Source organism: Budorcas taxicolor, chromosome 11, assembly GCF_023091745.1.
Source record: "Budorcas taxicolor isolate Tak-1 chromosome 11, Takin1.1, whole genome shotgun sequence".
Classification (NCBI taxonomy): domain Eukaryota; kingdom Metazoa; phylum Chordata; class Mammalia; order Artiodactyla; family Bovidae; genus Budorcas; species Budorcas taxicolor.
Genome location: NC_068920.1, coordinates 81,237,610 through 81,288,666, shown reverse-complemented (window position 1 = coordinate 81,288,666; position 51,057 = coordinate 81,237,610). Strand labels below are relative to the sequence as shown.

Sequence of the window (51,057 nt, the reverse complement as noted above, 5' to 3'; positions counted from 1 at the left end):
AGTAACAAGACATGCTAACATGCTACTGCCAAGCAGGGATAGGCCTATTTGTGAAGAGCTTCATATTGAGAAGAGTAGTTCTAATAGTCAACAGTTAGAGAAACTGCAGAGATTAAATGCCACGATGAAAATAGCCATTGGCAAAAAGCCTTCCCTGGCAGTCCAGTGGTTAAGACTCCATGCTTCCAATGCAGGGGTGCAGGGTTTGATACCTGGTTGGGGAACTAGGATCCCACATGCCGTGTGATGTGGCCAAGGACAGAAAATAGGCCTTGGGTCTGCACCTAAGGTGATGTGATCTCTTGTATCCTTACTGGGAAAATTACCTAGATAGCATGATGAGGGTTAAAATGATAGAGAAATAAGCTGATATAAGCTTATGTAGATTTGAGTTCAGTGGGATTATGTTTGATCTTAAAGGCAAAGGAGATAATAAAAGTTTCTGTTTTTGTTTTTGTCTCTGTCTTTTGTTTCTAAAGATGGGCAGATATTAGAGGATATGTCTCAGCAAATGAAGGGAGTGGAGAATTGAAGATAGAGAAGAAAAAGGAAGAGTTACCTCTGAGTGAATCAGAGAAGAATCGACATCCTAAATCTGGGCATGATGAGAGAATTTTACTGAGGCCAAAGTGTGTATGTGCTCATTAACAACATAGAGTTAGTGTTCCCATGTTCATCTTGTAAACAAGAGTAGACTTCAGCAAAAATTATCTTTTTCCAGTGTTAGTACCCCATATAGCATTCATCACATTACTTGTTTGCTTGACTTGCTTTCCTACTGGGTGGCAAATATGTCTTTCACGCTGAATCAGCCCCACATAATAGTAACAATGCTTGCTGAATTATCAAAACAGCAGCGATGGACCGCAACTAATAGATAAAGCTGCTTGTTACGGAAAAGCCTTAAATCTGCTGAGACGCTATGTGGACACTAGGAGGAACGTTTAAGAATAGAGGATCTGGCCACCTCAAGATCTATGCCCAGGTAGGGAAACGGCCTACTGTAACTTCAATGCTTGTATAGGCTAACTTTTAGTGTTCCTGAGGCCTGGGATAGAAACAGTACTTGGTGTGATCGCAATGTTCTGGAAAAGTTAAAACGTTTCCCGAGTGCCTCCTTCAGGGCAGCTTAAAAAGGGTTCCGGGAGGAAAAACTGCTGCTGCGTTTACACTCTGCTGTTAAAAGCTGGCCCACAGGTGACCCACCGATATGCTGAACCCAGGCCGCGAGTTTCCCTGCGGCGGGCGCCGGGGGAACCCGCTCCGGAAGCCGCCCTACCCTGCGCGGCCTGAGCGTCCGGTTGCCCTGGAGACGCCGCGCGGGGGCTGCCTACGCACAGCGCCCAGCGCCGGAGTCGCTGCGCCGGGGCCGCTAGAGGCTGCGTCGCCGTCGCCCCGTCGGAGCCGTAAGTGCGGCGGTCGGGAGGCAGATGGGTCCGTGCCGGGGGGCGATGGAGAGAGAAGCGGGGCCTGGATGGAGGCTCCCAGAGAAGGGAAAGTTCCCTGAGACAAGGGGGGCGGGGCAGCCTTCCCGATTGGCCCCCTCAGAGGGATAGACAGGGATGGGAGAGGGGCCAGAGGCGACGGGTGGTGCCAGGCGACGGGTGGTGCCAGCCGACTGTACGACCTACCCGGTGCGGCCCCCGGGGCAGCGGAGCGGCTGTGCTTGGGGAGAGCGACCCCTGGCGTGGCCGAGAAGCTGGACTGTCATTAAATGTATGGTCGAGACTAGTTTAGAAGCCTGGAAATCAAGTGGATTATGCCAGTCTTTCAGATCTGTTATGTGTTCACATGAAATGTGAGGCCTTTAAACAAAGTTCGTTTCTTGGATTATGTGAATGTTGTGGTCTTTGGTTTCCTGGGGTGCTCTTAGTTAATCCTGCTGTACTGTCACGAAGACAAGTTTTTAAACGGGTGTGTGTACTTTTAAAGTTCTGCGATAGGTATGATGTTTATAAGACAGATGGAGAATGGTTTTGTAGCCCATTTTTTTGGTCAGTTTTATTAAATATAAATACATGTTTGTTGCATTGCAAATAGTAACAGCGTAGCGAACTGTGACTTTTAGCCTGTAGAATCTGTAACTGGTCTGTTCTGGCCTTGAAAGGGTCTCCTTACTCCCCTCTTCGTAATTAGGAAATTAATATGTTTTTTCACCCTATTTCCTCTCCCTTTCTTAATTTTGTTTTCCTTCTCTCAGTATTTTCTTTAAAGGCTGGCTTGAACCTTGGTGACCTGCCTTGTGAGACAATCATGGCAAATAATCTGCCCCCAAATGTTTTCTTAGTTTGTATGTGCATCCTTTTGCAAATCCTCAAGACTAAGAAAGATAAATAGAACATTTTCAAAGAATTTAATGATCCGCTCAAGTATCTACCTGTCTGTCTCATATTCACCAGTCGGCCCAAGTCTGTACCTGTTTTTGCCTTTGTACACAGAATTTCTTTAATAGTCAAACATTTGGTAAATAAGCCAAGAGGTACATAGGTTCAGATTGAAGGTGACTAATGACTGAAAAATATTCTCTGCCAGTTGCTTCTATTCACTGCAAATAACTGTCTCACTGTTTAATACTGATTTCTTGCCCAGGTACTGTATTAACAACCAAAGGGTATTACTGCTTTTGTTTAAAACAGAAAGGTAACATATTTAGTGGAAAGGTTAGCAAATAAAATTACGATATGACTGCAACAGACAGGTCGAGCACCTACTGTGTGCCAGACAGTGGGCAAACAAAGTACCTCAAGTGTAGTAAATAATGTGTAAAAAAGGAGTGGGGAAGTTGTTAACTCAGTATGTGTGGAGAGAAAGGGCTTGCCTTTGGGGATCAGGGAAATGATAAGTAGAAAAGGCATTTGAGTTGAACTGCAAAAGATGAAAAGGGTTTGGGGGTCAAACCTTCCAAGCAGCATGTAAGCAGAGACTTAGAGACTTGACAGTGTTGTATCCTTTAATTGTTTACATTTTGCTCTATTTTTTATTGCTTTCTTTCTCTTTGTGTGTGTGTGTATATATATGCATATTAATTTTTCTGTACTGTTTGAGAGTACATTGTAAACATCATGTCCCTTTAAACAGTTCAATGTATATTTCCTAAGAACTGGGACATTATCTTATATAACCTCAGTAAAGATTACCAAAATCAGGAAATCTGATATCTGACCTACAATCAATATTTAGGTTTCACTAGATATCCCAGGATGATTCTTTATAGTTACGTTTTTCCCCATTCCAGAACCAAATTCCAGATCACACATCACATTTCATTTTTTGCTTCTCTTCGCTCTTCTTCAGTCTGGAACAGTACTTTGACCTTCACCTTTCATGACCTTGATATTTTAAGAACACAAGCCAGTTATTTGTAGAATGGTCTTCAGTTTGGCTTTGTCTACTATTACCTTATAAATATATTCAGGTTTCCATTTTTTGGCATAAGTATCACCGAGGAGATCCTGTGTCCTTAGTGGCTCGTATGACTCTCCTAGAAATTGCATGTAAATGGAATCATGTGTGTTCCTTGTGTGCGTGGCTTTTCTCACACAACATTATGGGTTTTTTTTTTTTAATGTAACACATTATAGCATGTATCAGTACTTTGTTCCTTTCTATTTTGTTTTTAATTTTTCTTGTAGTGTAATTGATTTACAGTATTGTGTTAGTTTCTTTGTTCTTTTCTATTACTGGTATTTTGAATTGAATGAAATGAATGGTATTTCATTGCGTGGATACTCATTCATCAATTGATGGTTTGCTTTCAGTTTAGGACTCCTATGAATAATGATATTATAAATATTTCGGAAATTCCCTGGTGGTTCAGTGGTTAGGGATTAGTGCTTTCACTGCCGGGACCTGGGTCCATCCTTGGACCCAGCCACAAGGCACATCCTTTTAATTTCTTTTACTTGACTTACTGCACTGATGAGAACTTTCAAAACAATGTTAAGTCGTGGTGGTGAAAGCAGACATCTTTTTCTCAGTCTTAGGAGAGAAAGATGAAGCATGATGCTAACTGTAGGTTTTTCACAGATGTCCTGTAGGGAATTCCCTTCTAGTAGAGTTTGTTGAGATTTTTATTGTGAATGGATGTTGGATTTTTGTCATATCTACTGAGATGCTCACGTCCTTTGTTTGCCATATTAATATGATGTTTTACATTACTAATTTTCAGATATTAAAGTAACTTTACATTCCTGAGATAAATCCTTTGTAGTCATGGCATACGTCCGCCTTATATGTTTCTACTAATTTTTGTTGAGGATTCTTAAATCTATGAGAATAATGATCTATAGTTTTCTTGTGATTTCTTTTTCTGACTGTGTATCAAGGTTAATATTGGCCTTACAGAAGGGGCTGGGAAATGTTCTTTCCTCAGTTTTTTAGAACAATTTGTGAAGAGTTGATATTAATTCTTCTCAGTGTTTGGTAGAGTTTATCTATGAAGCCATCTGAGCCTGGGCTTTTCTTTGTAGGTAGATTTTTAATTACCAATTCAATTTCTTTATTTTTTAAGGGTGTAATCAGGTGTATTTTTCCTTGAGTTAGTTTGATATTTTGTCTTTTTAGGTATTTGGTCAACCAAGGTATCTAATGTGGTTGCCTAAAGTTGTTCATAATATTCTCTGTTCATCTTCTTCTGTAGGGTGGTTCTGATTTTGGTAATTTTTCCGTCTTTTTTCTTAGTCCATCTAGATAAAAGTCCATTAATTTTATTGATCTTTTTAAAGAGCCAGTTTTTTGTTTTATTGATTTTTTGTGATTGTTTTTCTGGTGAAGAGTTGGTCAATGAGCATGTTGCTGTTCTCTTGTATGTGAATCATTTTCTCTCACTGGTTTTGAGATCACCTCTTCATCTTTGGTTTCCAGAAGTTTGATTATTATTTCTAAATATAGATCTCGTCACGTTTATCCTACTTGGGGATTTATTAAGCTTCTTGAATCTGTATTTAGTGTTTTCTATTACATTTAGAAAGGTTTTGGCCATTATTTCTTCGAATGTAATTTTCTACCCCTTGTCTCACTCTCTCTGAGAAATCTCATGACATGTATATTGGTACTGTTGATTTTTGTTCCAGAAGTGGCTTGAGGCTCTGTTCATCTTAAGGCTTTTGTCTCTCTTTCCAACTGGTCATTTTTTATTAATCTGTTATCAGATTTACTGATTCTGTCTTCTGCCATCTCAAATCTGCTACTGTATCCATCTTGTGAATTTTTCATTTCAGTTATATCTTTTGACCCTAAAATTCCCATTTGGTTCTTTTTTATGCTTCTCATTCTTCTGTGGAGATTCCTTGTTTATCTGAGTCATTGTTGTCATATTCTCCTTGCATTATTTAAATTACTTGAATATTCTTATAATAGCTGATTTTGAAGTCTTTGTCAGCAAAATCCATCTGCTCAGAATTCATTTTTATTGACTTTTTCCCTGAGTATAAGTCACACTTTCCCTTTTCTTAGCATGCTGCATAATTTTTTATTGAAAACTGGACATTTTAGATAAATATCATCCAGAAATTCTGGATTCTGATTTTCTCCCCTGCGTTTTTGTTGTTTTTTTTAATGGGTTGATTTTTGGTTTTACATTCTGCCTGTATTCCAGAGTCCATCTCCTCCCATATGTGTGGCTGCTAATGTTTCTACTCGGTGTGTTCGTTTTTTAGCCTGGCTTTCTAGAAGTCACCACTGTGTTGCAGAGCTTAGTGGTCACCAATAATTTGGGCAGTGGTGGTACTCAGACATCTCTAGCCATAAGTCTTTCACCTCTTCTAGGAAATCAGTATGTGAGTTGAAGAGAGGATTCAAAATTCAATCAACCTCCAACCTACCAAGCTTTAACCTTTTTTAAGACCTTCTTCGATCTTCCCTGTATGTGGAAAGCTAATCTAGCCCCTCTATGGATCTCTCATTTTTAGGATCTTCACATAATCCCTGGCTAGTCTGCATGAGAACTGCATTTTCAGGCTTCAAAAGCTGTTTTCTCTCCCCTTTGTTTCATATCAATTCATAAGAATTTCACTGACATTGTTGTCACAGGTTTTCATCATCTGAGGTATATCAAACACCCCCTCGGGGGCAAGGCTGCTGGCTCATGGCCAGTCCACACTGGTCTTATTACTGCCCTCACTGAACTGGGTGGCAGGGGTAGAGGAGGGAATGATGGAAGCCTCAGGCAAGAAGCCACAGACCCCCACTGTTCTTAAGTAGACTTCTAGCAGCTTATCATAAATAAATAGTTCCCCATTTGCTTTTTGCTTTTACTCAGTTTCCAGATCCTTAAAATGGTTGTATTTTTGTTTTTGTTTCTTGGACAGTTTTGCTTAGTCTTATACTTGTGTTTTAGGAAGAAAATTTGCCAATCTCTTTACCCCGCCATAGTCAAAGTCTGAGCTCTTGTGCTTTTCTGTGGGATTTAAAAAAAAAAAAAAAAAAACTTCCTCTATTTCCTATACTTAAACCAGTCTAGATTCTCAATCCCTAATTGGACAGCTTTTGGTAAACTCTGTCTTTTGAGGAAATTATCCATTTCATCCTAGTTTTCGTATTCTTTTGCATAAATGCCTACAAAATAGTCTCATGATCTTTTAAAAATTCTTCTGTTTTGATGGTTATTCCCTCTTGTGATTTTATTTTACATATTGTTATTTCTCCTTTTTTCCTTCATAAAGTTAGGTAATGATTTGTCTATTTTAAATTCTTCAAGGAACCAGGATTTAGGTTTATTAATTAGATCTACTGTTTTTTGTTTTCTTTGACTTATTCATTTCTATTTCAGTTTATTAATTTATTGTTTCCCTTTTTGTGCTTTACTTTGGTTCATTTTGTATTTGCTTTTCTATATTTTTAAACTTTGAACTTAATTTGTTAATTTTTAGCCTTCTATCTTTTCTATATGTTTGTTTTGATCTCTGGCTTCTCTTCTCTTTACTGCTTTATGACAGGGTACTTCAACTGTGTTATTATTTTAGATCAGATAGTTGTTTATCATGGGGGTCTGTCCTACACCTTGAGGAATGTTTAGCAGCATTCCTGGCCTCTGCATACTCGTAAAAATATGTCTCCAGACCCTGAAAAATTCCCCTGGAGGCCAAAACCAACCCTAGTAGAGAACCACTACTTTAAATGTATCTTCTAGATTTTGATATGTTGTATTTTCATAATCATTTTTTAAAATTTTATTAGTTTAGTTTGTGTTTCCCTCTTTACCCAAGAGGTATTTAATAGGAGACTTTTTCATTTCTAGGTAGAAGATCTTTTTATGTTTTTAAATTTTGTTCCAATTTCTTGTTTGATATTTTATGACCAGAATGCTAGCTATTTATAATATTTCTACTTTTGAGATTTCCTGATGCTTGCTTTGTGACTTAATATAAAGACTGACACTGAAGCTGAAGATCCAATACCTTGGCCACCTGATGAGAGGAGCCAAGTCACTGGAAAATAACCTGATGCTGGGAAAGATTGAGGTCAGGAGAAGGGGGCGGCAGAGGATGAGGTGGTTGGATGGTATCACTGACTCAACGGACATGAGTTTGAGCAAACTCTGGGAGATGGTGAAGGACAGGGAAGCCTGGGCATGCTGCAGTCCATGGTGTCGCAAAGAGTCAGACATGCCTGAGCAACTGAACAAAAACAGTTTTTGTGACTATTCCCTGTGTGCTTGATAAGAAGGTCTATTCCATATTATCAGAGTATAAAATTCAATTTATATCTGTCCTCTAGGTTCACTTTACTGGTTACATTGTTTGGGTCTTCTGCGTAGTTACATATTTTTTGTTCACTTGCCTTGTCTCTTACTGAGTGATGTATTTAAGACTCTCATTATTAATTTGTTTCTATAGGTGTCTCCTTGCATGCCCTAGAGTTTCGGCTTTACAACAGTAATTGCTGTGTTATTTGAGACTGTTACATCTACATTATGAATTTCTGCTCTTAGCATTAAAAACTGCCCCCTTTTGTCATAGTTAATACTTTTTTTTAGCTTTAATTTTACTTTATCTGATACCAAGATCACAAATTCCTTTCTTATTGTTTCCATTTGTCCTATATACCTTTGCCTGTCTTTTCATTTTTAACCTTTCTGAATCACTTTATTTTAGGTTTGTCTCTTGCACATAGCTTATAACTGGATCTTGTTTCGTGAGCCATACTTAAATTTTTTCTCATTTAATAAATGACTTAAGCCCACTCATATTTACTGATACAACTTATTTTCATTTCTATTCTGCCATATTGTTTTATGTTATAATTATTATGTGCAGAATGTAAAATTTTCGGAATTTCTCTATGTATTGTGTTAGATTTCTATTTTTTTCAATTTCTTTTGGTATTTTGGAAAGCTTATATTTTTGTTTCAGTAGTTACCTTTAGACTAATGCTTTTCTTTTTTTTTTTTTTTGGCAGAGCTGCACAGTTTGCAGAATTTTAGTTCCCTGACAGGAAGTGAAACGGCAGTAAAAGCACCAAGTCCTAACCACCAGACTGCCAGAGAATTCCCTAGACTAATACTTTTTTTAAAAAAATTCTCATAGTCCTTGTTTTCTAATTTAACCTTTTGTGCTCTGGTTTGTCAAGTTTTCTTATAATTTTATTGATTTATTTTTTATTTATTTGCTTTTGGCTGTGCTGGGTCTTCATTACTGTGCGGGCTCTTCTCTAGCTGCGACAGGAGGGAGCTGCTCTTCCGTGCAGTCGTGGACGTCTCACTGCAGTGGTTTTCCCTGTTGCAGAGTATGGGCTCCAGGGCGTGAGGGTTGTAGTAGCTGCATCTCACGGGCTCAGTAGCTGTGGCTCCTGGGCTCTGGGGCACAGGCTCGATAGTCGTGGTGTACGGGCTTAGTTGCTCCGTAGCATGTGGGACCTTCCCAGACCAGGGATCAAGCTTGTGTCTCCTGCATTGGCAGGCGGAGTCTTTACCACCAAGTCCCTAGGGAAGCCCCCAGTTGCTTTTTGTTTTTCTTAATATATCTTTTTATTCCTACCCGTTCAGTTATCCATGAACTTAATCTGCTTCCCTTTTCCCCCATTCTTTTAACAAAATTTTAGTTGCATTACTTCCTACATTATCAAAACTGGTAACATCTACAAGTTGTTTTACTTATATATTATTCTTCTACTTTTGTACCTCCCTAGTTTCAGTCTTTGAATACTTTAACTGTATACGAAGTCTTTGAATACACTGAATACATTAAATGTTCACTATAAATCCTTTTGCTGAAACTTTCCCAGTCAGCTCTTGGTTGGGTGAAAGTTATCCTCTCAGGTTTTTTGAGAAGAGCTCATGAATATAACATTACTGGAATTCTTGCTTGTTTTACACTGTTTGTCTGTTACTTTGAAGGACAGCTTGGCTGAGTTGAAATCCTAGGTTTTCACTTTCTTCCCTTGAATTTCTTCAAAATGCTGCTGCATTCTCACTTTGCATTGTATGTTGCTCTTGATAAGTTTGATGTCACTCTAATTCCATTACACTGAAGTTATTTAGTCTTTATGGCTGGAGGCTATGACAATATTTTCTTTTTTTAATAGTTTTATTCAAATATGTCTCTGAATTAGTTAGTTGTTCTGAGTTAGTTAGCCAATTACCTGATGGGCCCTTGCAATATGTACGTTCAGATCTTATTTCCAGAAGTTTTTCTTGGTTTATAGTTCAAATATTGGTTCTATTCCATTATTTCGTCTTCTTTCTTAAGGAACTCCAGTTATACTTTTGTTGTATCTTCCTTGCCTATCTTCCATTCAACTGCTGTCTCTCTCAACTCCCTTCCTTCTTTCTCCCTCATTTTTAGCCTCTTAACTGCTAGTCTGCCTTTCTTTAATTCCCCTTCTTAAATTTTTATTTCTGTTCTCCTGTTGGTATCTTGTTATTTAGTCTCTATTTCTGAGATCATTTTTCTTTCTCTTCTGTCTCTTTCCTGAGTTAAATCAACTATCATTTTATTTTCTTATCAACATTGTGTGTGTGTTAGTCGCTCAGTTGTGTCTGACTCTTTGCAGCTCATGGACTGTAGCTGACCAGGCTCCTCCATCCATGGGATTCTCCAGACAAGAATACTGGAGTGGGGAGCCATTCCCTTCTCCAGGGGATCTTCCCGACCCAGGGATTGAACCCAGGTCTCCCACATGGCAAGCAGGTTCTTCACTGCTGAGCAATCTAAAGTGGTTCTTTCTATCTCCAAATCATTGTTAGAGGATATTTAAATCAGATATTGTGTTAGTTTTCTTCTGCTTCATGGTTAGGTTTTTTGGAAAGTTGTTTTGTTTTTTATTTTTTCAGTTGCACTGCTCTGCTTGCAAGACCTCAATTCCCCAACCAGGGGTTGAACCCAAGCCACATCAGTGAAAGCTCTGAAAACTAACCAATGGACGGCCAGGGAGTTCCCTCAACCTATTTTTTATTCCTTTATCACTATTCCAGTGGAGAAGGAAATGGGAACCCACTCCAGTGTTCTTGCCTGGAAAATCCCATGGACAAAGGAGCCTGGCAGGCTACCGTCCATGGGGTCAGCAAGAGTCAGACACGGCTTAAGCCACTTGGCACACACTATTCCAGGGAACTCCCTGGAATGATTTTTATCAGCTGAGATGTTTTATTCTCATTTCTCTTCTCTTCTACTAATAACGTTGTGTGGAGATTACTTTTTTCTATTTTATTTCTTGGGCCGGTTTAGGCTTACAGTAATTGACAGCCATCCTAGTTCAAGGAAGCCTGCCTTGCAGCTGTGCTGAAGTCCAGTGTCTCTAACAGACTGTGCTTTCTTTTCTTAGTGGTTCCAGGAAGGTTTACATATCCTTCTGTTTCAGAATTCCCTTTTGTCTTGCAGAATTGCAAATTTATCCTCTTGTTTCTTTTTCCCTTCACTTACCTAGTCTCCAACAAAGACTGAATAAGTCTCTCCCTTCCCTGTTACCCTCCTCTTCCCCAAGAGTAGGACATATTGACTGATGCCTCCTGGATGCCCTTGTACTTTTAAGTCTTGTCCCTGTAGTGAGTGCTCAGATCTGCCAGGACACTCTCAGTACTTTCTGCACTTGTAATGTGTTTTTCTCTTCTGAGGAGTGATGCTAAGTCTCTCTTAGGCCCTTCTTTTACTCTTCTCTCCTCTTTATAGTTTTTCCAGACCTCACCCCACTCCCATCTTTGCTCTCTGCAAGGGCTTAAAAGGGCAGCTCAAGAGGTATCTTTTCCAGAATTGGGTGTTTATCTTTCTATTCAAGTTTGGACTCCTCTGTCTCCTTATAATGTTGACTATATTGGATTTATGTGGTTTTATTGCTTTAGTTGACTAGACTGGACTAGATTTGGCCACCTCATGCGAAGAGTTGACTCATTGGAAAAGACTCTGATGCTGGGAGGGATTGGGGGCAGGAGGAGAAGGGGACAACAGAGGATGAGATGGCTGGATGGCATCACTGACTTGATGGACATGAGTTTGGGTAAACTCCAGGAGTTGGTGATGGACAGGGAGGCCTGGCGTGCTGCAATTCATGGGGTCACAAAGAGTCGGACACGACTGAGCGACTGAACTGAACTGAACTGATTGCTTTAGTTGACTTCTGTAGCTTTGTGAAAGGTACATGAGAGAGATTCCATTTAAGCTGCTTCCCCTGACCTTGGCTGCCTCAGTTTTCACTGTGCATATCTTGACAAGCCATTTAGGAACTATGTGGAGCAGGTTTGGGAACTTTGGGTAAGGGTAGAGGATTAGAAAGAAGACATTTGATTTAGAATGTATTGATTTTGAGATGTTTCTGTCCATTCATGTAGAGATGTTCATCAAACAGTGAGATATCTGATCTGAACCTCATGTCAGAGATAGGAATTATCGCTTCTATAAACTCTGGTGGAGTCCTAGTAAGCTGGAATTAGAGCCATAAATCCCTTTGTGGAATGCCTGCCTTGTTCTAACGCCTACCTATGTACTCAGATTCATCTCCTATGAACATATAAGGGCTTTGGAAAACAGATAATATGGAGATGTTACTCAGTTCAGTTCAGTTCAGTCACTCGGTCGTGTCCGACTCTGTGACCCCGTGGACTGCAGCACACCAGGCTTCCCTGTCCATCACCAACTCCCAGAGCTTACTTAAACTCACGTCCATCAACTCAGTGATGTTACTAGTAAGGTACTATTTTCTGGTGCTTTATATTATCATATTCAGCAGTTTGGTTGATGTAACAGAGATCTAGATATTATTCTGAGCAATCAGTCTTTGCTGCGGAACCTGTTGAAAGAAAAGGAAAATCACAGATCAGTAGATCAGATCACCTACTTGAGAGAAACAAAATAACACATAGACTAAAACTTAATAATTAAGTTTTTTGGCATATTCAAAATTTCCCTCAGTAACTATAATGCTCATGAACTAGGTTAAATTCACAAATCTTCAATGTTCTATGCCAATAACTTTCTAAAGCAAGTGCCATTTCTCCTGTCCTCCTCCCAGTCACCCTTTACTTGGCTGGTGGTGGTAGTTTAGTTGCTAAGTCATGTCTGACTCTTGTGACCTCATGGACTATAGCCCACCAGGCTTCTCTGTCCATGGAATTCTCCAGGCAAGAATTCTGGACTGGGTTGCCATTTCACTCTCCAGGGGATCTGCCAACTCAGGGATCGGGATCGAACCCATGTCTCCTGTATTGCAAGCAGATTCTTTACTACTGAATCACCGGGGAAGCCCTTTACTTGGCTACAGAAAGACAAATTTATGCATGCTTATACCTAAATGCCTTTAAGATAATAATATCTATTTTTTAATTTTTTATATTTGTTTTATTGATTTTTTTTAAATTTGGCTGTGCTCAGTCTTAAGTTGCAGCACGTGGAATCTTCGGTCTTTGTTGAAGCATGCGGGATTTTTTTAGTTGCAGCCTGCAGGATCTTTAGCTGTGGCATGCAAACTCTTAGTTCCAGCATGTGGAATCTAGTTCCCTGAACAAGGATTGAACCCAAGCTCCCTGCATTGGGAGCATGAAATCTTAGCTACTGGACCACAAGGAAAGTCTCAAAAATACTTATTTTTAAATACAGTGTAATTAACAGAGTTTTCAGACTATAACCTGTGATGGATTTTCCATGTGTTACTTGAGTGTGTGCTTAAGTTTTCTTCCTTTTATAAGAGAAAATCAAAAAACAACAACACAGAAATGGCATTTGTAAAAGCGCAAATTTTTAAAAGTAGTACTCCTTTACCTCTTAAATACTTTTCCCAGTTGTGTATTTTTATGGTTGCAAGCAAGAGTAGATGATTTCTTTCTCCACTGAGATACTCTTTAGATGGAAAAGACAATAATAGTGAAGTTAAAAGAAAAAAAAAGTGTACTCATTTGAAACATGAGAATTTTTTTATTGGCTCTTTCACTTGACATTGTATTAATCTGAATACCTGGATAAAGTGGTTCTTCAAATTGTGCGTTCTTTTGAATTCACCAAAAGGCAGTGTAGTGTGATTCAAATTATGGTCTCTGGAACCCTACTTCCTGAGTTCTCGTTCCGTGCTACCTTTACTGTGCCTGCTTTCTCATCTGTATAAATGAATAAAAATAACACCTACTTCATAAAAATTTGTGCAGATGATGTGTAATTTGCATGGAACAATGTTGTTTAATTGCTAACTATTACTGTGAGATTATATCATCAAGATTCTGGGGTGGGATTTTTGAGACTAATTAGAATTTGTGTATCTTTAATTACTAGATGTATATGTTTAATTATGTTGACTTCATGTGTTACTTAGTGTGTCAACCAGTTACCACAAAATTGATGGATATATGGTGCAAGACAGAAAAATCAAAGCTAGTATTATCATAGAAGTCTCTATGGATATGAAAGCATTCATGAAGAATTACAGCTGCCTTAATTTTTGTGCTTTTTTATTATTTTTCTTCAGTTCAGTTCAGTCGCTCAGTCGTGTCCGACTCTTTGCAACCCCATGAATCGCAGCATGCCAGGCCTCCCTGTCCATCACCATCTCCTGGAGTTCACTCAGACTCACTTCCATCGAGTCCGTGATGCCATCCAGCCATCTCATCCTCTGTCGTCCCCTTCTCCTCCTGCCCCCAGTCCCTCCCAGCATCAGGGTCTTTTCCAATGAGTCAACTCTCAACTCTTCGCATGAGGTGACCAAAGTACTGGAGTTTCAGCTTTAGCATCATTCCTTCCAAAGAACACCCAGGATTGATCTCCTTTAAGACGGACTGGTTGGATCTCCTTGCAGTCCAAGGGACTCTCAAGAGTCTTCGCCTTAGGATCTAAGAATTTAAGGATCCATTCCTCCATACATGTAAAAGCTAGGGGCAATAAATGATACTCTAGAAAGGTTTTGTTAGTGTTTTTAATGGCCACTTTGTTCAGCAGCCGTCTTTCTTCTCTCCACCAGGTGGCAGTAGAGTACTTTGTATGCATACCATGCCCTGTTCCCACTCTGTATCCTGCAGTTTTGACCTGGAGAAGGGAAAGGCTACCCACTCCAGTATTCTGGCCTAGAGAATTCTATGGACTATACAGTCCATGGGGTCACAAAGTCGGACACGACTGAGTGACTTTCGCTTTCGCTATTGACCTGAAATAGGACCAGAAAGATAAACACCATACACCAGAGTGTGCAGTGTTCCTTCAGCTGGGTTTTACAGCATCATATTTTAAACATTTTATTGAGGATAATGACAACAATAGATTGGATAAGATTCCTTTCCACAAATTCTTTTAGCTAACTGAAGTACACACAAACCCATGATAAGAAACATATGTGGAATCTTTGCAGTAGCTGGAATAGGACTTAACTGAATTAACGAAACAATCTCCAGATATTTTTTTAGTGTATTTAAGTTTAAATGGAAATAAACCTTTGGCATCCAGGGCAAATTAGTTTTAGGTGGTAAACTGTGAGAGCCCTATCCTTGGTAAAGTGATTAAGCCTAGCCATCTTATTTTCCAGGTGCAACACTACACTGCAAGTCAATCAGTACAGAAATTTAAATCACTTCAACACCAATGGAGAAGTATGAAAAATTAGCTAAGATTGGGGAGGGGTCTTATGGGGTTGTATTCAAATGCAGAAACAAAACCTCGGGACAAGTGGTAGCTATTAAAAAATTTGTGGAATCTGAAGATGATCCTGTCGTTAAGAAAATAGCTCTAAGAGAAATACGCATGTTAAAGGTAAGTTAACTTCCTTTGTACATCTATAATACCACAGGACTGGACCAAACGGGTATGCCAAAATTACAAAGAATTTTAAAGTGATCTTTTTTTTTCTGTGGTACTTAAATTCCTCTGTGTCAGCAACTCTGTAAATAGATCATCACTTTGGGCTTTGGCCACTCTGGTATTTAAGTGCTATTATGAGTACAGCCATAGATTGTTCAAATTTTGATTGTTAAAAATTCGTTCTGGTTGGTAAATATTCAGTGTCCTAAGTCCCCTCATCCCCAGTGTTTATCCTCCCCTTCAGCCCTGGCCTTTCCTCCCAACCTCCACCCAAGTCCTTCTCCCCATAAACCAGCAACTAAAAGGGCTTTTTGTGGTACAGAGGGACCCACGGGGCTGCATCAGAGTGCCTCTAGTCCTCGATCTGGTTTGGGCCCACCTGAGCTCCACTGATTCTTAGACACATTGACTGTCACCCTCAGCTGCGTATACACGCTTTACACAAAGCCTTTACATTGTTTTAAAATCTTTAAAACAACATAGGGTTTAATATGGAAGATTCACAAGTTCTCTGTGCAAATTTTTTCTTATCCTAAAAAATCTTACAAGTTTAGAGCTGTAAGAGAGCTTAGAGATGCTTCTCGTGTGACACCCTGATTTTATAGGGGAGGAACCTGAGACAAAGGGCAGTGCACCGGAATTCCCTGAGGACCTCGTCGGAATGCAGATTCTGAGTCCAGGTCTGGGGTCAGCCTGAGATTCCGTGTTTCTAACAAACTCCCTGATGGCACAGATGCCGCTCGTCTGTTGACCACACTTTGAGTAGCAGAAGTGTGATTTCCTCAGGAACACACAGCTCACCATTGCTTTTTGGAATATGTCACCTGCTCACAGGAAAACCCCAGAAATCCAAGTTTTCAAGGAAGACAAAACTCCCTTCCCTTTAAAAACATTTGTAGCAGGTTTCCTCAACTAAAAAGTTTTAGCATTTTGTTTAAAATATGACTTGATATGCACGGAGTTTTCAAGAGCACATCCATCATGGTTTTAAAAACAGTTCCCTGTTACCTCGTGGCCAGCAGAGAGTGGACGAACTGGGTGTGTCCGAACCTGGCAGTGTGTTGTTTCTAATAGGAAAGCTTTTTATGCACACACTCCTACCAACCCTTCAGGTACAGTTAATGCTCAGGTAGCACCTCCTGGGTTACAAGTGTCCAATTTCAGGGTGCACTTGAAGGTTAAAAATAGCCAGATTCCAACTCACTTTGGTCTCCAGTGATGGCTGTCTGATGGTCAGGAATCTGCCTGCAATGCAGGAGACCCAGGTTCAATCCCTGGGTTGGGAAGATCCCCTGGAGGCGGGAATGGCTACCCAGTCCAGTACTCTTGCCTGGAGAATCCCATGGACGGAGGAGCCTGGCGGGCTGCAGTCCATGGGGTCACACAGAGTAGGACGCCACTGAGCGACTAAGCATGACGGCTCTCAGAAGGTGTGTCTCTCCTGTCTCTGGTATGTTTCACCCACCTGCGCCCTGAAGAAATCCCTTGCATGATAAACCTACCTTACTTTCCTCACATGCTTCTCCTATTTAATTTTCCTTTGGTTTCCTCCTCCTTACTACCTGTTTTTCTTTACACAAGTCACTGTTTTCTGATCTAAGTTCATTTGATTTGCAAAGAAGATGTAAATTGCCAATCTACTCAAAGATAGAACTGAAAACCTTGCCAGCACATCCAGCCGCAGTACCTGGGCATCCCTGACTCTCGATAGAGACTGCTAGCTCCCAGTCTGCAGTTTTGGCCTCAGCACGAAGCGTCTGGCTTACCTGTGTGCCCTGTTCCCTCCACTGTTTGCCTTTCTGCTCCTGTGGGTGGTGGAGCACATAGGAAACAAATCGATCTGCTGCTCTGGGTGTATAGTTAATGTGTAATGCGTTCCCTTTCCCCACGCTGTTGAGCAGCAGGCGCATAGTCACAGGGTGATACTTTTTGTTCTGGGTTATTTTTTTTTGGTTGGTTGGGTTTTGTTTTGTTTTGTTTTTTTCTTGTTTTGATCAAGCCATGCTTACAGATAAGAGAGAGTATACTGTACAAGTCACGGTACTTTAAGCCTCTCTACCGGGCCTGCAAAATATTCATTGAGTTTCTACAATATACAAAATACTACATATCTTTCTGAGTAAATGGTGTCTAGGGTTTGGAAAGTTAATTCGTCTACTGTACTGGGAAAACAACAGGAAGATGACTCAAAAGTAGGAGTGATCAGATGTCCCGGTTTATAGCTTCTGTCCCAGTGTTCAGTGTGGTTAGCATCCCTTTTTGTCTGGCTAGCATTTTCTTTCAAAAGTGTACTAGTTCACTTGTGAAATTATACAGTCACCCTGCCTATAGGCAGAGTGACCATATATGCCAATTTGCCTGGGACAGTCCTGGTTTATACTCGTTACCCTGGTTGGGTGATAAATAATGTAGTTACTTTAGTGATATTATCTTACTTAATCGGGGTTTTTCCTTTGATTTGCAACATTGTGAAATGCTTGTGAAAGGCAGCCTTGTGAAATGCTTCAGTCCGGGAATTGAATTTAAGTCATTAAACATCTCAGCATAAGACAGAACAAGAAAATCAAAGAAGAGAGCTGAAAATTTGATAAATTTAGACACAGACTAACTAACCATAGGGATTCCTAGAATATGTAGTTATTTCAGATTCGAGGGTTCAGATCTAGTCTTTCTGAGCACAACACTAAAATCCAGGCTGGATTTAAATGCAGCTATTTACATTAAATCTATGATAGTATATAAGCTAAATGGGTATTGATGATTTTTATAGTGTTTTACTCAATAATTCCATTACCATTCTATATTTAGATCATCTTACAACTTGTGTATTTAGAATTTCCACTAAAGTCATAAAGCATTTTTAATTTTAGTGCTTATATTTTAAGTTGTACTTTGCTATCTCCAGAGAGATTCAAGCAGCTTAGTTACCCTTTACTGTGGGGTATGTTAGAGAAATTCTTTCTTCCAGCTTTAAGATTCTTTGGTACTTACTAAGAGTAGTTCCTCTTTTGAGTAACTGGAATAATTGTTAGCCAGAAATGCAAAGAGAAAGATGAGCAAAGCCTTTGCTCTTAAAATTGTGAGGGGTCTAGGAGAAACTATTACAAGAAGTGAATCACCAACCTTTGTATTTCAATTCCTTTGCAGCAATTAAAACACGCAAATCTTGTGAACCTCATTGAGGTGTTCAGGAGAAAAAGGAAAATGCATTTAGTCTTTGAATACTGTGATCACACACTTTTAAATGAGCTGGAAAGAAACCCAAACGGGTAAGTAATATAGAAAAATGAAGTTCTGCTGGCTGGTTCCCAGTTTCATTATATGTGGGATTCAGTTTAGTTCAGTTCAGTCGCTCAGTCGTGTCCAACTTTTTGCGACCCCATGGACTGTAGCACACCAGGCCTCCCTGTCCATCACCAACTCCCAGAGTTCACTCAGACTCACGTCCATCGAGTCAGTGATGCCATCCAGCCATCTCATCCTCTGTCGTCCCCTTCTCCTCCTGCCCCTAATCCCTCCCAGCATCAGGGTCTTTTCAAATGAGTCAGCTCTTCGCATGAGGTGGCCAAAGAATTGGAGTTTCAGCTTCAGCATCAGTCCTTCCAATGAACACCCAGGACTGATCTCCTTTAGGATGGACTGGTTGGATCTCCTTGTAGTCCAGGGGACTCTCAAGAGTCTTCTCCAACACCACAGTTCAAAAGCATCAATTCTTTGGCACTCAGCTCTCTTTATAGTCCAACTCTCACATCCATACATGACCACTGGAAAAACCATAGCCTTGACTAGACTGACCTTTGTTGGCAAAGTAATGTCTCTGCTTTTCAGTACGCTGGCTAGGTTGGTCATAACTTTTCTTCCAAGGAGTAAGCGTCTTTTAATTTCATGGCTGCAGTTGCCATCTGCAGTGATTTTGGGACCCAGAAAAATAAAGTCAGTCACTATTTCCACTGTTTCCCGATCTATTTGCCATGAAGTGATGGGACCAGATGCCACTATCTTCATTTTCTGAATGTTGAGCTATAAGTCAACTTTTTCACTCTCCTCTTTCACTTTCATCAAGAGGCTCTTTAGTTCTTCTTCACTTTCTGCCATAAGGGTGGTGTCATGTGCTTATCTGAGATTATTGATATTTCTCCCCGCAGTCTTGATTCCAGGTTGAGCTTTATCCAGCCAATCATTTTGCATGATGTCCTCTGCATATAAGTTAAATAAGCAGGGTGACAGTATACAGCCTTGACATACTCCTTTCCTGATTTTGAACCAGTCTGTTGTTCCATGTCCAGTTCTAACTGTTGCTTCTTGACCTGCAAACAGATTTCTCAGCAGGCAGGTCAAGTGGTCTGGTATTCCCATCTCTTTCAGAATTTTCCACAGTTTATTGTGATCCACACAGTCAAAGGCTTTGGTATAGTCAATAAAGCAGAAGTAGATATTTTTCTGAAACTCTCCTGCTTTTTTGATGATCCAACAGATGTTGGCAATTTCTGGTTCCTCTGCCTTTTCTAAAACCAGCTTGAACGTCTGGAAGTTCACAGTTCACATACTGTTGAAGCCTGGCTTGGAGAACTTTGAGCATTACTTTGCTAGCGTGTGAGATGAGTGCAATTGTGCAGTAGTTTGAGCATTCTTTGGCATTGCCTTTCTTTGGGATTGGAATGAAAACTAACCTTTTCTCGTCCTGTGGCCATTGCTGAGTTTTCCAAATTTGCTGGCATATTGAGTGCAGCGCTTTAACAGCATCATCTTTCAGGATTTGAAATAGCTCAGCCGGAATTCCATCACCTCCACTAGCTTTGTTCGTAGTGATGCTTCCTAAGGCCCACTTGACTTCACATTCCAGGATGTCTGGCTCTAGGTGAGTGATCACACCATCGTGATTATCTGGGTCATTAAGACCTTTTTTGTACAGTTTTTCTGTGTATTCTTGTCACTTCTTCTTAATATCTTATGCATCTGTTAGGTCCATACGATTTCTGTCCTTTATTGAGCCTGTCTTTGCATGAAATCTTCCCTTGGTATCTCTAATTTTCTTGAAGAGATCTCTAGTCTTTCCCATTCTATTGTTTTCCTCTATTTCTTTGCACTGATCACTGAGGAAGTGTTTTTTATCTCTCCTTGCTATTCTTTGGCACTCTGTACTCAAATGGGTATATCTTTCCTTTTCTCCTTTACCTTTTGCTTCTCTTCTTTTCTGAGCTGTTTGTAAGGCCTCCTCAGACAACCATTTTGCCTTTTTGCATTTCTTTTTCTTGGGGATGGTCTTGATCACTGCCTCCTGTACAGTGTCACAAACCTCCATCCATAGTTCTTCAGGCACTCTGTCAGATCTAATCTCTTGACTCTATTTGTCACTTCCACTGTATAATCATAAGAGATTTGACTTAGGTTATATCTGAATGGTCTAGTGGTTTTCCCTATTTTTTTCAATTTAAGTCTGAATTTGGCGATGAGGAGTTCATGATCTGAGTCACAGTCAGCTCCTGGTCTTGTTTTTGCTGACTGTATAGAGCTTCTCCATCTTTGGCTGCAAAGAATATAATCAATCTGATTTCGGTGTTGACCATCTGGTGATGTCCATGTGTAGAGTCTTCTCTTGTGTTATTGGGAGAGGGTGTTTGCTATGACCACTGCATTCTCTTGACAAAACTCAATTAGCCTTTGCCCTGCTTCATTCTGTACTCCAAGGCCAATTTGCCTATTGCTCCAGGTAGCTCTTGACTTCCTACGTTTGCATTCCAGTCCCCTATAATGAAATGGACATCTTTTTTGGGTGTTAGTTCTAAAAGGTCTTGTAGGTCTTCATAGAACCATTCAACTTCAGCTTCCTCAGCATTACTGGTCGGGGCATAGACTTGGATTACCGTGATAGTGAATGGTTTGCTTTGGAAACGAACAGAGATCATTCTGTCGTTTTTGAGATTGCATCTAAGTACTGCATTTCAAACTCTAGATGACTATGATGGCTACTCCATTTATTTTAAGGGATTCTTGCCCACAGTAGTAGATATAATGATCATCTGAGTTAAATTCATCCATTCCAGTCCATTTTAGTTCGCTGATTCCTAAAATCTCGATGTTCACTCTTGCCATCTCCTGTTTGACCACGTCCAGTTTGCCTGGATTCATGGACCTAACATTCCAGGTTTTTATGCAATATTGCTCTTTATAGCATCATACTTTACTTCCATCACCAGTCACATCCACAGCTGGGTGTTGTTTTTGCTTTGGCTCCATCTCTTCATTCTTTCTGTAGTTATTTCTCTACTGATCTCCAGTAGCATATTGGGCACCTACCGAGGAATTAATCTTTCAGTGTCCTATCTTTTTGCCTTTTCATACTGTTCATGGGGTTCTCAAGGCAAGAATATTGGAAGTGTGGGATTAATGACGGCAGACTTCAGATCTGAGCCCCCTTCTGCTCGTTTGCATCTGCTGGCTCCCTCCCTCCAATCTCAGGATGTGCTCAAAGGGCAAATGAATATTAACCAAAGGTAATATTAACCTAGAGTAATAATGTATCGTATTTAATAGACAAATCTACTGCAAATATAAATTACAATGTATTTCAAAGCTAAATTATATGTTGGATTGTCCGAATTCAAGGAATGAACCATAGTTCTTTCATATAATCCTCTGAAGTTAAAGGAGAAAAAATACATGTTTGATAAAATTTGAAAAGTCAGTTGATAAATTCAACATCTTCTCCTGATTATTTGGTGGAAAAGAACCTTAGCAAACTAGAACTAAAATACTTTCTTTATACACACACACACACACACACACACACACACACACATACATACAGACACACAACTTCTTCAAATTGACCACAAATTTTATATTCAATGATAAAACACTAGAGAAACCATCATTAAAGTGAGAAATAAAGCATGAGAACTCTAGCCAGCATAATGTTCTAAGAAAACCAAATAGGATTTAAAGCTTTGGAAAACAAGATAAAATTTCCATTATTTGCATGATATTATTGTAGGCTAACAGAATTACCTAGAGTTACTAAAACAAATGGAATTCAGTGTGTATATATATATATATTCACATGTGTATGTGTGTGTATATATATGTATACACATATATGTGTGTATGTACAGCACTCTAAATTCTGTACACAAAAAGTAATAGCTTTTGTATCAATCCGTACTTTAGAAAATCTAATGGAAAAGGATCCCATTCAAATGTCAACAACAAAAATGTTTAGGAATAAAGATACAAAAGAAATGTTAAAACTGCCTAAAAACAATTATAAAACTGAGATACACAAAGGATTTTATTTAAATGAACATATATTTCTGGATGGAAGTATTCACTATTATATTTTGGCTTCCTTCCTGATTTATTTATTGCACAAAAATCTAATCAGAATGCCAATGGTTTTTTTTTTCCTTTGTGAATTTATTTTTCAAATGAATGATAATTGCTTTATAGAATTTTGTTATTTTCTGTCAAACTTCAACATGAATCAGCCATAGGTTTTTGTTTTTAACTTGAGAAAGTTCAACTAAACCAAGAAATTTTTTAAAGAAAAAGAAATGCAACTTCAACTGCCAAATAACGTCATATTAGTTTTAGAGAGTACCTTTGACAAAAAGTATGTAAACAGAACTAAAAAAGAAGTGGCAAATTGGGTAAATCTTTGCCAGATGAAAAATTAATATCATTTCATACCTACTGAAGTGACTTAGCAGCAGCAGCAGCAGCATACCTACATATGTAGATTTTGCAAATCAAATTTCTAAAAAGATTCAGTTCAGTTCAGTCGCTCAGTTATGTCCAACTCTTTGCGACCTCATAAATCGCAGCACGCTAGGCCGCCCTGTCCATCACCAACTCCTGGAGTCCACCCAAACCCATATCCATTGAGTCAGTGATGCCATCCAACCATCTCATCCTCTGTCATCCCCTTCTCCTCCCGCCCCCTATCCCTCCCAGCATCAGGGTCTTTTCCAATGAGTCAACTCTTCGCATGAGGTAGCCAAAGTATTGGAGTTTCAGCTTCAACATCAGTCCTTCCAAAGAACACCCAGGATCTATCTCCTTTAGGACAGACTGGTTGGATCTCCTTGCAGTCCAAGGGACTCTCAAGAGTCTTCCCCAACACCGCAGTTCAAACCATCAATTCTTCTGTGCTCAGCTTTCTTTATAGTCCAACTCTCACATCCATACATGACTACTGGAAAAACCATAGCCTTGACTATACAGACCTTTGTTGGCAAAGTACTGTCTCTGCTTTTGAATATGCTGTCTAGGTTGGTCATAACTTTCCTTCCAAGGAGTAAGCGTCTTTTAATTTCATGGCTGCAGTCACCATCTGCAGTGATTTTGGAGCACAGAAAAATAAAGTCAGCCACTGTTTCCACTGTTCTCGCATCTATTTGCCATGAAGTGATGGGACCGGATGCCATGATCTTAGTTTTCTGAATGTTGAGCTTTAAGCCAGCTTTTTCACTCTCCTCTTTCACGTTCATCAAGAGGCTTTCTAGTTCCTCTTCACTTTCTGCCATAAGGGTGGTGTCATCTGCATATCTGAGGTTATTGATATTTCTACCGGCAATCTTGATTCCAGCCTGTGCTTCTTCCAGCCCAGCGTTTCTCTTGATGTACTCTGCATGTAAGTTAAATAAGCAGGGTGACAATATACAGCCTTGACGTACTCTTTTCCCAATTTTGAACCAGTCTGTTGTTCCATGTCCAGTTCTAACTGTTGCCTCTTGACCTGCATACAGATTTCTCTGTATGAAAATCTCTGTAGGAGGCAGATAAGGTGGTCAGGTATTCCCATCTCTTTAAGAATTTCCACAGTTTGTTGTGATATACACAGTCAAAGGCTTTAGTGTAGTTAGTGAAGCAGAGTAGATGTTTTTCTGGAATTACCTTGCTTTCCTATGATCTAGTAGATGTTGGCAATTTGATCTCTGGTTCCTCTGCCTTTTCTAAATCTAGCTGGTACACCTGGAAGTTCTTGGTTTATGTACTGTTGAAGCCTAGCTTGAAGTATATTTTAGCATTATATTGCTAGCATGTTTAATGAGTTCAGTTGTGCAGTAGTTTGAACATTCTTTGGCATTGCCCTTGTTTGGGATAGAAAGAAAACTGAGCTTTTCCAATCCTGTGGCCACTGCTGAGTTGTCCAAATTTGCTGGCATACTGAGTGCAGCACTTCCACAGCATCATCTTCCAGGATTTGAAATAGCTCAACTGGAATGCCATCACCTCCACTAGCTTTGTTCATAGTGATGCTTTTTAAGGCCCACTTGACTTTCGCATTCCAGGATGTCTGGCTCTACATGAGTGATCACATCATCGTGATTATCTGGGTCGTGAAGCTCTTTTTTGTACAGTTCTTCTGTGTATTCTTGCCACCTCTTCTTAATATCTTCTGCTTCTGTTAGGTCCATACCATTTCTGTCCATTATTTTGCCCATCTTTGCATGAAATGTTCCCTTGGCATCTCTAATTTCCTAATTTTACTTTTAAAATAGAAATGAATTTTCGAGACTTCCCTGGAGGTCCTGTGGCTAAGACCCTGTGCTTCCAGTGCAGAGGGTGTGGGTTCCATCCCTGGTTGGGGAACTAAGATCCCACATGCCTCAAGGTGTAACCAAAAAAAAAAACAACTTTCTTAATAATTTAAAAAACAGTTAAAGGAATGAATTAATTCATATTTCAACTTTAAGCTAAATAGGGTTTGTATATTGGCTTTAGAGGACAGATTTGTTGTTTAATTTAAATATAAATTAATTTATAAATTAACATACATTCTCATAAAGTTAGACGTGGGTGCTTAACATCATGCATTGTTCAAGGCCCTGAAAATAAAACCTATAATACACTCAATACAGGTGCCAGTTTAATTGGACTGAACATCTCTTTTTTCTTTCTGTGAAAGGAAGGAAGTCTGCTGCCTGTAGGACGTAGCGTATGCTGTTCCTCCTAATTTTGTCCTCTTTCCCTAGCTGTATCATTACCTCTAAAATGTGAAATCCTAGACCTTCTGACTATCTCTGAGATTCCTTTTTCTTAATGGTCCTGCTTCCCTCTGAATATGCATGAGATTTTGTTTTCCTCCCTGTGACGGCGCTTGGCACTTAGTACCTTACACGGTTCTAAGTGCATACTCTCTCTTCCTTTGAGTGCAGAGCTCGTATCTAATTCATCCTAATAGCCTCCTTAGTGTGGAGCATGCTTTGATTCATTCATTCACTTCAGAAATATTTTACTGAACACTTCTGCTAGTGCAGAGGCTAGAAAGATATAATGGCACAATCCTGTGCTCAAGAAGCTTAAAATCTAATGAAGAAACCGATACTCAAACTAACCATTACATATGACAGTGAAGACTGAGTTACCAACAGTGCTTTGGATACATAAGAAGAACAGCTCCAGCATCTGTTGGTCCCGGGGAATCAGGGAAGTTTCTGCACAGAAGGACGCATTTGGGCTGAGACTTTGAAAAGGGGAAGAACTGGCCGGGTGGACGATCTTGGTGGAATGCACAGATGCAAGAAAGAACAAGACATATTTGAGTAACTCATTTGTCTTGTATGTATTTAGCAACCACAGGGATCTCTGAATTACCCTGCTTTCCTTTGGAAAGTGTATTTGGTGTATTTAGTGTGAGGAGGGCATGGTAACCCACTCCAGTACTCTTGCCTGGAGGATCCCCATGGACAGAGGAGCCTGGTAGGCTACAGTTCACAGGGTCGCAGAGAATCAGACACAGCTGCGCAGCTAAGCACAGCACAGTGTGTTTTACTAGTGTGTTTAGCAGTGCCAGTGTGTACAGCATGCTCTGGGTCAGCCCTAAGACTTGGATCTACATGAAGGAATGCAAATAGGCACAATTTGCATTGTATCCCCAGGATACACCAGTCTTTCTATGAAATACTGGCTACTTCCAGATAACTATGATTAATTTAAAATACTTGTCTGCTTACACTCCCTTCCCAAAATCTATAAATCCAAAAGAGTATAAACCCAGTGAATGTCAAACAGAGGGAAACAACTAAACAGCATACATACCAAGCCTATTGGACCATTGTTTGTTCAGTAGCTAAGTTGTATCCGACTGTTTGCAACCCCGTGGACTGCAGCACGCCTGGCTTCCCTGTCCCAGAGCTTGCACAAACTCTTATAGTCGGTGATGCCATCCAACCGTCTCATCCTGTCGCCCCCTTCTCCTCCCGCCCTCAATCTTTCCCAGCATCAGGGTCTTTTTAGGTGAGTCGGCTGTTCCTATCAGGTGGCCAAAGTATTGGAGCTTCAGCTTCATTGTTTATCAGGGTAAATTCGCAGTTTGAAGAAATAACCGGTCTGTAGATATGATGATCAAGGTAGTGGATGTTTGGGATGAGCTGTGAGATGCTGAGATTGTCTAGAGACTTGAGGATTAAATTATATCACAAAGAAGAGCTAATTTAACACTGAAGTAAGATGGTGAAAATGTACTGCTTCCCCTGCCAAATGAAAGCATCTGGTTTCCTCTACTTTTTTAATAGAGGAAAAGCATTTGTTAGATCAATAGCTGCAGAGTAAGCCCTGAGACTGTGTTTGAGTTGCTGCAGTTAAGAGACTACATGTTGAGAGGGTGGGATGATTTGGGAGAAAGGCATTGAAACATGTATAATATCATATATATATATTAAAAAAAGAAACTACATGTACAAACACAATATTGTAAAGCAATTATCCTCCAATTAAAAATAAATAAATTAGAAACAAGGGGGTGGGAGGGAGGTTCCAGAGGGAGGGGACATATGTATACCTATGGCTGATTCAAGTTGATATATAGAAGAAACTACATGTATGTAAAGCAACTGCAACTGGTGTCATCTGATTAAATGTGAAATAATACATTCCCATTCTCTCAAATCCTTCTCTGCTCAAAATAGGTCCAGTAGGTAAGTTACTTGGTAATGTGATAGAAATTATCACCTACCAACAGGAAAGATTTCCCTTCACTGTCATTGCACTATACATAGTGGAACAGTTCTACCATCAAGAAATTTAAAATCTAATGAAGAATTAGATATATAAGGGAACAATTAATTATAAAGGGTCTTATAACACTGCTACTCTCCACTTCTGGCTGGCAACAGCGCGTCATGTACATCTGTAAATCAGGTTTCAATTTCTTTTTTTTAATTCATCTTTACCTGGGTGTGATGGACATATAAAAGAATTAATTTCCTTCTCAGTAAACTGATCACTGGTAATTTCCTGTAAAGCTGTGGGTGTGGGTTGGTGGAGGGGTGGCGGTGAATCGTGAGCACTGAGAAATGCTTTCGCCAGAAGAGCAGCAGCAGCACGTCCCACATGCTGAAGCAGGGAGATTCTTCCTTTGCAATGACATCCTGGTTTCCTAGGAATGATGGGGTCCCTGGGTGACAGAGGCCAGGAAGGAGTACTCCACTTCCACAAGCTACTGTAATAGGCAACAGAGCCAGCATGGTGATCAGAATGATTTGATCTGACCTTGGGTTCTCCCACACAAGATAGATGGGCAGGTCTCTAAGGTTCTTTTCTACATAAACTAGAGGCTTGGCTTCAGCCACCGTGATAGCCTCAGGGGGCGCTAGTGGTTTAGAAAGTGAAGTGAAAGTGAAAGTCACTCTGTCTTGTCTGACTCTGCGATCCCATGGACTGTAGCTTGCAAGGCTCCTCTGTCCATGGGATTTCCCAGGCACGAATACTGGAGTGGGTAGCCATTCCCTTCTCCAAGGGATCTTCCCAACCCAGGGATTGAACCTAGGTCTCCCTCATTGCAGGCAGATTCTTTACCAGCTGAGCCACAAGGGAAGCCCCAGTGGTCAAGAACCCGCCTCCCAATGCAGGAGATGTACATCTGTAAATCAGGCAGATTCTTTGCCAGCTGAGCTACAAGGGAAGCCCAAGAGAATCAAGAGATGATGTAGGTTTGATCCTTGGGTCAGGAAGATTCCCCTGGAGAAGGACATGGCAACCCACTCCAGTATTCTTGCCTGGAGAATCCCATGGACGGAGGAGCTCGGTGGGCTATGGTTCATAGGGTTGCAAAGAGTCGGACACTTCTGAAGTGACCTCGTGTACACGCACACCATAATAGCCAAGACCCAGGACCTTGTGAAGGAGGCAGCTATCCTTGGGGAAGAGCCCTGCATTGACATCATGTGTATGTTCTTGATTTTTCCTCTTAGCCTATCCCCGAATGGTCTGTGACCAAATATTTACCAGGATAGTTGTGTACTGAGAAAAGAGAGCTACCCCATCTCTCAGGAATCTCTGAATCATGCTCTGAAGTAAACCCAATCATCAGTAACTTTGAAAGTCACTGTGGTTCAGCAGTTTTGTGGGGATGGGAAGCTTATTGAGAGTCCCCAATGAAATTTAACCTGAATCCGTCCCATGGTAGTCCTGTCAGGTCCATGAATCCATCCTTGGGGCTGTCTCCCCATTTCCTAACTGGATAGTGGAAATAGATACACTAGAAAATGGGAAAAGAACCAGTAGGTTCTGAACCAAGGAATGAAGGCAGTTGTGGTAGGAGGAGCCTAGAAGTGTCTGGCACCAAATAGAAAACCGAAAGCAATACTGCAGATTTGGGAACAAACATGGGCTTCCCTGATAGCTCAGTTGGTAAAGAATTGGCCTGCAGTGCAGGAGACCCCAGTTCGATTCCTGGATTGGGAAGATCTGTTGGAGAAGGGATAGGCTACCCACTCCAGTATTCTCAGGCTTCCCTTGTAGCTCAGCTGGCAAGGAATCTGCCCACAATGCGGGAGACCTGGGTTCAATCCCTGGGTTGGGAAGATGCCTGCAGAAGGGAAAGGCTACCCACTCCAGTATTCTGGCCTGGAGAATTCCATGGACTGTATAGTCTATGGGGTTGCAAAGAGTCGGACACAACTAAGCGACTTTCACTTTTCATAGATTACTGCTACCATTAATACTTTGGGGAGACATAGCTGGGAAGTAGATGACCGTGTTGCATGTGATAAATCCTCTCCAACACTCCTGTCTCCCCAAAACTTTGGGTTTCTTCCTCTTCGTTTTACTAATGAACTTCCAGCATTGCAATTTCATTTGGCACAGGCACCCATCTAGCACAGGTTCTGATCAACCAATTCAGCAATCAACTCCTCTCACTCCTAGCTGCTCCAAGTAGTTTATTGAGCCAGCCTCCATAGTAAGTGTGCCCATAACTGTTTATAATCAGCCCAGTGTAACATCATGTTTCCTCCTTTCTGGTCCGACACTTACAAAATCCATTTCCACGTACATTCTCCAGTATAGATTCAGTTCAGTTCAGTTCAGTTCAGTTCAGTCACTCAGTCGTGTCCGACTCTTTGTGACCCCATGAACTGCAGCATGCCAGGCCTCCCTGTCCATCACCAACTCCCCGGAGTTCACCCAAACTCAGCATCCATCAAGTCGGTGATGCCATCCAGCCATCTCATCCTCTGTCGTCCCCTTTTCCTCCTGCCCCCAATCCCTCCCAGCATAAGAGTCTTTTCCAATGAGTCAACTCTTCGCATGAGGTGGCCAAACTACTGGAGTTTCAGCTTTAGGATCAGTCCTTCCAAAGAACACCCAGGACTGATCTCCTTTAGAATGAATTGGTTGGATCTCCTTGCAGTCCAAGGGCCTCTCAAGAGTCCAATACTCTCTTCTCCAACACCACAATTCAAAAGCATCAATTCTTTGGTGCTCAGCTTTCTTCACAGTCCAGCTGTCACATCCATACATGACCACTGGAAACACCATAGCCTTGACTAGACGAACCTTTGTTGGCAAAGTAATGTCTCTGCTTTTGAATATGCTATCTAGGTCGGTCGTAACTTTCCTTCCAAGGAGTAAGCATCTTTTAATTTCATGGCTGCAATCACCATCTGCAGTGATTCTGGAGCCCCCAAAAATAAAGTCTGACACTGTTTCCACTGTTTCCCCATCTATTTCCCATGAAGTGATGGGACCAGATGCCATGATCTTAGTTTTCTACATGTTGAGCTTTAAGCCAACTTTTTCATTCTCCTCTTTCACTTTCATCAAGAGGCTTTTAGTTCCTCTTCACTTTCTGCCATAAGGATGGTGTCATTTGCATATCTGAGGTTATTGATATTTTTCCTGGCAATCTTGATTCCAGCTTGTGCTTCTTCCAGCCCAGCGTTTCTCATGATGTACTCTGCATATAAGTTAAATAAGCAGGGTGACAAAATATAGCCTTGACGTACCCCTTTTCCTATTTGGAACCAGTCTGTTGTTCCATGTCCAGTTCTAACTGTTGCTTCCTGACCTGCTTATAGGTTTCTGAGGCAGGTCAGGTGGTCTGGTATTCTCATCTCTTTCAGAATTTTCCACAGTTTATTGTGATCCACACAGTCAAAGGCTCTGGCATAGTCAATAAAGCAGAAATAGATGTTTTTCTGGAACTCTCTTGCTTTTTCCATGATCCAGTGGATGTTGGCAATTTGATCTCTGGTTCCTCTGCCTTTTCTAAAACCAGCTTGAACATCTGGAATTTCACAGTTCACATACTGCTAAAGCCTGGCTTAGAGAATTTTGAGCATTACTTTACTAACATGTGAGATGAGTACAATTGTGCAGTAGTTTAACAACATTTTATAGTTCTCTTTGCTGTGCAAATCTTCTTTTCTTTTCTTTGGCTTTGTAATAGGCCCTTTGGAACATGCTGAGATCTGACTTTAGTCAGTTTGGAGACATTGATGGGTGGCAGGGAAAGGAGCCTTGAGGAGAATTGACAGCACCCATGCTATACAGCTGCCTCGAGTGAGATCATGAGGGGGCCCTCCACAAGACAAGACCAGTCTCCATACACGTTTGGGGGCTACTTCATGCCAGAAGAGACATTTGGGACTTCCCTAGAGGTCCAGTGGTTTAGACTCCACACTTCTACTGCAAGAGGTTTGATCCCTAGTCAGGGAACTAAGAGCCCACAAACCATGAGGTGTGGCCAGAAAGTAAATAACTAAAAAAGAAGGGATACTTGGCAAGAGGTTGGGATGCTCTTAGTTCCGTGAATACTCCCAAATGTCGCATTTCATTTCTCAAAGTGTATGTCTCAGTTAGTTAACTGAGAAATTAATTAACTTCGCATAAATTCAGTCTGTTTTGTCATTTAGCACCCAGCAGGACTATTCTCAGTGTCCGATTTTTCAGTCACTTGTGGAGTAATCCCAGTGGTCAGTGGAGCGAGTCTTAAAAACACAAGAAATAAGGGCAAACATTGAAACTTCTGGTGTCCTAACTGTGCCTCAGACCAAAACATCAAAGCCTTACTTAAAGCTATTCTTTTGTTTTCTTCAATTTTTCCAGGGAAGTGAGAAGCAACCAGCCCACCCCCACTTTTATTACTTACCTATGTGTTCCCATTTTGTTTGATCACTTTCAGTCCAGCAAAACCCTGCCCTGAACAGGCACTTTATTACAGATGACCACGCGTGATTATGTACTCAGTTGGTTCATCACTGGGTATCCATTCACCAGTGTTGCAGCCACTGATGTTAATTAGATCCCCCGGCCTTCAGACCCAACCAGTCAGATAGCCTGCCTTCCCAAGGCCTTGACTTTGCTTCCCATCTCCAATTCTGGTGTCCTATTCTGCACTGATCAAGAGTCAACAACAGAATTCAGTGTAGCTAGTTTAAGCAAAAAGTGATTTATTACAGGATGTGAGTTTATATAGTCTCTGAGAGTTCCAGCGAAGGAAGCTTGGTTGAGGACCTGTTGGGTACCAATTACAGTTCGAGGCCCTGGAGCTACAGTAATGGAGAAGGTAAAGAAAGCCCTTGCAGAGTTACAAGGCTTTGGAGGAGAAAACTCACTGAGGAGCTAGAGAATTCCTGGTGAGGGCCGTAGGATGAACAGTAAACACAAAGCTTTGGTGGTCTGCTGAGGGAAGAGCAGATACTAACGGGCCAGAGCAGAGGTCAGTGAGAATGTGCTAGGAGATAGGTAGGGGAAAGGGGTTAACAGAAGTGAAGTCATTAAGAGGCTGGTAGGCCACAATAAAGGCTGGATTTTATTCTAGGATAACAAGGGTTTACAGAGAAGGGCTTGATTCATCTTGGGCACTGATAATGAAATTGTTTTCCCCATCAAGTTATATATAAAACTAAAAGATAATGAGCTCTGATGTCAGTGCCAGGATTCCCCTGAGTGGCTGAAAGAGCAGCCTCTGGGCGACCCAGTCTGAATTCCCTGACCCTGCCACCCTCCCTAACACCTTTGGTTTTGAACCAAGATATCTTGTATTTTTTAAACAGTTAATTAGTTTTGTTGTTGTTGTTCAGTTTTTTGCAACCCCCGTGGACTGAAGCACACCAGGTGCCATCCTTTCTCCTTCACCGTCTCCCAAAGTTTGCTCAAATTCATGCCCATTGAGTCGATGATGCCATCCAACCATCTCATCCTCTGTCGCCCCCTTCTCCTCCTGCCCTCAGTCTTCCCCAGCATCAGGGTTAGTTATTGGCCATGCCTCGCTGCATGTAGGATCTTAGTTCCTTGACCAGGGATGGAACCCATGCCCTTGGCAGTGGAAGCATGCTGGACCACCAGGGAAGTCCCAGGATGTCTAGTTTTTGCGTTCAGGCCTTCATGATTATCAATTCTTCCATTATATGTTTGTCATTCACCCACAGTATACGAAGCATTGAGTATCAGTTGGTTTCTATGGAAGGTTTTATTTCACAAAATGCTTTGAAAAACTGCTGAGTGTGGCTGAATAATGTTACAGCGCTCTGTGTTTCTAGAATGAGCTCTGTGTGAATCTGTATTCTCTTTGATAACTGTCTTTGTAAGATCTGTGGTATTTGTTTGGAGTTGTTATTTTGTATAAATGTTGTTTTGCCTAAAATGGAATCTGCCTTCCTGGAACCTGTGCTCACTAAGGATTCTGTTTTGAACCGAAGCCATGACTCTTCCTGTGAAATGCCCTGAAACAGGGCATCAATAGAGAAGTTAGAGGGAATGTAATTGCTGCAATTTATAGAAATGGTTACACAAAATAGACTAAGTACTCTCAGAATACATGTTGCCCAGATCCCCAAGTGGAAAATACTCCCCAGTATTTTCCACACAGGAAATCTGCAGAGGCCAGAAGCTCCCAGACTCCCGTTCTCCTGGGCTCTTGATTCTCCCTGGCCTCCCTGGCTGTGTGCCTGCCTGCTTACCAGGTGTAGGTGCTGTTGTTCAGTCACTAAGTGTGTCTGCCTCTTTGCAACCCCGTGGACTGCAGCACGCCAGGCTTCCCTGTCCTTCACCATCTCCTGGAGTTTGCTCAGATTCAGGTCCATTGAGTCAATGATGCCATCCAGCCATCTCATCCCCTACCATCCCCTTCTCCTCTTCCCCTCCATCTTTCCCAGCATCAGGGTCTTTTCCAATGAGTTGGCTCTTCGAATCAGGTAGCCAAAGTATTGGAGCTGCATCTTACCAGGTGTAAGTAAGGGTTATAAAAACAACTCTTGCATATGCTTGAGTGCTTACCACCAACATGAATTCGATGAATTGAAGGTCACTCTTCACGGATGCCTTTTTTCCTGCAAAACCATGTCTCAGAGCTACCTGAAGTTCATACCTGCAGGATTGAAAGATATCATGTGCCTCCCATAGATCCCAGAAATCCCACTTCTAGAACTTACCTTAAAAAGATTATTGCACAACTGCCATGGATAGATGATAGGATATTCACTGAAGCATTGTTTCTAGAAATGAAACTTGGATCAAACCTAATTGCTTGTCAATGAGGACTTACTAAATTATGATACATCTATATAATGAGATCTTTGGTCACTGAAATAGATATATACATACATATTCTGTATATATGTATCTGTACCTCAATGCATACAATGTTTCTGAAAGAGGCAGGGGAATTGCCAAGGATGAAATGATTGGTTAGGCAGATATGAGAGAATTCTTCATGGATATTTTTTAAACTTTAAAAATATCAAACCTTATGAATGCATTTGTTTAATATTAAAGTTAAAAAGTAAATGCAGAGAGAGGAAGAGAACCAGGGATTTCCAGAGGGACAATCAATGTAAGTTACAGCAATTATTTTGGGCTAGCAAGATTTGAATGAACATGTTTTATTTCTTTACTTTTCTATATTGTTCGAATTTTCATGATAAGCATTAAAAATTTCAAGTTAAAAAGGACAGTTACATAGCTATAATGAAAAAAGTAGTAAAGCAATTTTCGTTAAAACATTTTTTAAAAAGAACATTTCCAAGATTCCCTTTGTACTGCATCCACTGGCTGTGACGAGCCCCACCCATTCCATTTCTATTCCCAGTTCTGCTCCTGAAAACACATCTCAGGAGTTTTCATTTCCTTTTTTATTTTTTTCCCCAGAGTTGCTGATGGAGTGATCAAAAGTGTGTTATGGCAAACACTTCAAGCTCTCAATTTCTGTCATAAACACAACGTAAGTAATATTTCCTAATGTATTTGCTGATTTCTTCAAGATGACTCTTCTCTCCTAAATGGCTCAGGGGTCTATTTGAAGAGCTAATGATGGAAGGAGAATAAGAACCAGAAGAGCAAAACAAGAGAAAGTTACAGAACACAAGGAAAAGTAATGCATTATTCGTGGCTTTTTTCCAATTTCTGTAAGAATCAAATTATTCATTCCTTATGAATTAAAAGTTTGTATGAACTTAAAAGTTTCCTTTTGCCCCAGTAGTAATGATTATTTTTAAATAATCAGTACTATGATTATTTTTAAATTGGGTTAAACTAAGTTTTCGGAATATCAGTAGTGTAACCCTCCATGGCACTTGATTTTCTTTTGTTTTTAATGTCTCTTAAGTCTTTTATACTGTAAAGGTCTCCTTTCCCCTATCTTTTTCTTTTTTCCATCATTAATTTTTCAGAGCCATGGGTGTCAGACTTGAGCATGCATCAGAATCACCTGGAGTTCTTGTCAAGACACATTTTGCTGGGCCCACCTCCAGAATTTCTGATGCTGTAGATCTGGGATAAAACCTGAGAATTTGCAGTTCTAACAGTTTACCGATTGATACTGAAGCTTCCAGTCCTAGAACCAGGCTTTGACTTCTCTTGTGTTATGGAAATCCTTTTGGCTGGTTGCTTCCTTTGTGTTATTTATTTAACTTGTTGTTTTGCCTGTGTTTACTGTAAATTGGTGTTTATATCTAGAGGCTAGTCACACTCAGGCTCAGTCTTTTTAGACAGGAAGGCTTCACATATAATACTGTACACTTCTTATTGTGTCAGCACCCTGAGGCATGTATAATGTCTGGCCATCTTTCCCGCTTTTGATTGTCTTAAAATAGATTAGTAGGTTCAAGAGATGTTCATTTGATCCCTTTCTTTAGCACTTTCGCTGTCAATCTTTTTTTTAGTTTTAGCATTTAGAGATCATTATTACCTCTCTCCAGTATTTCATTAAGGTTAAAAGGTGGCAATTTTCTAATTCTAATATTTCTTCTGCATTTACTAATTGGAATTCTATGGAGAAAAATTTACCATGGACTCTGGTTACTGTAAAGTACAGTAAGATAAATATGTGATTATTCCTTGTAGATGTCAGTACTCACAGTGATGAACTGGTATCTCCAAGAATGTCTCCAGGCAATCTCCAGGAGTGAAGGGTTCAGGGGAGGTGTAGGGCATCATTATGATTTTATGTATGTAATGTATTTCAATGCTTTGCAATTATTGTTCTCTCTGATATTCAGGTTGTCCCATCTTAGGCCAGTGGGGGTTTCTTTAAGTAAGCGCTTGGGTGCTTTTGCTGATATAATGATAGTTTTTTTTTTTTTTAATAAACTTTTGAGTTGGTGCCTACATAGAGGCAGTGTTGAGGCAAGGATACAGACTACCATATGGTCAGTTTTGATGCCAAGAGCAGAATATCTATCCTAGTAATCTAGGATTGCTGAAAAAGAGTACACAGTCATGCAACTAATTTTCAGTACTTAAGGAAAGCTTCCGGAGAAGGCAATGGCACCCCACTCCAGGACTCTTGCCTGGAAAATCCCATGGACGGAGGAGCCTGGTAGGCTGCAGTCCATGGGGTCACTAAGAGTCAGACACGACTGAGCGACTTCACTTTCACTTTTCACTTTCATGCATTGCAGAAGGAAATGGCAACCCACTCCAGTGTTCTTGCCTGGAGAATTCCAGGGATGGGGGAGCCTGGTGGGCTGCCGTCTGTGGGGTTGCACAGAGTCGGACACGACTGAAGCGACTTAGCAGCAGCAGCAGCAGCAGCAGCAAGGAAAGCTTCCCTTAGTGTTAAGAAGAAAGTCAGCGAAGGGCTTCTCTGGTGGCTCAGCGGTTAAAGAATCTACCTGCCAGTGCAGAAGACATGGGTTTGATCCCTGATCTGGGAAGATCCCACATGCCAAGGAGCAGCTAAGCCCACGTGCCATAACTACTGAGCCCGTGCTCTGGAACCAGGAGCCGCAACTGCTGAGCCCACAAGCCCTAGAGCCTGTGCTCCCCAACAAGAGAAGCCAGCACAATGAGAAGCCCGCACACTGCAGCTAGAGGGTAGGCCCTGCTCACAACTAGAGAAAAGCCTGGGAACGAAGACCCAGTACAGCCAAAACTAAATAAAACCATTTAAAAAAAGAAAGTGAGGTTTTTGTTGTTGTTAGGGTAAGTTAGAAGCTCTGACTTTTTATTGATAAAGTGTATAGAATATAGAGACATATTGCTCACAAGATACATATTTTCATGATGCAAATTGTGCTTTCAAATAATTACTGAAGATGATACAGAATTGAATCCACATCTTTGTTGCTTTCCACCATGCTCTGAGAGGTATTCAAGTTCACCTAAGTTGGCTGTTGGAGTTTTATGGGTAATTAAAATGATTTTTTAAAAATTCTATTTACCATAACTATTTGTGTATTAGCCCTGTATAATCAGATTACAAGCTTGAATGCAGTCTCTGTGGCTGATTTATCTTTGTATGTATCTCCTTAATGCCTGGTCTGGATCTTTTTATATAAAAGGTGCTCCGGAAACATTTATGGAGTAACTAGATGAATGTATGAATGAATGGGTCCATCAATCACCTTACCTACCTGATTATGACTTACTGTTTAGAGTGAACCCAAATGTTATTGTAGCTCTGTGAACTGCCGCCATTCCTCTGCTTGGAACAACATGTTCTGTACCTTAAACTTTAAAATATTGAAAACCTCCCACTTACAACCCATGACCTTTATTAAAAATGGATAATTTTTAGACAAACTGTATTTCTCTGACAAGAAAATTACTTCTGAACTCTGGTTACCCCATTTTTCTTACGCTATGGTAAGCCTTTGTGTATCTTTTTAAAATAAATCTATTAGCTGAAACACATGCAAAGGAAAAAAATCTAAACCATATATAAGCTGTTACAATACTACATCTAAAACCTTTATACCCTCCTTATTTTAAAGGAACCCTCATGATACTCTCAAATAGGAAAGGCAATCCCACCCATGGTGTTGCTGAAGATTCACAGTGGTAACCATGACTTCTTTTATCTCCAGAGCAGTGATCCCAGCCAAGGTCAAGGTGGTAAGGGATTAAGGCCTTGCTACTCAGACTGTGGTTGGTGAAGGTCTCCTGAGAGCTCATTAGAAATTCATACTCTCAGGCTCATTCCAGATCTACTGAGTCAGAATCTGCATATTTAACAAGATCTCCAAGAGATTCGAGTACCCATTAAATTTTGAGAAGCACTGGACTTAAGAAAATACCTACTCATTTTGTTCTTTTTTTACCCTATAATGTGGCTAGAGTGAGGTAACTGAAGTGACCCTTTAACATCATTGTCAACTCATGATTTCTTATATATTTGATTTATCAATTAGAGAAAAATAACTTCATGTCTGGGAATTTCCTGGCAGTCCGTTGTTTAGAATTCAGTGTTTTCATTGCCGTGGTCCCCGGTTGAATCCCTGGTTGGTGAACTAGGATCCTACAAGCCATGCAGTGTGGCAAAAAAAAAACAAACTCCATATCAAAATGGCAAAATTACAGTGACCTCCAAAATGTGAGTGTGTCTGGCTATAACATCCATTATCGTCTTGTTGATATCAGTGTCGTAGTTGTCAAGGAGGCTTCTCTCCTCTGATTATAGTGTCTGTCCATAAGGCTCAAAGAACAACCTTTTCAGATGTCCATTCAGGCTTATGTAAAGAGGCAGCTTCTGGCAGGGAAGTTTTTGGAGACGGTTCTTAGAATTAAGGATCAGGTTTAAAATACCATGGATACCTCTTCCTACTGGCTTGAGAGTCTGTAAAAATGAGATTGTACATCAGCCACCATAACCCAGTTTAAGCAATGTTTGCTAAAAGCTGTGTATGAAACCCAAGTTTATTAAAATGTTTTGATTCCCCTGACTTACAACTTTCTTGTTCTTTGGTGGAAAATAAGTTGATTGCAAGAGGCATTACAGAGTTTACACTTGAGTGCAGCTTTGCACTGGAGAAAGTGAATGCTGTATGTCAAAGCATCTTCTGTTCTCCACGCTCTGGTTCTTACTATTCCTGTGATTTTTACTCTCTTTTTCCTTCTTCAGTACTCCATCTATTTTTCTTTATTTGTAACTTCTCTTACCTGTACCTACACTAAATGATTTTTCTGTTTCTTTGGGACTTGTCAGTACTTCATTTGCCTTTGTATATTTTGGTTGGAAAACAAGTGGCTATAAATTTCACAGGGATTTGCATATTTCAGTAGGCCCCTAGACAGGTAGCAGTATAAGTCCATTTACCTGGTAGTACCACACATAATCCAGAAACTTAGTATTTGCTGCAGACTCATCTGAAGGACATAACCTGTTCTTATTAAATCAGTAGCTTTTATAGGTGAATATGACTCAATGTTAATCCAGTTTTCATAAATGTGTTGCCTAAAAGGTAGGATGAAAACTATGTTGGTTTATGTCAGAACAGGGCAGCTTTAAAAATTACCGTCTAAGGCCTTAGGACTTTTAAGAGGCCTTAAAAGGTTTCTTCTAGCTGATGGCCATTCAAATGACGAAACAGTTGACAGTAATTGAGACTAAATACAAACAAGCTTGTAGTATGAGTGCCGGATTTTGTTGTTTTTTTTTCCCATGACCCAGAATGAATTTAGCATTCAACATTTTCTCTTCTTAGATAGCTATTATAAAAGCAAAAAAAAATAAAAATTTCAAAATTATCAGTTTGAAAGGAATACTTAAAGGGACTAATATCACAACAGAGAAGTCAGGCAGAGGGAGCTGATTGTTTGTGGTACTTAATCAGGAGCCCAGCGGTTGCCACCTGCCAGCACAGGATCATTGCAAGAATGCACTAATTCATGTGGAAGTGCTCTGAAAAGTCCAGAGCTCCGTGTAAAGAAGAGCAAGATCGTGTTTAACCTATTTGCTTGTTTGGAGGGAGAATAACCTGGAAAGCTAAAGTTCTGAAGACGAGGGCGTGAGCTGTTTCCTCCTGGGGCATCCGAGCATGCAATAGCCATTTCCGGAATAACAGTGGGTGGGGTTCACTCAGCCCACCATCATGCACGCCCCCAGCTTAGCCCTCTCACATCCAGAAAGGAGCACTTGCTTCACTGAGGGTCCTGGGATGATGCCCCAAGTCGCAAGTTCTCCACCGGAGAGGACTCTAAGGGGAGAATGCCTCCCAGTGGCGACCTGGTCTCCCAGGAGCGACTCCATCATGAGGTCACATCTCAAGAAAGCTGTTCATGGTTCCAGATTAGCTCACTGTTGAGGATACTCATCTCCTGAGGCTGAATCTTTGGTGTCTCTTGTTAATAGGTGGCCATAGGTTCCAGCTGGCCTAGGACAGCTATGGTCTGTTGTCCTCTCGGAGTAATTAACTCAGCTCCCTTTCACACATCCTGACCAGATGATAAATAAGATGGTCACTCTGATGCATTTTCTTTTTGTTGTCATTTGAATGTTTTTCCAGTTTCTCAAATCTGTAACATTTATGCAGTGTGAATTGTGATTCTTAGGTGGCAGCTGTTCTTATTAAAGGCACTCTGGGTGTAATCTCATTCAGGGTTTTGTTTTTTTTTTTTAATGTATAGTTGATTTACAATGTTGTGTTAATTACTGCTGTATAGCAAAGGGATTCAGTTACACATATACATATATATTATTTTTTTTATATTTTTTCCATTATGGTTTATCATAGGGTAGTGACTATAGTTTTCTATGCTATACACTAGGACTTTGTTGTTTCATTCAGGGTTCTACCTCTTACTATTCAAATAGGGCTCAGTAAAAAGTGGAAGAAATAATTATATGATACTCCCTTCTCAAAAAAATTTTTTCAGTTTTCCCCTCCAATAATTTTTTTCCCTACTATAGCAACTTTTTTTGTTATGACAAGATTTCCAAATGAAAAATTGCTAATTTAAGGTTTTAGAAAAAAAGAAGGAAAACCATATTTGTGTTTATCTCACAGGCTGTGTTTATCATTGAAACTAATAGTTAATGTTTATTATGCTTTGTTGTTTTGATGACTCAGGGAAATAATTAAATATTTTCTTACAGTGTATTCACAGAGATGTAAAACCTGAAAATATTCTAATAACTAAGCAAGGAATAATCAAGATCTGTGACTTTGGGTTTGCACGAATTCTGAGTAAGTAGCAAGTTTTTTACTAAGTTATACAATACAGATGATTATGAAATGGTATAGTTTAAATTCTTACTTTAGATATTGAATTATGCTAATTGTTATAGTGTTATTATTCAGAAAGGGAAATTTCACTTTAATTTTTTAGTCAGTACATTAGTTCCTACTTCAGCTCCCGTTGATCGGATGCCACATTTATGTGCTGTGTCTGTAGGTAAGGAAGAGAACTAAAAGATGCATTTCTGGTCTTCGTGCACTTATAATCCAAAGTAAAAGAAACAAAAGACTAACACAAGATGATTGGCAATAAAGTACTAAAGTGAAGAGGCAGATGGTTCCCCGGAGGGAGATACTAACGTGATCTAGAGTGGTTGGGAAAATCTTCATGGAGCTGATGAGACTGGGAGAGTTAACTGTAAATTACAGAGAGGATTCAGAGACAGTGCTGAGGAACAAAGAAGTTATCCCAGAGAGAGAGGAACCAAAGGAAAGGGGGGACAGGTAACGATCTCCCCCTGAATCTAAAACTCTGCAGCAGGCGGAAACATGTATTAACAGCAGACACATTGCAAGGTGGGTGTGCACGTAGTCAGTCTGTTGATAGGACCCCAACACGGGCAACCTGAGAGTGCACTGGGAAGCTGGTTTATTCTCGAAGCCGCACTACAGAAATTCTCCCTATGCTCTCACCCTGGTCCTCTCTCTTTGGGATTACATAGATGTTGAATAGCTAAGGTACCTTTGGAAGTTGAATTTTTTTTAAATGAAGTTAAGTTGATTTGTAGTATTATTTTAATTTCAGGTGTACAGTATAGTGATTCAGTGTTTCTGCAGATTATACTCCATTATATTGATAGCTTATTACAAGGTAATGGTTATAATCTCCCACAGTGTATCCTTGTTGCTTGTCTATTTTATATTAATAGTATGGAAGGTGAATTTACTCTCTGAGTACACAGTGTAACAGTTCCCTGGGTTAGTGCGTCACTGTGTGAACTGTTAGGAGAAGCGTGGCTTCTGAGAATTATTGACGCTGATCTATTCAGAGAGCCTGACCTGCTCTTGATGCATTTGCAGTTCCAGGAGATGCCTACACTGACTATGTCGCTACAAGATGGTACCGAGCTCCTGAACTTCTTGTGGGGGATACCCAGTATGGTTCTTCAGTCGACATATGGGCTACTGGTTGCGTTTTTGCAGAGCTGCTGACAGGCCAGCCACTCTGGCCTGGAAAATCAGATGTGGACCAACTTTATCTGATCATCAGAACATTGGGTATAAGTTATACTCTATGGCTTACAGAGTTGCTAACTTGTAGTAGTAGCGTGTCGTTATAATGAGCAGGAGCTTTCTGTTGTCTCCAACGTGCTACTGAGGGCGGCGGTTCTGGACTGTAGCCAAAGCTCAGCCCTTTTCTCAACGTGTGGAGCCCTAACTCCTCTCAGTGAGGAGTTTTCAGATGCCTTTCCAAGTCAAGTCAATTAGCTGTGGAATAAACTATACATTTACTTTCCTTATCAGGCTAAGATGGGGCTAAGGGTGTGACTCAGCTGCATAGAGCTTACTCTGAAGACACTTAATCAAATGCAGTTTCTGCTTTTTTCCCCCCTTTGCTCTAGCACAGGGAACTTCAAGCTTTTTCTATACAGGGCCAAATGGTAAATATTTTAGGTCTTGCAGGCTATACAGCCTCTATTGCAGCTTTCAACTCCACTCCTCTATAGGTAAGACTGACAGATTGCTCTCACACACACCATCTCTTTCAGTCTTAATAAAAATCCATTAAGAACATTATAACATTTTTCATTGTGCCTGTTTTCACAAATGAGGAAACTGAGGTTCTAGGAGCTTGCATGAATGACCGAAAGTCGTACAACTAGTTACTAATAATTGAAGAATGAGAATGGACTCCAGCGCTCTCTCTCATGAGCTTTCATCCCACGTCAGTGTCCTCAGCGTCCCTCAGCGTCCTCAGTGTCCTCAGTTGCCCTTTCCACCTGGTTGGAAGAGAACAGAACCCAAAAGATCAGCTGCAAGCTTACACCTCAGCCTGGGTGTGAACAAAGTGGCAGGCCACGCACAAGATGCGTATTTAGTAATCGCTTCCCGTAGGCGCTCCTGGCAGCATGGCTGCCAGGCAAGGGAACTACTGCTGTGTGGTTCCCACACCTTCTTCTGGAGAATTCCGAACCCTGGAAGATGTGGAGTAGCATTTCACTACAGGCCATACCTTAAGCTTATGCTGTTTAACTGGTTTCCTATAAAGATTGTAGAAATTTACATTAGGCAGATATTAGACAGATCTGAGTTTGAATCTCAGGTCTGTGAGATTCAATCTAATGCCTGTGTGACTTGAGACAGGTTATCAAACCTCTGAGCCTCATTCTCTCACTGGCATAGTAGAGATGAAAAAAATGGAACCATCATGAGATGGTTATAAAATTAAAGGAGATCATGTGTGTAAAGCTCTCCACACCACTTGCTTACCTCCTCCTTTGATGGCAGCTGAGTGACAGACTGGGGCTTTCCAGATGGCTCAGTGGGTAAGGAACCCACCTGCAGTGCAGGAGATGTAGGTTCGATCCCTGGGTCAGGAAGATCCCTGGGTCAGGAAGATCCCCTGGAGGAGGGCGTGGCAACCCACTCCAGTATTCTTACCTGGAGAATCCCATGGACAGAGGAGCCTGGTGGGTTACAGTCCATAGGGTCACAAAGAGTCAGACACGACCAAAGTACCTGAGCAGGCATGCACAGTGCAAGCCACGTGTGGCAAAGAGAGTTGGCAGCACTGATCGTACCTGAGAAGGCATAGATTTTGCGGGGACCAATTTCTCCCAAATCTAGAGGAAATGATCAGGCTCAGTATTTCTTTTACATCTGGACCTCGGAAATTAACTGTTAAAGCACAATGCTGTTTTTAACTAAAATTAATCGTGCATTATCTGGTTTGTATTTTACAGGAAAGCTAATCCCAAGACATCAATCTATCTTTAAAAGTAACCAGTTTTTCCATGGCATCAGTATTCCTGAACCAGAAGAGATGGTAAATTGCTCGATTTTGGTGTTTCACTCTTTGTTTTGCTACTTTCTTTAAAGGGGTGGTTGTTTCTCCTTTAATATTTCTGCTTTAAACTCCTGTTCTCCTTATGACACACTGACACAGGTCAAAAAAACCACGTAAAAACTACATAAAATGAGCCAGGAGAAGGCTTTAAAATTTCTCTTGCCCTATCCAAAGATTAATTTTAAATGTGAAGTGAAACCTTATTTCTTTCCTTCATAAATATGGTGATCCTTTTAATCAAAACACTCAAGTACCTTTCCCTGAAATAATTATAAAATTATTATTTTCTCATAAACAGTACTTACTGTAGTTATATTTATTTTGAAAAACAAATGCATTCTCTATTTTTTTCAGCTTCTGAAACCTCAGATCAATACAAACCATCTTTTTACAACATGTCTTTTCACATGGAAGGTCATTCCACAGAATGATCTTTACTGTATTGAAATCAAAACTGCAAACCCCAGTGATCACCTCTACACCCGCACTGTGGTCCTTGCCTTTCTTTGGGAACCTGTCAATGACTACCCAACCTTACTCTCTCTAGTCATTGATTTCTTATCTGTGTTACCTGAGTTTGGGCTATGAACTCTAGAACTCCATGTGGCCTTTTGTTGTTGCTAAGTTTCACATCCGACTCTGCCATCCCATGGACTGCAGGATGTCGGACTTCCCTGTCCTTCACTATCTCCCAGAGTTTGCTCAAATTCATGTCCATTGAGTCAATGATGCCATCCAACCATCTCATCTTCTGTTGTCCCCTTCTCCTCCCGCCCTCAGTCTTTTCCAATGAGTCAGCTCTTTGCATCAGGTGGCCAAAGTATTGGAGTTTCAGCTTCAACATCAGTCCTTCCAATGAATATTCAGTGCTGATTTCCTTTAGGACTGACTGATTAGATCTCATTGCTATCCAAGGGACTCTCAAGAATTTTCTCCAGCACCACAGTTGGAAAGCATCAATTCTTTGGCCCTCAGCCTTCTTCATGGTCCAGCTCTCACATCTGTACATGACTGCTGGAAAAGCCATAGCATTGACTATATGGACCTTGGTTGGCCAAGTGATGTCTCTGCTTTTTAATACACTGTCTAGGTTTGTCAAAGGAGCCTAGGTTTCTTCCAAGGAGCAAGCATCTTTTCATTTCGTGGCTGCAGTCACCAACTGCAGTGATTTTGGAGCCCAAGAAAATAAAATCTGTCACTGCTTCCACTTTCTTTCCCATCTACTGCCATGAAGTGATGGAACCGGTTTCTATGATCTTAGTTTTTTGAATGTTGAGTTTTAACCCAGCTTTATTCTGCCTATACAATGAAAGGACCATCAGGGGAGGCTTGTGCCCTACTCCTGATGTGTTGAAGACACAGTGATGTGGAGGAAGGGAGAATCTGTTAAGCCAGGTCATGCTTTATGGCACCTGTGAACCATTGGGTTCAAATGGTCCTGGCTTTTCTAAGCACCTGTTCATCTTAAATGTATTTCGTATAATACCTTGATTTATATACTGGACTTCTTTTTTATTATGTTTGTTAAGACTCTTAGCACATATAATGAAAGGTTAAATGTTGAATTACAAGTATAGAGGTTGAATTAAAAATAATATTCATAAAACATGTTTAGTTTAAAATACAGTAGTTCCCTGGTGGTGCAATGAATAGGAATGTGCATGCCAATGCAGGAGACGTGGGTTCAGTCCCTGGTCTGGGGAGATGCCACATGCCTCTGGGCAGGTAAGCCAGAGCGCCACCACTGAGCCTGCACTCTAGAGCCCACGAGCCTCAACTACTGAGCCTGCGTGCCTGAGCCCGTGCTCCACAGTAAGAGAAGCCACCGCGGTGAGAAGCCCGGGGCTGCAACAAAGAGTAGTCCCCACTTGCTGCAACTAGAGAAAGCCCTCGCAAAGCAATGGAGACCCAGCACAGCCAAAAAAGAAGTGACAAAGAGACAGCAAATTCACATGTACCTGCTGCCTAGTTAAGGAAGGAGAATGGTGCCATTGACTTGGAAGCTTCCCGCTCCCCGCGTACTCTTCCTCAGTCCCGTTCTCTTCCTTGCTCACTATTTGAGTTTTGCATTCATGATCCCTTTGCTTTCTGCAGTGCTCTTATTCATGCAGTTCAGTGTATTTTCGTTAATGTTCAAAGCACCCCTATTAGTAGATTGGGGGTCCCTATAAGTAGATATTACGGTACTGAAGGGGACATTTAGAATGAACATTTACCAAACACCAAGTGCAAAGCATTGTAAAGTTAAGAAAATAACTTCAGCTTTTTTTATTACACTATACTGTAAAATCATGTAAAAACACTATCTTAAAAAGTCTTTGAAAGGAATTATATAGCCTACTAAGGGGCTTTCTCCAAAGTATTCTTAATACTAATATATTTTAAATATCTGTTACTTTGTTGTTACATAACATTGAAATGCTTTACTCTGTTTTTCAGGAAACTCTCGAAGAAAAGTTCTCAGATGTTCATCCTGTGGCTTTGAATTTCATGAAGGTACCTAAGAATCAATTATAACTGTATTGACTGCAAATCATAATGACTGAAGCTGGTAACTCTGGGATGGGTGGACAGTAGGTCAAATAAAGCCAATGTAAAAATGTGGTCATTGAAACTATTAAAGAACTGTAAAATAATTACAATTAGAGGAACATCAGTGGTTTAAACACTAAATCTTTCCAATATATCCTTTAAAATAAGTAGAAGGTGAAAGAGAATGATTACAGCTGTAATGAACACCCTGCTTCTTTTGCATTCATTAGGAAATTTGACAGTTACGTCAGTGTATTTCAGACTATGGAAATTTATGAGGGTGAATGTATTCCTTTTAAGTTGGAAAATCAAGAGCTATGCTATCCAATAGGGTGGCCACTAACCATGTTACTACTGAGCAATTGAACTATGGCTGATTAGAATTGAGATGTTCTATATTTCTATGAAAATTACCTTTTAAAAGAATATAAAATATTTCACTAATAATATTTAAAATATTACATGTTGAACTGATAACCTTTTAGATACACTGGGTTCACTAAAATTCTAAATTGCTTTTTAATAAATCAGTAGACGATCAGGCAAAATGAGAACCATGTGGACACCAAATATAGCCCTTGTACCAGGGTCAGACAAAGAACAAGTTCTAATAAAAAAGCAGAAGAAGCTCGTCTATGACCAGTCTGCCATTCTTGCTTGACCAGCTGAGACCATGCTAGAAAGTATGACTCTTCCATTCACCATGGATACTGAAAGCCTTTAATGGGGCAGGGATGGAGACACTAGTATGAGTATCTATCTTTAACAACCAATTAAGTCATATTTATAGCAATGGCTTCCATACCACTCATCAGAATGACTACTCATCAGAATGAGCTATTTAAAAATACAGATTCCAGTAAATAACCTCAGATTTACAGAAGCAGGATCTCTATGAATAGGACCTTGTAGTTTATATCTTTAAGCCTCTCCCTAGGTAATTATGATGAACACCACAGTTTGAAACTCTTCTGACCTGGGAAGTAGAGCCATCAGAGTGGCCTAGAGTCAGCTGTGTAGACCAGCTTTTGTGCTCGTGCTGGCCACTGCCCAGGTTCTATCCAGCGTACTGGATTCCTTCAGTCTGAGTCCTCCTGAGACCAAGAGCCCCATGCCTCTGAACTCTTCGGTTGCCCTTACCACTGCTCCACTGGACCTCACCTGCTTTCTACCTCTCATTGCTCTGACCTGCTCTAACCCAGCATTCCGCAGATCCTATCCTGGAAGTCTAATTCCCCAACTTTGTTGGCTTGTTAAACACAGATTTAAAAAAAAAAAAAAAAAGCCCACAGGTTGCTTGGCCCTACCCCCAGGGCATTTGATTCAGTAGATTTGAGGTTGGACCAAGAAATTTGTGTTTCTAGCAATTTCCAGGTGAAGCTGATGTAGCTGGCCTAGGGACCACATTTGTGAAGTCCTACAAACTATTTGCTTTACAAGTGACACACACCTGACCTACATTTACCCCCTTCAAAACATTGACTGTGCATCAAGTCTGCCCTCAAAAGACTTTTTTTTTTTTTTTTTTTTTTATTTTTCTATGTGCCTCATTCAAAAGACTTTAAATTGGCAAAAGAAGAGCAATTCTAGTTATTAACAAGTTTCAAGTTCTGGATACTATACAAACGTGAAGATTTTCTAAACTTGTGTTTGCTCTACCAAGTTGTTATTCAGAGTTTTAGGGTACAGTAACAACATAGGCTCCTCTTTTTAATATCTTCTATCCTCTCCCGTCTTCCAAAGGAGTGTCTGAAGATGAATCCAGATGACAGATTAACCTGTGCCCAACTCCTAGAGAGCCCCTACTTTGATTCTTTTCAAGAGGACCAAATTAAAAGAAAAGCACGTAATGAAGGAAGAAACAGAAGGCGTCAGCAGGTACCTCGGTTCCAAAGTTAAAGTGCTATAAAAACGATTATTTTCCTTCTTTACCTCTCAAAGTGAGACTAGGCGGGCACCAAGATCTTTTCTTCGCACTGGTTTAGTTGTGTTTGTTTGTCTAATAGAAATTGTGATTGATGCAATAAAAACCATAATACTGAAAGTTTCCAGGTTGCCGCAAAATCTTATTCCAAGAATACTTAAAGTTATTGCACAGTTCTTTTATCACACTGATTGGATATCCTCCCCACCAAGTCATGTACCCAGAACACAACAGTTTCATACAACTAAGCCCTGATTACAGCTGAACTGAGTTTGATGGGCATTATGGAAGAACCCTTGTACCTTTCTGTAGCCTCCACGTGTACAATAAGAAACTTGTAACTTCTCTGTTCTTTCACCCATGGCAGGCACCTTAGTCTGCCTTTCCTAGGCTTTTCCTGGTAACCAAAGACAAGGTCTGGACAGATACAAAAAGATGAAACTCAGATATCTGAAAACCAAATCCTGTCCTAAAATGTGCCAATATTATAGATTAATATGGTGAATATAAAGATAGATGTTGATTCTATGGCTTATTAGGCAACTACCATTTACTTGCTTTCAGCTTTGAAGTGGAAACATAAACTCCATGGAAGTAGGTTTCTTTGGGTTTAGATTTCCTTTCCCCCTCACCTGCCATCCCCAGCACCTAAAACAATATCTGTCCCATCAAAGGTACTTAATAAATAGTATTCAAATAAATAGTGGGTAGCCACTCCCTTCTCCTGGGGACCTTCCCGACCCAGGGATTGAACCCGGGTCTCCTGCATTGCAGACAGATTCTTTACCAGCTGAGTCACGGGGGAAGCCCAGGAAGGAGGTAAACGTTGCTTATTGATAAGTTTCCGTTTCTCAGAAACTGACAACCATCACATTTTGTGTTTGCTTTATTCTCCACCTCGGATCTACCTTTCTGCTCACCTATCTTCCCATTGGCATCTTTGCCATTAAGGAAGAAAGGGGTCTCTTTCAGTAGTTAAAATAGAAGTTTTTTGGGAGAGAAGGGTCAAACTGATCTTGAAGATGAAATGTTAGACCCCGTGGACTGTAGCCCACCAGGCTCCTCTGTCCATGGGATTCTCCAGGCAAGAATACTGGAGTGGGTTTCCATTTCCTTCTCCAGGGCATCTTCCTGACCCAGGGATCGAACCCAGGTCTTCTGCATTGCAGGCAGATGTTTTAACCTCTGAGTCACCAGGGAAGCCCAAGATAATGTCTGTGTATCCCAAATTTTTATCCAAGATAAAAATCCAAATTTTTATTACATAGACCCTTTAACTGTTCAAGTTACAGGTTTGCAAGTTCAAGCCTAATGCAGTTTACTTAACCAAAAAATTAGGGTTTGTTCAAATTTGAAATACAGTGTGAATCGTGTGTAAAAACACTGTCCCCTCAAAACCATCTCACCAGCTCCTGGACCTTTGTCCTGGGAGAGGGGATGGGCACGGCTCCACCCTGCCTCTTGGTCCCTGAGCCACTTTCCACTGCGCTTGCCCCCAGGTGGGTGGGGATGCTGCTGTCCCTTGACATCTCCAGTTCACAGCTGTGCTACCCTTTCTTTAATACTTCGTAACTCAGCTGATACCAATTAGGGACTTTACAGAAAGCCTTCCCAAAGACACAGGACAACAGAAGGAAAAGAAACACCAAGAGCAGCAGGCATCTGGAGAAATTCATTTACAAAGATGATGTCATGTTCTCTGTCCTAGCCAGCTGCAGCCTGTCCATCTTGTGTGTCAGCCCCTTCAGAGCGCCCCCCACGAGACCATGCCTAATCATCTCCCTCCATCAGGCAGAGATGGAGAAGGCCCAGGGCAGCCTGGCACACCAGAAGGCCCTAGAGAGCAAGGCCAAGAGAAAGACAGAGACATCTTCCAAATTTTGATTTTCTTTCTGAGCACACACGTTTTTCTTAGACGTCTTAGAATATCAGAAAATAAAGTTTCTGTATCTCTGAATGATTGACCAACAATCTCCTTAAGCCTAAGTATTGTTTAAAGTTGATAGTAAAGAGATTTTAGATCTTTGCTGTTCTGCCAATATCCTAAAATTAATATCTGAAGTTAAAAATCTGAGATGAGTAGAATGTAGACTCTTGCACTTGTTGTTTAATAGCTAGTGGGAAGTTTTCTTTTAAACCCTGACCAGATACTCGGAAATGAATTCATTGAAACAGATCATACATCCCTGAGTGTCCTAGAACGAATAATACAAACTAATTTTCAAGTATCAGAGAACCACAATTTTTGGAAAAGTAACTGTTTAATTTTTTAAACTGATGTCTTTTGACATCTCTGTACTGTATGTATCCTTTTGTTTTACCACCTTGAAATCAAAGTGTACCAATAGGAATTGTTTTCAATTTACTTTCTTATTTTTGTCTTGTTCTGCTATTAGAATCAACTGTTGCCTCTCATACCAGGAAGCCACATCTCCCCCACACCTGATGGAAGAAAACAAGTCCTCCAGTTAAAATTTGATCATCTTCCAAACATTTAGTTCTTTCAAGAGGAAAGTAATTTAATACGTATACACATTTTTGTACCAGAGAGATAGGGAGTCTCAGTGTTTCAGATGCAAATGGGCCATATGAAAATTAAGATGCTTTCTAGAATTGTTTTGCTCTGATCATTACTGATTCCTCTGCCTGTGGTTTTTACATGCCAAGTTTATCTTTTAGAACATTTTCTATAAATGTTAACAGCATTTGAAA

The 51,057-nt window shown here is 40.5% G+C and overlaps 1 protein-coding gene across 1 annotated transcript; it reads left to right on the top strand.

Moving 5' to 3' along the window:
• Nucleotides 1-14,987: 14,987 nt before the first annotated feature.
• On the top strand, nt 14,988-50,843 carry CDKL4 (cyclin dependent kinase like 4). Its single transcript, XM_052649291.1, has 9 exons — nt 14,988-15,155; nt 18,351-18,472; nt 34,575-34,647; nt 40,741-40,831; nt 41,903-42,100; nt 43,786-43,868; nt 46,329-46,385; nt 48,165-48,299; nt 50,742-50,843. Exons 1-9 carry the CDS (start codon nt 14,988-14,990, stop codon nt 50,841-50,843), a joined length of 1,029 nt encoding a protein of 342 aa, XP_052505251.1.
• The last annotated feature ends 214 nt before the right edge of the window (nt 50,844-51,057 follow it).

Coding starts and splice junctions, on each gene's coding strand:
- CDKL4 (XM_052649291.1), top strand. CDS start 14,988: ATGGAGAAGTATGAAAAATTAGCTAAGATTGGGGAGGGGTCTTATGGG. Junction 42,101..43,785: donor TCTGATCATCAGAACATTGG/GTATAAGTTATA, acceptor TGTATTTTACAG/GAAAGCTAATCCCAAGACAT. Junction 46,386..48,164: donor TGGCTTTGAATTTCATGAAG/GTACCTAAGAAT, acceptor CGTCTTCCAAAG/GAGTGTCTGAAGATGAATCC.